This window comes from Rhinoderma darwinii, chromosome 5, assembly GCF_050947455.1.
Source record: "Rhinoderma darwinii isolate aRhiDar2 chromosome 5, aRhiDar2.hap1, whole genome shotgun sequence".
Classification (NCBI taxonomy): domain Eukaryota; kingdom Metazoa; phylum Chordata; class Amphibia; order Anura; family Rhinodermatidae; genus Rhinoderma; species Rhinoderma darwinii.
Window position 1 is genome coordinate 245086926 of NC_134691.1, and position 72089 is coordinate 245159014.

The following is a 72089-nucleotide window of genomic DNA, read 5'->3' on the forward strand; positions in this document are numbered from 1 at the left end:
CCCTTATGTTTATAACTTTCTCTCTCCCCCTCCCTCCTGTCAGTGTGAATTCGGAGGAGAGAAAAGGCAGTCACGATAAATCACAGCTTAATAATAATTTATAAATTTAGCTAGGCAGGGCTTAGGTAGGGCAGGTGATTAGGGTTAGTTAGGAATTAGGATTTAGTTATTATATAGTGTAGTGTAGGGTTCATTAACTTATTAATTAATTAATTAAATAAATTTTTGTTGCGTCAGTTCATCAGATTTTAAGTACAAATTAATTCACCTACTTTTAGTACCACTTATATACGTTCTGTTCTATAATATATATAATTATATAGGGAGTGTCATGTCAGTTCATCCGTTATTTAGTTCTATAAATTAATTCACCTAGTTTTAGTACCAATTATATACTTTCTGTTCTATAATATATATAATTATATATGGAGTGTCGTGTCAGTTCATCCGTTATGTAGTTCTTCTATAAATTAATTCACCTAGTTTTAGTACCACTTATATAAGTTCTGTTCTATAATATATTTATATATAATTATATAGGGAGTGTCGTGTCAGTTCATCCGTTATTTCGTTTTTCTATGAATTTATTCACCTAGTTTTAGTACCACTTATATCAGTTCTGTTTTATAATATACATAATTATATAGGGAGTGTCATGTCATTATTTTGTTCTATAAATTAATTCAGCTCATTGTAATACCACTTATATAAATTTACTTTTGTGCTACATTACATATAATTCTATAGAATTTTATAGGGCGTGTTTATATTAATTAGCTACAATTTAATTTGTTCAAATTCTTCTTTAATTTTTTCAACATATAATTATTAGTTAATTTAAGCTACTTCGTATAAAAAAGATACAATTAAGACAATGACATGTCAGTTGTACACAGCAGAGGAGGCGTTTGCTCTGTTATGTTCTGATAGTGAAGGGAGTGTTGTTTCAGAAGGGGATGATGATTTTGAGGGTTTTGCGCTTAGCGACAGTGACAGCTCATAATGTAGCAGTCATTCTGGTCCTTCCTCAAAAATGCCAAGGACACGTACGGTGGAGGCAGAGAGAGGTATTGGAGAAACCTCTCCAAATCAGAGTACAATGCCTAGCACAAGTGAGATCCCAAGTACTAGTGAAGGGGCGCAATCTAGTATACCATCAGATGTGGCATTTCCAAGATGGGAAACGTCAAATTCTGCTACCCCATTCGTCCCTGACTTTAATGCCACCCCAGGTATAAATGTAGAAGTGGAAGATTTTGTACCTGTCAATTTTTTCAACCTGTTCATCACAGATAATTTATTAGAGCACATTGTCTCACAAACAAATGTGTATGCAACCCAATTTATCACAAAACATCCAAGCTCCTTTTATGCCAGACAAAACATATGGACGCCAACAAATGTTCAGGAGATGAAAAAATTCCTAGGCCTCACACTTTCCATGGGGCTTGTTAAAAATCCAGTATACGCTCTTGCTGGTCCACCCATCCTGTACTAACCACCCCTGCCTTTTCGGCCATTCTTCCAAGAGCACGGTATGAAATTCTAATGAGATTTTGGCATATCAAAGTCCCCCTAAAAATGACACAGAATTTGACATATTATACAATATTAGGCCCATTCTCAAAGAGCTGTCAGAATTATTTTTAAAGCTTTACACCCCCACCAAAAACATTTCCATAGATGAGTCCCTTGTAAAATTTAAAGGGAGACTGCACTTTAAACAATTTATTCCATCTAAGCCGCAAGGTTTGGAATAAAACTCTATAAAATGTGTCAGAGTTCAACAGGTTACACGTCAGCTTTCCGTATTTACGAAGGGAAAGACAGCAAACTAAATCCACCATCCCTCCCTATCTAGGGACAAGTGGAAAAATTGTTTGGGAGCTGGTTTTCCCATTCCTACAAAAAGGCTACATCCTGTATGTAGATAACTATTATACAAGCATACCACTTTTTAAAAGTTTGCTTGAAAATAACACAGGGGCTTGTGGGACCATTCGAAAAAATCGCCAGGAGTTTCCACAATCACTGGTAAATTAAAAGTATAAAAAAGGGGAATCAGGCGGTGTTCGCAGCGGAGAGCTGCTTGTCCTTAACCCCTTAACCCCTTGTTTTGGCCTTAAGGCTCAGAGGCCATTTTTTAAATCTGCCATATTTCACTTTATGTGGTAATAACTTCGGAATGCTTAAACTTATCCAAGCGATTCTGAGATTGTTTTCTAATGAGACATTGGGCTTTATGGTAGTGGTAAAATTTGTTCGATATATTCAGTGTTTATTTGTAAAAAACTGCAAAATTTAGAGAACATTTAAAAAAAAAATAGCATTTTTCTGAATTTAAATGCATCTGCTTGTAAAACAGATGGTTATACCACCCAAAATAGTTACTAGTTCACATTTCTCATATGTCTACTTTAGATTGGCATCGTTTTTTGAACATTCCTTTATTTTTCTTGGACGTTACAAGGCTTAGAACATAAACATCAATTTCTCATATTTTTAAGAAAATTTCAAAAGGCTTTTTTTTAAGGTACCTGTTCAGTTCTGAAGTGGCTTTGAGTTGCCTATGTATTAGACACCCACATGAAACACCCCATTTTAAAAACTAGACCCCTCAAAGTATTCAAAACAGCATTTAGAAAGTTTTTTTTAACCCTTTAGGCATTTCACAGGAATTAAAGCAAAGTGGAGGTGAAATGTGCAAATTTCATTTTTCTTGCTGAATTTCAAATTTATTCCATTTTTTTTCTGTAACACAGAAGGTTTTACCAGAGAAACACTACTAAATATGTATTGCCCAGATTCTGCAGTTTTTAGAAATCTCCCACATGTGGCTCTAGTGTGCTCGTGGACTAAAACACAAGCCCCAGAAGCAAAGAAGCACCTAGTGCATTTTGGGGCCTCTTTTATATTAGAATATATTTTAGGCAGCATGCCAGGTTTGAAGAGGTGTTGAGGTGCCAAAACAGTAGAAATACCACAAAAGTGACCCCATTTTGGAAACTACACCCCTCAAGGAATTCATGTATGGTTGTTGTTACCATTTTTATTACACAGTTTTTTCACAGCACGTATTTGAATTGGGCTGTGAAATTAAAAAAATGATTTTTTTTCCAATAAGATGTCATTTTTGATCAAAATATCTTATTTTCACAAGAAATAAAACACCCTATTCTGTTGCCCAATTTGTCCTGAGTGCGGCAATACCCCATTTGTGGTGATAAACTGCCGTTTGGGCCCATGGGAGGGCTCAGAAGGAAATTAGCGCTATGTGTTTTTTGGAGTCCAGATTTTGCTGGATTGGTTTTTGGGTGTCATGTCGCATTTGTAGAGCCCTAGAGGTATCAAAGCAATGGAAACCCACCAGAAGTGGGCCTATTTCGGAAACTACACCCCTCAAGGAATTAATTTATAGGTGTTGTGAAAATTTAGACGCCACAGTTTTTTCACAGAACTTATTTGAATTGGGCTGTGAATTTAAAAATAATTTATTTTTTCCAATAATATGTAGTTTTAGCTCAAAATGTCTTATTATCACAAAAAATAAAATACCCTATTTTGTTGCCCAATTTGTCTTGAGTGTGGCAATACCCCATTTGTGGTGATAAACTGCCGTTTGGGCCCATGGGAGGTCTCAGAAGGAAAGGAGCGCTATGTGTTCTTTGGAGTCCAGATTTTGCTGGATTGGTTTTCGGGTGCCATGTCGCATTTGCAGAGCCCCAGAGGCTTTAAAGCAATGGAAACCCACTAGAAGTGACCCCATTTTGGAAACTACACCCCTTAAGGCATTCATCTAGAGGTGTAGTAAGCATTTTGATCCCACAGGTATTGTCTAAAAGGTAATGCGCAGCAGATGGTGCAGTGTGAGATTTGCAGTTTTCTATATATGTATGCCATTTTAGCGCCACCGGAGATATACACACTATAAATTGTAATGTGGGTTCTCCTGGGTACGGCAATACCCTACATCTGGCTGTTATTTGCTGCCTGGGCACACGGCAGGGCTTAGAAGGGAAGGACCACCATTTGGCCTACTGGAGCTTTTCTGGTGCTAAGTCATGTATGCAGAAGCCCCTGAGGTAACAGTACAGTTGAAACCCCCAAGAAGTGACCCCATTTTAAAATCTACACCCCTTAAGGCATTCATCTAGAGGTGTAGTGAGCATTTTGATCCCACAGGTATTGTGTAAAAGGTAATGTGCAGCAGATAGTGCAGAGTGAGATTGGAAATTTTCTATACATATATGCCATTTCAGTGTCCAATATATTGAGCCCAGCATGCGCCACCGGAGATATACCCCCCTTAAATTGTAATGTGGGTTCTCCTGGGTACGGCAATACCCTACATGTGGCTATTATCAGCACCCTTGGCACACAGCAGGGCTCCGGACGGAAAGATGAGGATGATAAGCTGTGCGGAGTGCGTCAGGGTAGATTAAAATTCTAAGGGATCTATGATAAATTTTAAAACACTATCATACAGAGCCCTGGTTTTTCTGGACACGTCTCACATTGGTATATTGTGTCCTTCCTTATCCCCCTCTTATAGCAGACTTTGCACCTCTTTTGACTTTTTCCCCTTCTTGCCTGTTTGGGGAACTTCTCCTGGAAAGTGTTGCCCTGGTACGATGCGTGTGGCCTCGCTTCCAGAAGTACTGGGTGCCCCCTTCTTGGTCCCTAAAGATTAGGTTCTTGATAACCACCTCTTGAAATTCCAGGAAAGTTCCCCTCTGGCCTGTACATCGATGTAGCATGTACGCATTGTACAATGCCATCTGTATGAGGTGCCCGGCCAGCTACTTATACCACACCGCATGGCGCTGTAGGGCTTCAGGACTTGATCTGACAAGTCCACCCCTCCCATGTACCTATTGTAGTCCAGGATGCAGTCTGGTTTGGCGGTCTCTGTACTGGTACCTCGTACAGGTACATGGGTACTGGTGTCACATCTCTCTTGTCTTGTACGTGACACACTATGTTGCTGCTAGAATGTGCCCTGCTCTCACCCCTGCTTGTTTACTGAAGTGGAGACTTATGGAGGCCTCTCCGGTTTTTTCTATCAGTGCCGCATGCCGTAATACTTCTGGAAGCGAGGCACTTGAAGAGTGGGACGCTGGTATAAAAATAATCCAGGTAGAGGTGGTAACCCTGGTCCAGAAGTGGGTGCACCAAATCCCACACAATTTTTGCATTACCTCTAAGTAAGGGGGGGGGGGCATTCTGGGGGCTGAATACTGGTGTCCTTCCCTTCATACATCCTAAATTTGTAGGTATACCCTGATGCACTCTCGCACAGCTTATACATCTTCACGCCATACCTTGCCCTCTTACTCAGCAGGTACTGGCGGAATTGAAGCCTTCCTTTAAAATGTACCAAGGACTCATCAATAGAAATACACTTCTCGGGGGTGTATGCTTGGGCAAACCGGGCACTGAAATGGCCTAATAGGGGTCTCCGTTTATACAAACGGTCAAAACTGGGGTCATCTCAGGGTGGGCATGGCTCATTATCAAACCGAACAATGCCCCCAGATATACCAGTGGTCCTAGTGACTGATAGATTAGGCCAAAAAAGAAGAACAAGTCATGACCATGTAATTGAAAAAATACAAAAAAATCCTTTATTAAAGTCAATTAGACACAAGCAAGTAGACAAAACTAGACAAGATAAAATAACAAAACCCTCGCAGGATAAAAGGATGGAATCAGAACACTAAAGCAGCGGAACACCCAGATAGTAATCCGGTCACAAGGTCGCCCAGAGTGCTATAGTGCATGAATAATAAATTTTAAGCAGGCAATAGGTATGGTACATTTGCACAGATTGATATATAGACATAGATAAATGTAAGTACAATCAAAAAAAATATAACGTCTAAACGGCAGTATACCTACACCTGCAGAGTACAGGAATAGCCGGGAGATAGTTCTGGCCAATACTCAAACAAGACCATACTCTGGGAAAGTTGTTACCACCCATCCCCTCCATCACTTTCAGGAGAGCAAAAAACCTTAGGGACCTTTTTGTACACAGTTACCACTGGGGCTTACAACCTCAATACGCTTTCGGTTCTAAAGGTCCTAAATGGGGTTGCTTCAAGTGTGGGCGCTGTGTTGCCTGCCCTAACATCGAATAGGCAACAATATTCTATGATTCTGATCACGGGCATGAATTTAAGATCACTCACCACATTAATTGTGCCACTACAGGAGTCATTTATTTTGCCATCTGTCCCTGCGATAAAATCTATGTGGGTATGACAATTAGACAACTTTGTAGGAGGGTCCGTGAACACGTGCAGAGTATAGAAGCGGCCATTGAAATTGAAGATGTGTCATTACTTAAAACGATTCATCGCCATTTTAGGTTACACTATAATTGCTATGCATCACACCTGAAAGTAAGAGCCATCGATCGTGTACTAATTGGACCAAGAGGAGGGAATTGGAAGAAGACTCTGGGTCAGGAGGAAACCATGTGGATTAATAGGTTGGGAACCCTATGCCCCTATGGTCTCAGCGAATACAACAGTTTTGTTCCATTTCTTTAGGGTTGTTGTCTACATTCAATTTTGATCCGTAATTGCCATCCTCTTATTGGTGTTCACCAATATTTTAATCATTTTTAATCTTGTTTTTATACATTTTGGACATTGTTGTCTTATTTGTGTACTTTTTATTCCACCCACGCCCGGGCTTCCTCTCTATACAAGGTCTTTTGATCGGCCTATATCACTGAGGCCAATTGTGACTATTGATGCATAGTTACTGGTATTCTCTCATACATGTTTGTTACTTTTCATTATGGCTCCCTTTACACTATCCAACATGGAGGTTCCAGTTTTGCATCCTACGATGTCTTTACCACAAATCCAGACCTACATCCCGTGATTACATCTCTGACCAGTATCGAGTTTGGTCCCTCTTTTGGTAACCTTCGCATTTGATTGAGGGTGGTCTGTGTCCAGCATGACCCACTATTTCGATTCACTGATTACACTAGAATTGATTTCACAACTTCACTCCATTGGTTGCTATGGACATAATTGCCCGCCTGAATCATTCTTTACTCATTGCATATAACTATGCATTTTTTATATTAATATTGCTTATGGGAGAACATTCGTGATTTGCTCAATTTTGTATCTGATCACCCAGCTATTTTCCTCTTCTCGCACAGGACCGTTGTCCCCTAACCTTTTTCTATTTTCTGGTACCCTTTGCACAGACTGGTATAAAATGCTGTACCTATTAATATGCTATATATATGTTTTTAATATGTTACCTATAATGTTTGCAACTGTCTTGATATATCTATCAATTCTTACTGTACTATTTGCATCACATACATCATTTAATTTGATGTGATTCACAACGTCCACTCTATTCATTTACTTTTTGCATCACTGCCAATAGTTGTTCCACATCCATCACTATATACATTTGCTTACATATTGGTTTTGGATGTATTTCATCCTTTCTATTATAGCTATATTCACACACATATATATATATATATATATATATATATATATATATATATATATATATATATACAGTCCAGCAAAAAGATGAACACAGCACTCCACAGTAGCAAGAAATCAGGCCATGTGCTCGTCACCAGGGGATGAATCAATTCCCCTTTTTTTTTTTTAAATAGAAGAAGACGTAGAACACAGTGACGGCACCAGGACTTCAAGTCAGATGAAAGCAAAGTGGATTTATTCACCTCAGAAAACCAGCAACGTTTCGGTTCAACAGGAACCTTTCTCAAGCCATAACAAACTAACAATGGTGCCAAGTATATATAGGGAGGACGTACATCAATTTACAATATAAAAATTGACTGTACAATTCTCATTCAATACATCAAAATGTGATTGTAATAGTGTATTTCAAACATTATAAATAGAGTGCAGCAATGAATCTTCAAACAGACATGCATAAATACCAAAATATTAAAAACATAGTGAACACATATCATGAATAATGAACAATCAGTGCAGAATAGGATAAATTAGAAGAACAGCAGGGGCCAATTATTGATTAATTTAGATCCATAAACTTACAGTTTACGATCTCTCCATGTAGCCAGCGTGTAGTGTTCGCGCGTATCCACTGCGCATGCTCCAAAATTGCGTCGAGACCGGATATTAGATCCGGTGGAACGCATCGTGAAACGCAATTGCCACTGCGCAGGCGCGGAGACGGAACTTGCGTTTCAGTCCCATTGCGCAGGCGCAAGTAGCGATAAAAGATATGTAGTATATACATTGTGCAAAATTTAACCCCATGTGTAGTCCAGAGGATTACATTAGAACTAAACTGCCCAAATTCACATATTTGGAGATTATTAGTAGAAATAGGCATAGGTTATAGACAATAGAGTCTATATACTCTTGACGTCCCATTGAGAGATAATGTGACTGTAGTCACCAATGGGATTTAAATAGAGAAAGCCATATTAGAATAAAAAATTAATGATCTCAGACAGACATGTCCAATTTATTAGACATCTCATGCTGGACAAAGACATATACCATATATATATATATATATATATATATATATATATATATATATATAAATTTGTATTTATTATTCATGACATACTAGTCAATAAAGTGGTAGCAGATACAATATGATAAAACCATACACAAGGCTAGATAGGATTATATATAATTTTGTGCACATTAGATACACTACAATGTTGAAATCAATGCTGGATATAAAGATATAAAGATAGACAATTCCATCTGGGACTCAAATGGTCCCAATAAATCGGCCTCTGCTGCTTTTCAAAATCCTTCATGATGCTTTAACAAATCTGTGTGTTTCTAAAAAGTGTAAAAAATAAACAAATTACCATAAAATATTTATAATCAACAAGAATTTTGTAGTAAAATGTATATATTAGAGAGAAATCAAAGTAGGACTTCAACCTATCCATATACCAAGCACAAACTATACCAATCGGGAACATAGACCCATAATCCCCCAGATTCTTCAGGCAAGTTACCCCCACTATATTAAATATGGGGGCCATAAGAATATTCTATGTTAAGCCCCTTGGGAGACATAGTATCCAACTCATGAATCCACTCTAGCTCTTTTTTCTTAAGAGCCAAACCACCACGTCTCATTTGAGGTACAGAATCAATGATTCTGTGCCTCAACTGTAACAAGCTATGATTTTTCTCACAAAAGTGTCTTGATACTGGTAAATATTGCCTCTTTGTTTTGATGTTAGATTTATGATTTCTCAACCTGAGACGTATATCTGTTGTAGTCTCATCCACATAATGCAGACCACAAGGGCAACTCAATAAATAAATGACCAAAGATGAATGACATGTAAAGAAGCCCTTGATTTTGATGACACTGCCAGTTTGTGGATGGTTAAATGAATCACCCTTAGTCATGTGATCGTAGATATTACATCCCAAGCAGGGGTAACAGCCCAAATTGGGGGGTGCCAAAAACCTTTGACTCTTTCGGTTAGACCCAATATCGGCTCTCACAAGACTATTCTTAATCGTTTTGCCTCTTCTGTAGGCCATCATAGGTCTCTCCTGAAATTCAATAATCTCTGGAAAGGCTCTACTCAAGACCTTCCAGTCCCTCCTCAGGATCTCACCAATTTGTGAGCTTAGTGCGGAGAAAGTGGAAATAAAGGGTAGACGAACCTTCTTTTCTACACTTTACTTTTCACCTAAAAGAACCTGTCTGTCCAATACATCAACTTTCCGTCTATTCAACTCCAAAATATAATTCGGATATCCTCGATCAGAATTTTTTTTACACATCTGATCGAGTCATGAGGATAGTCTGTCTTCATGACTTACCACCCTCTTGACTCTGATCAATTGGCTATAAGGTAATGATTTCAACAATGCCCCTGGATGTCCATTGGAAAAATTTAAAAGATTATTTCTGTCCGTTTTTTTATAAAACAGATCAGAAATCAACTTATTTCCAGAGATAGAAATCCGAATATCTAAGAATTCAATGGCAGTCGTAGAAAAGGACATAGTAAATACAATGGTGGAATTTAAACCATTAATGTATACTACAAAATCCTGTAATTGACTAATTGATCCGGTCCAGATGAGGAAGACATCTTCTATGTATCGCCACCACCGCAGCACTTGGCTGAAGTGGTGGGACACATAGACAAGGTCCTCCTCAATCCACCGCATAAAGATATTTGCATAGGTAGGGGCCATGTTTGACCCCAGTTCTCGTACCAAAAAATAACTCTTCATAAGGATAAACTCTAGTAACGATTTAATAAAATCAATCTTGTCCCTAGAGAAGCCTAACCTTTCAAGATAAGAAAGTAAGGCATCAATGCCCTCTTGATGGATAATTGAGGTATACAGACTACCCACATCAAGGGTAACCAAGACCGACTGATCAGGGATCGTAAGATCCTGGATCCTGACCAGGAAGTCTGAGGTGTAGGAGTCCGCGCCAATGGAAAACTGCCTGAGTATTTTATCAATAAACATGGCTATCGGGACAAACAAAGAATCATTCCCTGATACAATAGGACGTCCAGGGGGCCGAGTAAGATCCTTATGGATTTTTGGCAGGAGATAAAGCACGGGAGTGACAGGGAATTTTACCTTTAAAAATTCACAAAGATTTCTATCAATGATTTTCCTCTTAAACGCACTGGAAATCAGATTATCCAGCTCACGTGAATATATAAACTTGGGGTCACCCGGTAGTACTGTATATATGTTAGTATCATTAAGTTGGTTAGCCATTTCCTGTAGATAAAGGAAGGTGTCCATAACCACAATGGCACCTCCCTTATCCGCAGGTTTAATGGTCAAATCACTGTTACCCATTAAATCCTTTAGTGCCAGATTTTCGGCATGTGTCAAATTTCTTTGTACAAACTGACTACTCTGCGAATTCTTCAAGAAATCTACCTGATTTCTAACAAGTGAAATATAAGTTTCAACAGCATGGATATTTTGGGGAGGCTGAAATTTGCTCTTATTACATAGCCCATAATCCCTAAGGTGGAACATCTCATTAGTTGAAGCTACACTTATATCAGTAGTAAATTTTGATTGCTCTGAAAAATATACCTTAAGCCTTAGTGACCTAAAAAAATATTCAAGATCTAGATTTAGCTTAAACCAATCAATGGGATAATTTGGACAAAAAGACAGGCCACAGTTAAGCTCTTTGACCTGTGGGTCAGTTAATACATGTGACGATATATTCACCACTAGATCTGGGGGTTCTTCTTCCTGGTCTGATATTGCCGTACCCCCCCGTGTCGAAGTCATCCGCCCTCTGGATTTGTTGTAATTCGTTCTTCCTCCTGTGTTTCCTCCCGCTCCTGCGGGTTCGCTTTCTCCCAACATGGGAGTACCCATGTTGTCGCCTAAAAAAAGGTATAGCAAATTGTTCTGAATCCGTGATGTATGGCTCAGCTCCGCTCTGTCATCTTCTTGGTCCTCTTTCGATTCTCCTGGGACCCCTTGGGTCAGCATCTTCTCCCTGCCAACAGTAGATTTTGCCTGTGGCATATATATATATATATATATATATATTTAGTTTGGGGTTATCGGCTTGTTGTGGCGTAACCTCTCAAGCTATAATCTGTTTGTACATTTATATTTATTTGTTATTGTGCACACACCTTATGTTATCACATTATCTGTCTACTAATAAATATGCTTTTTTACATAGTTTCTTGATTTTTGATACACTTTTCTGCATGCTCACGTTTTTTCACGTTTTCATTTTATTAATTGTTTTCGTTTTTTCACTATTTTTCACTCTCACAGCACTGCTATTTATTTTCGGTACTTTGTTCCAGTTTTTTGCTGCATCTGAGTCCCCCTTGCTATTTTCAGCACTTTGGACAGCTATGACTGCTTTGTTACTATCTTCAGCACCTCGGACAGCAATCGCTGTTCCTGTGCTGCTCTGTTGCTTAGCAACGTGACGCTTTGGCTCGGTGTATATATGCGCATTCAGTTTTTTTATCCCTATTTTGACAATCTTTTGAAGCTGGGATCGTGAAATTAATGATGTGGATCTGTGGGGATGTGTTAGGTCTGATACTTTGGGATAGTCTTCTTTTTGTTCCACTCCCTGTGTTTGCCCTTAGCCGCGGTGCCACGCGGGATGGGGGAGTACTTTCCTGCTCCCTGCCTGCCCTGCGTGGCTCGGCTGCTGGGGGCGTGCACGAGAGGAGGGGGCTTATACCACGGAGCTATACGATAGGACGCTATCGTGGGCTGGCGGGGTGTATTGGCGGCTGTCATTGGTGACTGCCGCTGAACACTGAGCCACCCTATGGGAAACAGCTGGCACAACCAATTTATGCTCCACATGAAATCACTTGAGAGGAGGGACTATTTAGGGCTTTGTGGGTGAGTTGGACATCAACCCCTGATGAAGCATCAGCGAAACGCGCGTCGGGTCCAGCATTGGTCCCCCGGCTTTGATCTCCCGGCTATTCCTGTACTCTGCAGGTGTAGGTATACTGCCGTTTAGACGTTATATTTTTTTGATTGTACTTACATTTATCTATGTCTATATATCAATCTATGCAAATGTACCATACCTCTTACCTGCTTAAAATGTACTATTTATGCACTATAGCACTCTGGGCGAACTTGTGACCGGATTACTATCTGGGTGTTCCGCTGCTTTAGTGTTCTGATTCCTTCCTTTTATCCTGCGAGGGTTTTGTTATTTTATCTTGTCTAGTTTTGTCTACTTGCTTGTGTCTTATTGACTTTAATAAAGGATTTTTTGTATTTTTTCAATTACATGGTCGTAACTAGAGATGAGCGAACTTATGAAAAGTTCGGTTCGGCTGGTTCGCAGAATTTCATGAAAAAGTTCGATTCTGACCGAACCTGTAATACAAGAAAGCCCCTAAAAATCGTGTATAACACTGTTTAAAAGCCCTAGAAGCCCTGTATAACACTCTTAGGTCACCCATGAGTGTATCCAAGTACTTTTGAGCTGTCTTTAAGGCAAAGTTAGTGTCAAAGTTACGCCAACATGTATGGCTATAGGAAAACGGATGGGACACCGTGATAACTAACAGAAACCACTGCACTTGTGCATGTTGTATGCTTAATGCATTGTTAAAAAAGGTATAAAAATTAACCATTTTTGGCGGCAGATGCCTGCTGGGGTTCATACATATAAGGTGGTAAAAGAAGAAGCAATGGCTTTTGACAAGCCCTCAAAAAATTTACCCTTTATGGTGGCAGATGCCTGCCAGGGTTCATTCATACATGGATGTAAAAGCAACAAGCAATGGCTTTTCACAAGCCCTCCAAAAATGTACCCTTTTTATTGGCAGATGCCTGCCGGGGTTCATCCATACATGGATGTAAAAGCAACAAGCAATGGCTTTTGACAAGCCCTCAAAAAATTTACCCTTTTTATTGGCAGATGCCTGCCGGGGTTCATCCATACATGGATGTAAAAGCAACAAGCAATGGCTTTTGACAAGCCCTCCAAAAATGTACCCTTTTTATTGGCAGATGCTTGCCGGGGTTCATCCATACATGGATGTAAAAGCAACAAGCAATGGCTTTTCACAAGCCCTCCAAAAATGTACCCTTTTTATTGGCAGATGCCTGCCGGGGTTCATCCATACATGGATGTAAAAGCAACAAGCAATGGCTTTTGACAAGCCCTCCAAAAATGTACCCTTTTTATTGGCAGATGCTTGCCGGGGTTCATCCATACATGGATGTAAAAGCAACAAGCAATGGCTTTTCACAAGCCCTCCAAAAATGTACCGTTTTTATTGGCAGATGCCTGCCAGAGTTCATCCATACATGGATGTAATGTAAAAGCAACAAGCAATGGCTTTTCACAAGCCCTCCAAAAATGTACCCTTTTTATTGGCAGATGCCTGCCGGGGGTTCATCCATACATGGATGTAAAAGCAACAAGCAATGGCTTTTGACAAGCCCTCCAAAAATGTACCCTTTTTATTGGCAGATGCCTGCTGGGGTTCATCCATACATGGATGTAAAAGCAACAAGCAATGGCTTTTGACAAGCCCTCCAAAAATTTACCCTTTTTATTGGCAGATGCCTGCCGGGGTTCATCCATACATGGATGTAATGTAAAAGCAACAAGCAATGGCTTTTCACAAGCCCTCCAAAAATGTACCCTTTTTATTGGCAGATGCCTTCCGGGGTTCATCCATACATGGATGTAATGTAAAAGCAACAAGCAATGACTTTTGACAAGCCCTCCAAAAATGTACCCTTTTTATTGGCAGATGCCTGCCGGGGTTCATCCATACATGGATGTAAAAGCAACAAGCAATGGCTTTTGACAAGCCCTCCAAAAATGTACCCTTTTTATTGGCAGATGCCTGCCGGGGTTCATCCATACATGGATGTAAAAGCAACAAGCAATGGCTTTTCACAAGCCCTCCAGTCCTGCTTGTAGCAGACGGCAGTGGAGGTGTATTGGTGGTAGTAGAGGTAGCCAACAGACAGCAAGGGTGGTGATAGTAGTAGTAGCAGCACATTAAAAGACACTGGACAGTCACAGGACAAAGCCCTGTCTTGGGGCAGGCCTGCTTGTAGCAGACGGCACTGGAGGTGTATTGGTGGCAGTAGAGGTAGCCAACAGACAGCAAGGGTGGTGGTAGTAGTAGCAATTTAAAAGAGACTGGACAGTCACAGGAGGACAAAGCCCTGTGGTGGGGCAGGCCTGCTTGTAGCAGACGGCAGTGGAGGTGTATTGGTGGTAGTAGAGGTAGCCAACGGACAGCAAGGGTGGTGGTAGTAGTAGTAGTAGCAGCACATTAAAAGAGACTGGACAGTCACAGGACAAAGCCCTGTGGTGGGGCAGGCCTCAGGCCTGCTTGTAGCAGACGGCAGTGGAGGTGTATTGGTGGGAGTAGAGGTAGCCAACGGACAGCAAGGGTGGTAGTAGTAGTAGAAGCACATTAAAAAAGACTGGACAGTCACAGGACAAAGCCCTGTGGTGGGGCAGGCCTCAGGCCTGCTTGTAGCAGACGGCAGTGGAGGTGTATTGGTGGTAGTAGAGGTAGCCAACGGGCAACAAGGGTGGTAGTAGTAGTAGCAGCACATTAAAAGACACTGGACAGTCACAGGACAAAGCCCTGTGGTGGGGCAGGCCTCAGGCCTGCTTGTAGCAGACGGCAGTGGAGGTGTATTGGTGGTAGTAGAGGTAGCCAACGGACAGCAAGGGTGGTGGTAGTAGTAGTAGTAGCAGCACATTAAAAGAGACTGGACAGTCACAGGACAAAGCCCTGTGGTGGGGCAGGCCTCAGGCCTGCTTGTAGCAGACGGCAGTGGAGATGTATTGGTGGTAGTAGAGGTAGCCAACGGACAGCAAGGGTGGTAGTAGTAGTAGCAGCACATTCAAAGAGACTGGACAGTCACAGGACAAAGCCCTGTGGTGGGGCAGGCCTCAGGCCTGCTTGTAGCAGACGTCAGTGGAGGTATATTGGTGGTAGTAGAGCTAGCCAACGGACAGCAAGGGTGGTAGTAGTAGTAGCAGCACATTAAAAAACACTGGATAGTCACAGGACAAAGCCCTGTGGTGGGGTAGGCCTGCTTGTAGCAGACGGCACTGGGGGTGGATTGGTGGTAGAAGTAGTAGCAGCACCAACAGTGGCACATTAAAAAAAGAGTGGACAGGACAGAATCCCGTAGTAGCAGGTGGCAGTAGCATGCGGCAGCGGCAGCAGCAGCAGCAATGTCAGATCTAATCAGTGGCATCAGGAGCAGGGGTTTTAAAATCCTCACCGATCCACGCTTGATTCATTTTCAGAAACGTGAGATTTTCCAAGCTGTTGGCGGACAATCTTGTTCGCTTAGGGGTGACGAAGCCCCCTGCCGCGCTGAATACCCTCTCTGACGCTACACTGGAGGGTGGACAAGACAGTACACCCATGGCAAACTGGGCCAGTTCTTGCCAATGATCCAATCTTCTCACCCAGAAGTCCATGGGGTCTGGGATCAGCATTTCTGACGGAGAAAGGGCACAGTCCATGTACGAGTGAACCTGCTTGTTTAGGTGCTGCACCTGGTGATGGTGAACATCCCTTTGGTGACTACGATGTGTGTCAGGTCGGGGTATTGGATGTAAAAATGTTGTCATCATATTTTCCAAACTGAATTGGCTGCTGCTGCTGCTGCCGCCGCCGCCGCCGCCTATTGCAGAGGTAGCTCTGCCAGGGGCGGTGGAACGATGAGACAGTGGGGAGCGGAGAGTGGCCCCCCGGTCAGACATGCTTGCAGCAGGTGTTTGCCGTTTGAAAGCTGTGACAAGCTGGCTGCATAGCTTCTCTCGATAATAAGCCAATTTTGCCTCCCTCTCGGAAGGCGCAAAAAACTCCCCCATTCTGGCTTTATACCGAGGGTCTAAAAGTGTGGCTATCCAGTACTCATCTCTTTGCTTCATGCTAACAATACGACAGTCAGCGCGCAAGTAACGAAGCATACAGCTCGCCATCCTGGCCAGCGTTTCAGAGGGCCCGGTTGGTTTCATCTCCGCCCCATACTGCCATGGTTGTCCATCATCAAGGTCGTCGTCAGACTCATCATCACCATCACTGTCATGTTGTGCAGCTGCCTCGTCCCCCATCCCTTCCTGTGATTCCATCTCCAAATCCAGCTCCTCTTCAGGTCCTGTTTCCTCATCCTCATCCTCCTCCTCCTCCTCAACATCCATAGCCATCCTTTGCTGAATCATCGCTGTGAGCGTTTGCTCCATAATGAATATCAGCGGCATAACATCGTTCATTCCACTAGCGTCACGGCTCACAAATCGTGTGACCTCTTCAAAGGGCCTCAAAACGCGACATGCTTCTCTAACCAGCTGCTAGTGCCTGAGCTCAAAATTACACTGGCTCCAAACGCTGCCCGTCTGCTGCATCAGGAAATCATTCACGGCTTTCCGCTGTTCATACAGACGGTCCAACATGTGCAGGGTGGAATTCCAGCGTGTTGGAACGTCGCAAATCAGGCTGTGTTCTGGGAGATTGTTTTGACGCTGCAAGTCCAGGAGGGCGTGCTTAAATGCATACGAACGTCTAAAGCGAACGCAAACCCTCCTGGACTTGGCCAGCATTCCTTCAAACCAACATATGACTTTAAGAAGCGTGTTATGACCAGATTGATCACATGTGCCATGCAAGGAGCATGTGTCAGGTGACCTAGACGCAGTGCAGCCACAACGTTCTTCCCGTTATCAGAGACAACATTGCCCAGTGTGAGTTTGAGAGGAGACAGCCAGCGTGTGATTTCCTCTTTGATGCACAGCAGCAGCTCCTGCCCTGTGTGGCTTTTCTCGCCCAGGCTCAGCAGGTGTAAGACAGCGTTGTGGCGCTTCACCTTGCACCTATGAAAAGAGGAGGGAAGAGGAGTGGAAGATACGCTGTGTCCTGTCGGGGACGGGAAGACCTCCATTGAGGAGGACAATTGCTTGAAGCCGGCGGAGTCGACCAGGTGGTACGGCAGCGACTGCACCACCAACAACTTAGCCAGGTGTGAATTAAGCCACACGACAAGTGGATGACTGGGTATATATTGTTGCTTATTGGACAACGATTCCGTAATGGATAACTGACGGGACGTAGGAGGAGCACTAGATGACAGTGATGATGATGATGACAACGACATGGTGGATAAGGCCTGGCTACTACTTAGATGACAGGGACTCGGAGCAGCAGCAGCAGTAGTGGCAGAGGAGTCTTCATTAGATGTACATGATGGTGGGGCATGTCGATTGTCCCACATGGCCTTGTGATGCCGCTCCATGTGTTTACGTAGAGCGGTAGTTCCTACATTGCTGCCCTGCCCATGCCTTACTTTCTGCTTGCAGATACGGCACTGTGCCATGTTTTCGTCCTCCGGGAAGGTACAGAAAAATTGCCACACGGCAGAGTACCGTAAAGAGGTAGCACCACGTCCACCACCACCACCACCACCCGAGCTTGCCCCTTGTCTGGCAGGATTTTTTCGGGAGCCTACACCAGCATCAGTGTCGCCGTCACCGGCTCCTGAGCTGACCCTACCGCTGCAACGTTTTGCAGATTGACTGTTTATCACTGCCAGTGCCGCCACTACTACCCTCCTTCTCTGACGCCGTCATCACCTCGTCACCTGGTTCCCACGTCCTGTCTAAAACAACATCATCATAGCCCTCCTCATCATCCCCGCCACTTCTGTCACTGTGTTGTGAATGTGATGTGACATCATGGTGGGCTCCATGCCCCCCCTCATTACTGTGTCTGCCGCCACGGCTACCACCACCAACACCCCCACTACCACAGCTATGCGTCTCGGACACCGCTTCCACCTCCACCACCGCCGCAACACACTCCGTTGGCTGACTTGCGGAAAAAAAATCATCATCCCTATATTGTTCAGTATCTTCCTTCGCACCCGAGGAGATGTCTCTTAGGACTCTCAGGAAAGATGGCTTCCCGCTAGGAAGGGGGAGTGAAGACATAGATGATGGAATGGAAACGCTAGAAATACCCATATTACTACTGTCACTGTGCCAAGGAACTGTAGAGGATCTGGAATCCAACGAAACCTGGCTTGAAGCCAGATCGTCAGAGTCTTCCTGCTGAGATGACCGCGAGCCAGCCAACCAGTCCACAATGGCCGTATTGTCTAAAGTAACCCGCCCACCGGAGGAGATGGACAAGTCTGGCTTGCTGATACTGCTACTACTACTACCAGCAGGCACATGGCTGCTGCTACTAGTGGAACTGGGCACATGTCTTGTGCCAGAAATGCTGGTACTGGGTCTGGCACCAACAGATCCAACATTTGGACTGGAAGAGGACACGGCATGGGTGTTTTTTCCTCTACCCCGTCCTTTCACAACCTTTTTTGTACCAGACATTTCACTGCTGGAGTGCAGCAAGTTGAATCAAAACCCCGGGGATGAGCCCCTTCTAAAAGCGTATTCACACACTGGCTTGGCAAATGGCAATGAATGAGAATTTCTATCAGCCACGCCGCGGTGCACTCAGTGAATGCTGGGCGTTGTAGTAGTACTACAAAGGCTGCCTGTATTGCAAGTTGGATTGTTATTTGTTATGTTAACGGCCGGGGATGAGCCCCTTCTAAAAGCGTATTCACACACTGGCTTGGCAAATGGCAATGAATGAGAATTTCTATCAGCCACGCCACGGTGCACTCAGGGAATGCTGGGCGTTGTAGTAGTACTACAAAGGCTGCCTGTATTGCAAGTTGGATTGTTATTTGTTAAAGAGGTCGCCGTGAAGTGGCAAGTGGGCTTATACAGTTTGATCAAAATGTTTACAAAGAACCTCATGTTCATGTTTCTAAATTATGCCTAGCGGCTCAGATCAACGTATATACTGTGGATTGTGCGGTCCATGTCTAGTTTCTCACAATGCTGATATTGTTATTTGTTATGTTAACGGCCGGGGATGAGCCCCTTCTAAAAGCGTATTCACACACTGGCTTGGCAAATGGCAATGAATGAGAATTTCTATCAGCCACGCCGCGGTGCACTCAGGGAATGCTGGGCGTTGTAGTAGTACTACAAAGGCTACCTGTATTGCAAGTTGGATTGTTATTTGTTATGTTAACGGCCTCTTCAAACCTTTCATGGTGCCTAAAATATATTCTAAAAAAAGGAGGCCCCAAAATCCTCTAGGTGCTACCTTGCTTCTGGGGCCGGTGTTTCAGTCCACTACCACACTAGAGCCATATGTGTGATATTTCTAAGAACTGCAGAATCTGGGCAATAAATATTGAGTTGCGTTTCTCAGGTAAAACCTTCTGTATTACAGAAAAAAATATATTACAAATGAATTTCGGCAAAAAACATAAAATTTGTACATTTCCCTTCTACATTGGTTTAATTCCTGTGAAACGCCTAAAGGGTTAAGAAACTTTCTGAATGCTGTTTTGAATACTTTGAGGGGTGCAGTTTTTAAAATGGGGTGATTTATGGGGTCTATCTAGTACATAAGGCCCTCAAAGCCACTTCACAACTGAACTGGTGCTTGAAAAATAGCCTTTTGAAATTTTCTTTAAAATGTGAGAAATTGCTGCTAAAGTTCTAAGCCTTGTAACATCCTAGAAAAATAAAATAATGTTCAAAAAATGATGCAAACATAAAGTAGACATATGGAATATGTGAAATAGTAACTATTTTGTGTAGTATTACTATCTGTTTTACAAGCAGATACATTTAAAATTAGAAATATTATAATTTCTCAGAATTGCTTGGATAGGCAAGAGTATTCCAGAGTTATTACAACATAAAATGACACATGTCAGATTTGAAAAAAATGGGGCTAGTCCTGAAGGTGAAAATGAGCTTGAAAGGGTTAAGGAGTAAAATCTCTCCTGTCATGTCTAGCATAATACTTATAGATACAAAAATATTTATTTAGAGTCTTTAACAATATATCACTTATTTGGAATATTATATTTGGAATATTATAATTGTTTTTATTTAATTATTAGAATCTGAATAATTTTCTGTGGCGCAACACAATCTGCATGTATGTCTTTGTCAGCCAAGTAGAGAACCTGTTGTGAAAATTTTTAAATCCCACCTCTGGTATTGGGAAGGGGTCCGAACAACAGAGGCAATTGAGCAGTAAGAACAGTACTAGAGATGAGCGAACCGGGACAACCGAACCCGGTTTCGGTCCGAACATCCGGAAAAGTTCGGTTCGCAGCGAATCCGAACTTCACCGTGTTCGGCCGAACCCGTTTTGACCGAACCCGGTCAAAAATATTATACAAATCGGCAGCCACTTATCTTTATCAATCACTGATAGAGAAAAGAGGCTGCTGATTAAAAATAAAATAAAAAGCATTTCATACGTTGTCTTGGTGACGAGTCCCTCTTCTTCCTCCAGTCCAACCTTCTTTTCTGACGCGGCAGTCTGTGATTGGCTGCAGAGGCCTCTGCAGCCTGTGATTGGCTGCAGAGGCCTCTGCAGCCTGTGATTGGCTGCAGCGGTCACATGGGCTGTATCGTCATCCAGTAAGGTCGAGCCGGATGTCGAGAGGGACGCGTCACCAAGGCAACGGCCAGGAGACCGGACTGGAGGAAGCAGAAAGTTCTCGGTAAGTATGGACGTCTTTTTTTTTTTACAGGTTACTCTATATTGTGATCGGTAGTCACTGTCCAGGGTGATGAAACAGTTACTGCCGATCAGTTAACTCTTTCAGCACCCTGGACAGTGACTATTTACTGACGTCGCCTAGCAACGCTGCCGTAATGACGGGTGCACACATGTAGCCACCCGTCAATACGGGTAATATATTTTATAATGGGAGCACGGCTCGGAAAAACGACCGGCTGCGCTCATCTCCTTAAATACTCTGTGCAGCCTTAAACTCTGTGGACAGGTCAGGATCCTGTTTCTTTTAAATGCTGCTGGGGAAACCGCTCGATCCACTATATAAGGCTGGTTATAAAAATGGGGGGGACCCCCACGTCTTTTTTTTTTTTTTTAATTTAACAAATTTAACAATAGACGTGTCCCCCACGTTTTTAATAACCAGCCATATACAAGGCCGCAGCAGTCTGGCATTACATGGGTGGGAAGGGCCACTGGTTTTGTCCATTCCCAGGCTAATAACACTGTGTTGTATGTGGCTGGTTATGATAAATTGGGTGGAACCCCATGTCTTTTTTTAAAAAAAAATAAAAAATTAATAATTTTAAAAAATGACGTGAGGTCCCCCCCACTTTTATAACCAGCCAGATACAACACAGCAGCAGCAGCCTAGCATTACAAGGGTGGGAAGGTCCACTGTTTTTGGCCCTTCCCAGCCTCATAATACCAGCCTGCGGCCACCCCAGAGCCCGACCATCACAACAGATGGTCGGGTACTGAATCGTACCTGGCTCTTCCCAGCACCCCTGGTGGTGGTGGGTACCGGGGTAATAATGGTGGTTAGTGTTAGCCTCTGCACCGGCTAACACTAAGCCTCGCCTTAGTAATGGATGTTGTCACTCAGACAGCGGCCATTACTAAAGTGGTAGTAATAAAATTTGAAAAGAAAAGACAAAGATATAGATAAAATATTTTATTGAAATAAAGCACCCCCAACACAACCCTCATTGACCATTTTATTGTAGAAAAAAAAAACGTCATCTAAGTAGTCCTCTAAACCGACGTAGTCCAAACACCAAACCTGTAAAAAAATAAGTTAAAAAAATATGAAAGAAAACATGTCGTAGGCTTAGATTCCGTTTAATGTGTGATACTGACTGTTATACCATGTATAGAAGCCTGCCACGAAGTTGACATAGATACAGGGCGCCAGTATCATACATGGCCATACAGACATATATACAAACAAACATACATGCAAACATACATACATATATACAAACATACATACATACATATAAGCATGCACATATATACATGCAAATATACATACATGCAAACATGCATACACACACATGAAAACATACATACATACAAACAAACATGCAAAGATACATACATACATACATACATACATACATATATACAAGCATGCACAAATATACATGCAAACATAAATACATGCAAACATAATTACATACATGCACATATATATATATATAAACATACATGCAAAAATAAAAACATGCAAACATACATACATGCCAACATACATACATGCAAACATACATACAAACAAACATACATGCAAACATACATACATGCAAACATACATACATACAAACATACATACATGCAAATATATACATGCAAATATACATACAAACATGCACATATATACATACATGCCAACATACATGCAAACATACATGCACATATATACATACATGACAACATACATACATACATGACAACATACATGCATGCAAACATACATACATGCAAACATACATACATGCAAACATACATACATGCAAACATACATACATGCAAATATATACATGCAAATATACATACAAACATGCACTATATACATACATGCCAACATACATGCAAACATACATGCACATATATACATACATACATACATGCCAACATACATGCACATATATACATACATACATACATGACAACAAACATACATGCAAACATACATGCACATATATACATACATACATGACAACATACATACATATATACATACATTCATACACTACCGTTCAAAAGTTTGGGGTCACCCACACAATTGTGTTTTCCATGAAAACTCACACTTATATTTATCAAATGAGTTGCAAAATGACTAGAAAATATAGTCAAGACATTGACAAGGTTAGAAATAATGATTTTTATTTGAAATAATAATTTTCTCCTTCAAACTTTGCTTTCGTCAAGGAATGCTCTATTTGCAGCAATTACAGCATGGCAGACCTTTGGCATTCTAGCTGTTAATTTGCTGAGGTAATCGGGAGAAATTTCACCGCATGCTTCCAGAAGCCCCTCCCACAAGTTGGATTGGCTTGATGGGCACTTCTTGCGTACCATACGGTCAAGCTGCTCCCACAACAGCTCTATGGGGTTGAGATCTGGTGACTGCGCTGGCCACTCCATTACAGATAGAATACCAGCTGCCTGCTTCTTCCCTAAATAGTTCTTGCATAATTTGGAGGTGTGCTTTGGGTCATTGTCCTGTTGTAGGATGAAATTGGCTCCAATCAAGCGCTGTCCACAGGGTATGGCATGGCGTTGCAAAATGGAGTGATAGCCTTCCTTTTTCAAAATCCATTTTACCTTGTACAAATCTCCCACTTTACCAGCACCAAAGCAACCCCAGACCATCACAGATGGCGTCAGGCACTCTTCCAGCATCTTTTCAGTTGTTCTGCGTCTCACAAATGTTCTTCTGTGTGATCCAAACACCTCAAACTTCGATTCGTCTGTCCATAACACTTTTTTCCAATCTTCCTCTGTCCAATCTCTGTGTGCTTTTGCCCATATTAATCTTTTCCTTTTATTAGCCAGTCTCAGATATGGCTTTTTGTTTGCCACTATGCCCTGAAGGCCAGCATCCCGGAGTCGCCTTTTCACTGTAGACATTGACACTGGCGTTTTGCGGGTACTATTTAATGAACCTGCCAGTTGAGGACCTGTGAGGCGTCTATTTCTCAAACTAGAGACGCTAATGTACTTGTCTTGTTGCTCAGTTGTGCAGCGGGGCCTCTCACTTCTCTTTCTACTCTGGTTAGAGCATGTTTGTGCTGTCCTCTGAAGGGAGTAGTACACACTGTTGTAGGAAATCTTCAGTTTCTTGGCATTTTCTCGCATGGAATAGCCTTCATTTCTAAGAACAAGAATAGACTGTCGAGTTTCACATGAAAGCTCTCTTTTTCTAGCCATTTTGAGAGTTTAATCGAACCCAAAAATGTAATGCACCAGATTCTCAAGTAGCTCAAAGGAAGGTCAGTTTTATAGCTCCTCTAAACAGCAAAACTGTTTACAGCGGTGCTAACATAATTGCACAAGGGGTTTCAAGTGTTTTCTAATCATCCATTAGCCTTCTAACACAGTTAGCAAACACAATGTACCATTAGAACACTGGAGTGATGGTTGCTCGAAATGGGCCTCTATACACCAATGTAGATATTGCATTAAAAACCAGACGTTTGCAGCTAGAATAGTCATTTAGCACATTAACAATGTATAGAGTGTATTTCTGATTAATTTAATGTTATCTTCATTGAAAAAAACTGTGCTTTTCTTGCAAAAATAAGGACATTTCTAAGTGACCCTAAACTTTTGAATGGTAGTGTACATACATACATGACAACATACATACATGCCAACATACATACATGCCAAAAAAATAAAATAATACGTTCATATTACTTTCCTCCTGTCCGGCCTCCAGCGATGACGTTTCATCCATGTCGCCGCTGCAGCCTGTGATTGGCTGCAGAGGCGGTCACGTGGGATGAAGCGTCATCCCTGGAGGCCGGCCTTCTGACGTCATCCTGACGTGCGTGACCACCACTACAGCCTGTGATTGGCTGCAGCGGCGACATGGATGAAACGTCATCGCTGGAGGCCGGACAGGAGGAAAGTAAGTATGAACGTATTATTATTTTTTTTTTATTACATTAAAATTTTATTTTCCGCCCGCCGAGCATGTACTGTCAAGGTTGCTGAAAGAGTTGGTGCAGCCCATTAACTCTATCAGCAGCCTGGACAGTAGCATGTTCGGCGCACGGAAATTACAGGTTCGGTCCGAACTAGTTCGGCCCGAATCGAACTCTTTCGGGAAATTCGGCGAACTAGCCGAACCGAACTTTTGATAAGTTCGCTCATCTCTAAACCGTACCATAGTGGAGCAAAGGTGGATACAGACCGTGAGACTAGAGATTAACCCAACAGAAAGAGACTGTGTATTTAAATACAGGGTTGGTTGATTCAAATGTCATTATCTGACAGTACCTCATTGACTGGGCTTTCATTGGAAACCCCCCCCTATGTACTCAGTGGTAGCCCACACCCTCACTTTTCTGAAAGGAGTGTGAACTACTGCAAGTTTGTTTGGGGGCACAAAGGGGAAACAAGACTCCTGTATGAAGGCACAAAGGCGGAACATTACTACTGTATGGGGATATAAAGGGAGACATTACCACTGTGTGTGGGCACAAAGGGAGGCATTACTTTGCAGAAAGCACAAAAGGGGCACTATTACTGTCTGAGGGCACTGTTATTAAACCTTACTAATATCCCTTATTGATATAAAATCCTTATTGTTATTAAAAATAAATTAAAAATACAAAGACACCTCATTTGAAACATATTATAGAAAAAGTTGCGTTACATTATTCAGTGGGGGAGGGGCATGGCAAACGCATCCTAGAAGATGTGGGTGACAGGCCTAAATAATGACTGCTACATTGGTAAATCAGTTGGCGTCCTTTAGGAATCAGGTTTTACTACTGTAGAGAAATAAGGTTATCAAGGTCCATGCACATGATTTTGAATTATGCATGTAAACCTGTAGGTTTGTATTATACACCCATAGGAACTTCAAGTACCACTGTATGTAGCCTCCATAAGGCACCTTATTTTCTCCTGGAGTCAATGCTACTAATGGAAAATATTTTCATAATACAGCATGTGATGAAGCATGCTATGTGAGAGTATGAGCTGTGTCTGGTATTAAAGCTAGCATTAACCGCTTCCCGATCGCCCACTGTATTGCACTGTTAACTCCTGCCTCTGGTCCCGGAGACATGATCGGGACCTGATTGGTTCAGGTCCCGATCATGTGATGGCTGGGAAAGTTTGGTGTAGCAACAAACTGGAAAGTTTGCTGCTATAACAAACTGGAAAGTTTGCTGTTACAACAAACTTTCCTGGGAACCGATTGCGGGTGCTGCCGTTGGTTGTCCTGACAAAACCGGAGGCCATACAACGGCCTGTCCTCATAGGCTTCTTGTCAGTGTGAATTTCAGCGTCACACTGACGGTTTATAATACATTACGTAGGTAGTGTAATGTATTATACAGCTATCAGTGCTGGAGGTCTTTAAGCAAAAAAGTAAAAAAGGTAATAAAAATGTTTTATGAATGTGTAAAAATAAATTCTAACTTACAAAAACAAAAAATGCTTTTTTTCCCCCTATAATAAGACTTTTATTATAGGAAAAAAATTAAAACGTTAAAAAAGTGCACATATGTGGCATCACCGCAAAATACAATATTAGTTTTCCCGCACGGTGAACACCCTGCAAAAAAAATTATGAAAAAACAATGCCAGAACCACTATTTTTTTGGTCACTACTCTTCCCAAAATATAGAATAAAAAGTAATCAAAAAGTCGCATGTACCCCAAGATAGTACCAAACTACAATCCGTTCTGCAAAAAACAAGTCCTTACAGAGGTTTTTTGACTGAAAAATAAAAAAGTTATGGCTCTCAGAATATGGTGACACAAAAAATAAATTATTTAATAGAAAAGTGATTTTATTGCACAAACGCCACAAAACAAAAAAAACTATATACATATGGTATCGTCGTAATCGTATCGACTCGCAGAATAAAGTAAATTATCCTTTATAGCGCACGGTGAACACTGTAAAAAAAAAAAGGACAAAAAATATTGTTAACATTTTTTTTTTGTCACCTTGCTAGCAAAAAAATCCAATAAAAAGTGACAAAAAAATCACATCTACCCTAAATTGCTACCAATGAAAACTACAGATTGTGACGCAACAAATTAGCTCTCACACAGCTCCGAGGAGCAACAATAAAAAAGTTTTGGCTCTCAGAATATAGCGACAGAAATTGTGCAGAGCATTCCAAAAGCAGATAAGATTGGGCACCATTTATCAGTGCGACATATTGCAACATATTGTGCATTACAATGGCATATCAGTGGAAAATATAAATTTTCACTTTGCATCATCCGCTGCACATTAACCCCTTCGCGTACCACGACTAAATAGCATGTCGTGGTGCAGGGAGTTATATATGGAGCGGGCTCATGCTCTGAGCCCACTCCATATGCTGCAGATGTCAGCTGTGTATTAGTGTCAGCTGATACCCGGGACTAACGGACAGGAACAGTGATCGCGCTGTTAGGCTGGGTTCACACGACCACTTTAACGTCCGTAATCGACGGACGTATTTCGGGCGGAAGTCCCGGACCGAACTCAGTGCAGGGAGCCGGGCTCCTAGTATCATAGTTATGTATGATGCTAGGAGTCCCTGCCTCTCCGTGGAACTACTGTCCCGTACTGAAAACATGATTACAGTACGGGACAGTTGTCCTGCAGAGAGGCAGGGACTCCTAGCATCATACATAACTATGATGCTAGGAGCCCGGCTCCCTGCACTGAGTTTGGTCCGGGACTTCTGCCCGAAATACGTCCGTCGATTTCGGACGTTAAAGTGGTCGTGTGAACCCAGCCTAATAGGAGCCTGTAAAAATGACATTATACTGCAATACATTAGTATTGCAGTGTATTGTACCAGCGATCTAATGATCGCTGGTTCAAGTCTCCTAGGAGGACTAATAAAAGGTGTAAAAAAAAAAATAATTAATAAAGTTATTATTAGTGAAAAAAATATATAATATATTTAAAGTCCAAAAAAAAAACCTTTTCCATTTTTCCTCTAATGTAATATAATTTTTTTTAAAAATAAACAAAATTGGTATCGCTGCGCCCGTAAATGTCCGAACTATTACAATATACCATTATTTAACACGCAAGGTGAACGCCGCAAAAAATAAAGAATTTAAAATGCCAAAATCACTGTTTTATGGTTACCTTAGCTGTTAAATTTTTTTTTATAAAAAGTGATCAAAAAGTTGTATGTACCAAAACATGGTACCAATAAAAACGACAGCTTGTCCCGCAAAAAATAAGCCCTCACATCGACCAAAAAATAAAAAAGTTATGGCTCTCGGAATGTGGTGAAGTTTTTTCTTTGTAGAAGTAATAAAATATAAAAACAAACTGTATAATTCTATATTTTCGTATTAAGTCTCCGAAAAAATTAGTTGTAGTTTTTACCAGTGGCGTAGCAATAGGGGTCGCAATTGCGATCGGGCCCCGAAGCCAGGGGGCCCACGGCCCCCCAGCACCACATCAATAAAAAGTTACTATAGTAACTCGGGCCCCGGGCCCCTGTTACTATAGTAACTGACAGTACTTACGCTCCTGGTTCAGAGCGCAGCGGAGGTCCTGACGTCACAGCGCTGTGCGCAGCGCATGATGTCATAACGATATGCGCCGCGCACAACATCGTGATCCCGGATAGACTCAGGATAGAACTTCCCCCGTGGCTGAAGAGGAGGGTAAGATTAATATCCCTGTCTGCTGAAGCTGATTGGCGGGGTCCGACTCCCGGGAGCCGGCCAATCAGCTGTTTTGAAGGGGCCGCAGCACTCGTTCCCCTTCATTCCGGTCACTTGCTCACACTGTGAATCCGTGTCGGCGATTCAAAGTGTGAGCGAGTAAGTGAAATGAAGGGGAAGTAGCTGTCGTACGAGTGATGCGGCCCCTTCAAAACAGCCGATTTTCCGGCTCCCGGGAGTCGGACCCCGACCCATCAGCTATTGATGGTCTATCCTGAGGATGGGCCATCAATGTTTAGGGACTGGACAACCCCTTTAAGCCTACGATGTAGCAGGCTTAGAGGGCCCATGAGACAGGATCACAGGTTGTGTGATGCAGTCTGCTGGGCCCTATATCTAAGCCAATCACATGGTAGGCTTAGATACATGGCCCATGTGTGATCCTGTCTGATGGGCCCTGTATTTAAGCCTACCACAAGGTAGGCTTAGATACAGGGTCCCACAGACAGTATCATACATGTGCCCTGTATCTAAGCCTAACACATGTGTTACTAATTGTTTTCTTACAGGTTCGGTCGTTGGACTATGTCGGATTCCAGAACTACTTCGATGATGGCTTTTTCTATTATCAATAAAATGGTTAATGAGGGTTGCATGTTTTTTTTTATTTCAATAAAATGTTTTTTCTATGTCTTTGTGTTTTTTTTAACTATATTACTACCGCCTTAGTAATGGCCGCCGGCTGATTGACAGCATCCATTGCTAAGGCGGGGCTTAGTGTTAGCCGATACAGAGGCTAATACTAACCCCCATTATTATCCCGGTACCCACTGCCACCAGGGTTGCTGGGAAGAGCCGGGTACGATCCAGTACCTGACCATCTGTAGTGATGGCCGGCCACCGGGGCGGCCGCAGACTGGTATTATCAGGCAGAGAAAGGCCAGAAACAGTGGCCCTTCCCACCCTGGTGATGCTAGGCTGCTGCTTTATTGTATCTGGCTGGTTATGAAAAATGGGGGATCCCACGTCATTTAAAAAAAATAAAGAAAATAATTGGATAGAACGATGTGGGGTCCCCCCCCAATTTTCAACACCAGCCAGAAACAACACAGCAGCAGCCTAGCATTACCAGGGTGGGAGGTGCCACTGTTTTTGGCCTTCCTTAGCCTAATACTACCAGCCTGCGGCCGCGCCGGTGCCTGACCGTCACTACAGATGGTCGGGTACTGGTTCATACCACTGGGGGCGGTGGGTACCGGGGTAATAATGGGGGTTACTGTTTGCCAATGCACCTGCTAACATTAGCCCCGCCTTAGTAATGGAGGTTGTCAATCAGTCAGCAGCCATTACTAAGGCGGTAATAGTAAAGTTTATAAAATACAAGCACATAGAAAAAATATTTTATTGAAATAAAAAAACACAACCCCCATTAACCATTTTTTTGAGAATAAAAAAAGTCGTTATTGAAGTAGTCCTCGTATCCAAAGTAGTCCAACAACCAAAATTGTAAAACAAAACACAAACACACAAAAATAATTAGTAACACATAAAGAAGCAAAATTATTATTACCTTTCCTGAGTCCAGCGCTGGAGCCGCAATGTCAGCGAGCTGGGCCCTATATCTAATCCAATCATGTGTGATACTGTCTGCTGTGGCCTATATCTAATCCAATCATGTGTGATACTGTCTGCTGAGCAACTATATCTAATCCTATCATATGTGATACGGTCTGCTGAGCTAATGTATCTAATCCAATCATGTGTGATACTGTCTGCTGGGCCGTACATCTAATCCAATCATGTGTGAGGCCGGATTTACATGAGCGTGTGCGTTTTGCGCACGCAAAAGGTACTTAACAGCTCCGTGTGTTAGCAGCGTATGATGCGTGGCTGCGTGATTTTCGCGAAGCCGCCATCATTATGACACTCTGTTTGTATGTTTGTAAACAGAAAAGCACGTGGTGATTTTCTGTTTTCATTCATACTTTTTACTGCTGTTGCGCGAATCACGCACGTCACACAGAAGTGCTTCCATGTGCTGCGCGTGATTTTCACGCACCCATTGAGTTCAATGGGTGCGTGATGCGCGAACAACGCACAAATATCGTACATGTCGTGAGTTTTACGCAGCGGACATACGCTGCGTGAAACTCACGGACAGTCTGCACGGCCCCATTGACTAACATAGGTCCTTGCGAGTTGCGTGAAAATCACGCGCGTTGCACGGACGTATTAAACGTTCGTCTAAATGAGCCCTGATACTGTCTGCTGAGCTACTGTATCTAATCCCATCATGTGTGATTCTGTCTGCTGGGCCCTATCTCTAATCCTATCATGTGTAATACTGACTGCTGAGCCACTGTGTGATACTGTCTGCTGAGCTGTGTATCTAATCCCATAATGTGTGAAACTGTCTGCTGGGCCTTATATCTAATCCTATCATGTGTGTTACTGTCTGCAGAGCCGCTGTATCTAATCCTATCATGTGTGATACTGTCTGCTGAGCCACTGTATCTAATCCTATCATGTGTGATACTGTCTGCTGAGCTGTGTATCTAATCCTATCATGTGTCATACTGTCTGCTGGGCCTTATATCTAATCCTATCATGTGTGATACTGTATGCTGAGCTACTGTATCTAATCCTATCATGTGTGATACTGTCTGCTGGGCCACTGTATCTAATCCTATCATGTGTGATACTGTCTGCTGAGCCACTGTATCTAATCCTATCCATAGCTATAGGGCCGTAGTGCTGTAGATATGCTATCTCCTATATACACATATACATACACACATTTTTTGGGGGGGTATATGTATTGGTGCTATTTCTCCTGATATTTTAAGTCCTTAGGGTATGTGCACACACACTAATTACGTCCGTAATTGACGGACGTATTTCGGCCGCAAGTACCGGACTGAACACAGTGCAGGGAGCCGGGCTCCTAGCATCATAGTTATATACGATGCTAGGAGTCCCTGCCTCTCTGCAGGACAACTGTCCCGTACTGTAATCATGTTTTCAGTACGGGACAGTAGTTCCACGGAGAGGCAGGGACTCCTAGCATCGTACATAAGTATGATGCTAGGAGCCCGGCTCCCTGCACTGTGTTCGGTCCACTACTTGCGGCCGAAATACGTCCGTCAATTACGGACGTAATTAGTGTGTGTGCACATACCCTCAGTGACGCTCCTGGCTGCTAGTGCTGCATCGTTGGGTCACTTAGGAGACCGAGCGATGCAGCTGAAAGCTGTGGACCGTTGGCTATGAGAAGTTTGCGGGGTGGGGGGGGCAATAAGAACTTTTGCATCGGGGCCCATGAGCCTTTAGCTACGCCCCTGGTTTTTACCGCACGGTGAAAGCTGTAAAAACGAAACCCAAGAAACTATGGAGTAATCACAGCTTTTTCCAATTTCAGCCTGCAAAGAATTTTATTTTCAGTATCCCAGTATATTAAATGGTACTTTAAATGGTGTCACCAGAAACTACAACTCCTCCTGCAAAAAATAAGTCCTTACATCACTCTACTGACAGAAAAATAAAAAAAAAGTTATGGCTCTTGGAAAGCAGGGAGGGAAAAACTTAAAATGAAAAAGCAAAAAATGGATCAGTCCTGAAAGGGTTAATTAATTTCTAATGAAAAAACATTTATGACCACGTGGAGTATTGCCTTACTTGGGAGAAATTGCTTTACAAATGTTTAGGTGCTTTGTCTCCTTTATCCTTTGCGAAAATGAAAAAATGCTACATTTTTGTGGAAAAAATGTTGATATTCATTTTCACGGCCTAATTCTAATAAATTCTGCAAAAGACCTGTGGGGTCTAAATGCACACTATACCCCTAGTAGATTCATTAAATGAGTTTCCAAAATGAGGTGATTTTTGGGTGGTTTCCACTATTTTGGTCCATCAGGGGCTTTGTTCCTCTGATTTGACACCCAAAAACTATTCCTGCTAAATTTGAACTCCAAGTGCCAAATATTGCTCATTCCCTTCTGAATCCTGCCATGGGACCAAACAGCAGTTTATTACCACATATGACATGTATATATATATATATATATATATATATATATATATATATACTTAGTTATGTGTATAATTTTCAGAAGGTAGGTTAAATGCATTATAAAGCCTAGCCTCTACCTTACATCTATCTTAAGTTGTCAGATGATGTTGCCCTCCTAACCCGAGCCCATCCCTTTATCAAACATTCTTCTATTTCTGCCCCTGAAATCTGTGTATCCAATCCCTTTTCCATTTTTGAATTATATTTTTTATACCTATCCTATCTCCTTAACCGGCATCTTTTTGCTAATAAATGCAATTGATGGACTTCCTTGCATGCCTCTCATCATGTCTCTTAAAGGGTTATTCCCATCTACAAAAATCTAGCTATTAAGCTCACCTTTCTAAAGTTAATAATTTTTCTAATTACCTGTCTCTAACACTGTTTTTGGCCCTTTCCAGCCTCATAATGCCAGCCTGCGTCTGCCCCTGTGCCCGACCATCACATCATATGGTCGGGTACTGGATCGTACCTGGCTCTTCCCGGCACCCCTGGTGGCGGTGTGTATTGGGGTAATAATGGAGGTTAGTGTTAGCCTCTGCACCGGATAACACTAAGCCCCGCCTTTGTAATGGACGTTGTCAATCAGACAGCCGCCATTACTAAAGCGGTAGTAATAAAAGAAAAGACAAAGATATAGATAAAATATTTTATTGAAATAAAGCACCCCCACCACATCCCTCATTAACCATTTTATTGTAGAAAAAAGTGCCATCATCAAAGTAGTCCTCGAAACCGACGTAGTCCAACGACCAAACCGGTAAAGAAAACACAAAAAAAAGTGAATAAAACATGTCATAGGCTTAGATTCAGGCCCATGTGTGATACTGACTGTTATACCATGTATAGAAGCCTACCACAAAGTTGGCTTAGATACAGGGCCCCAGCAGACAGTATCATACATGGCCATACATAGATATATCCATACAAACATACATACATACATACATACAAACATACATTCATTCATACATACATACATACATGACCCCATATAGTACTTAGTCCGTTGTTTATGCTCCCAGTTTTGGTGACTTTGCACCAATGAAAAGAAAAAAGAAAAAAACTCACATAAGATGTTACCACGAAGATCTGAACGGTCCCGTCCCTTTTCTTCTTACTGCTACTTTGCGCCGCTCCCATTCACAATAACAAAGCGGTGGGCACAGATGATGTAATCACGTGAGCGCGATATGATTACGTAATCTGCGCCACAACGCATTGTTACTGTGAATGCTAGCGGCGCCAAGTAGCAAAACCGAAGATCCTGTCCTCAAAGGGCCCACCCCAGAAGATTGATGGAGGTATACCCTCAAGGAATTTGATGTTGTTAGTTGTTTTTCAATTTTAGAGTTAACAAATTTATTGTTATCATTTATCCACTTGATAGCATATCTTGCGATACATGCAATATTATATGCCCTAATATCTGGGAAAGATATCCCTCCCACTCTAATATCTTTTTGTACATTTTTCATCGACATGCAATAGTTTTTATCTCTCCACATAAATTTCTGGAAAACTTTATTCATTTTATTTATATCGTTGTGCTTCAGTAAGAGTGGGATCATCTGGAGCTGATACAACAGACTAGGAAAGATCACCATTTTAATTAGGTTCTTCCTGCCGTATAAGGATAGTGGCAAATCCCTCCACAAAATAAGTTGCCTCCTAGGGTCATCCAATACCAACACAAAACTCAACCTATAAATATTGTGTATATCACTCTCAATGTAGATCCCTAAATATTTAATCTTCTCTTTTACAATATTCAATCCGATCTCTCGGTTCCAGCCAACATCCATTTGTTTATCCAGCAGTAGTACCGTTTTAGTGCTATTAATTTTATAACCTGCCAAATTTTCAAACTCGTGTAATATTTCTAGTATTTTCCCTATCTGCTCTTTTATATTGTGCACAAACAAAATCAGATCAGCCGCAAATAAATCTGCACCCCTTGACAAAGCTACACACGAAGCGCACATCAGGGCGCTGGTCTGAACCATTTGGACCACACTTCACCTATGGGTAAGGCGCTTGGCTTTTGATCTTCTGATGGGACTCTGTGTTTACAAAATAGTTTTTGGGGAATCTTACCTTTGGGCACCATAACCTGGTCCGTGTGTGCTTACACGCAACACAGACTTTTATTACGCACCGTACGAACTATGTCTCATCCCCTCTTTGTGTGAACATGTTCATTGACTGTGTTTGTGACATATCTCATGCTTTTATGGGTACCAGGTACCCTTTATGCTGGTATTGGGCATTTTTCCGCATTTTCAAATTGAGTACCCTCTGAATAAGTGCTTTGCATTGTTATATTGCAACCAACCATACAGGATTTATGCATTAGTCCCAGAAATAACTCACAATACCATATTGGTCCTTAGTGGCTCTTATATAGTCCAATATATGTTGGATCCTCTATATTAATTTTTAACCTTGTAATTGTGTATTGTGTATTTCCATGTACCAATAAAGATTGTGATTTTCTACTTTCATATTATGGATAGTTTATGACTTCTTGTGTTCTCTTGTTGGGCTCATCCGCAAATAAAGCGATTTTAACTTCCTCTTCCCCAACTCTTATACTTTCTATCTGCGGAGTCTTAGATACATATCTCACTAGAGGTTCAATAGCTACATTAAATAATAATGGTGATAAAAGGCATCCTTGCCTTGTGCCACGATACAGTCGAAACTTTTCTGATAAAACTCTTTGTGCATATGGATGGTGATACAAAGCATTATTTGCTTCTAAAAAAGAACCCCTTATCCCTATCTTTTCCATCACTTTGTTGAGCCAAGGCCAGGCCACACTGTCAAATGCTTTCTCTGCATCGAAAGATATTATTGCAGCATTTTTCATCGAGGATTGACTGACCTTGGCCCTATCAAGAACCCCCAATACCTTTATTATATTTCTCACCCCATGTCTTTCTTTTATAAATCCATTTTGTGAATCATGGATGATGCTAGGAAGTACCGCTGCCAATCTATCTGCTAGTATTCTTGAATATATCTTGGCATCTACATTAATTAATGATATTGGACTGTATGAGGCTGGGTTTAATGGAACACCTTTTTTTTGGGTATCACCTTTATATAGGCTATGTTTCCTATTTCCATTATATCTGCATCTTTAAAAAGTTTGTTATATACTTCCATCAAAATATCTCCTACCTTGGAAATCATTAATTTGAAGAACTCTGAAGTGTACCCATCTGGTCCCAGAAACTTTTGTTTTGGGGACTTTTTAATTGTCTCATAAACCTCCTCTTTGGTTATTGGGGCTTGTAGTTGGTCAAATTGATCTTGTGTTATTAGAGGCATCTCTATGTTTTCAATATATTGATTCATGTTAGCCATAGACATTCGTTTACCCACATATAATTTCTTAAAATAATCTGTGATGATTTGATTTATTCCTTTAGTGTGTTATTTTTTCTCCTTTTTCATTTCCTATATGACCTGTATCCTCCCTTGTTTTTATCAAATTTTATAATAATTTCCCCGATTTATTACCCCAAAGAAAAAGCCTGTTTTCTCTTTTTTATATACTACGCCTTTCTATTGCTTCTAGGTGATATTCAAACATCATCTTATAATCCAACATCTTGCTCTTGTTCTTTATAGTTGGATTTATTTTATATTCTTCAACAGTTTGTTTATATAGATTACTCAGATTCATATATTTAGCTCTTTGGGCTTTTTTAGTTCTTATTGTATATGCTATAATTTTGCCTCTAAGTACTGCCTTTGCAGTTTGCCATATAATAATTGGTTGTTTTTCATGCCCTTTGTTATCTAACTTGAAATTATCCCATTCACTAAACATCAGTTCTTGAAATGTTTTAGCATATTCTAACCCCCTTGGGAACCTCCAAATACCAGATTTTAATTGTTTACCAAAACTTTCTATACCTTTAGATATAGGAGCATGGTCTGATATAATCACCTCATAAATTTTACTGGTAGGTATCCTTGATACCAGGGAGGGAGATGCGAGAAGGAGGTCAATCCTGGACCAAGTACCATGTACTTTAGACAAATAAGTATAATCTCTCTCTGCCGGATTGTGTATTCTCCAAATATCCACCATGTTAGTTGACTCAATAAATCTCGTCATGACCCCATTCTCACATCTCCCTCCCCGTTGACACCTAGACACCTTATCTAAAACAAGACCTATAGCTCTATTGAAATCTCCTCCCATTAATTTATACAGTGTATTATCTGTGTTTATCCAATCTGCCAGTTTCAAAAAGAACCCTTGATTTGTACTAGGATCATTTGGGGCATATATGATATATATAATCATTTCCTTATTTTGGTAATTAATCAGGGTACGCATTGTATATTCAGTAGAAATTATCTTGATATTTAAACTTCTATTAAATAGAATAACTATGCCAGTTTTACGCTGTGTGGTCCCTTTACCTCTTACCTGTCCAACCCAGCTTTTGCTTAGTTTTTGAATCTCTTTCTCTGAAAGATATGTCTCCTGGAGCAGTGCTATGTCTGTATTGAGTCTCTTCAGATATTTCACAATTTTTTCCCCTTTTTATTGGGTTAACCACACCTCTTACATTCCATGAGACTATATTTAGTGTAACCATTGTTCGTTCCGCAGAGAAAGAGATTAGACATGAAGGTTTTGCACGGACCACGGATCCTCTTTACCCCCCTTACCCTGCTTAACCCCCCTTTTCCTCGCATATTAACTTCCTTTCTTCCCTGACAGCAATTACTAATATATAGACTTTTCATATAAATTGCTCTCCGGTCTCTCTATAATAGCTAGACCTTTATATATATATATATATATATATATATATATATATATATATATATATATACTTAATATGTTTAATATTTTCCTCCTTAATAACAATGGGGGGGGGGGGGGAGCCCCTATCTATCCATCCACAGTGATTTGAAATTTGTCTCTGCAATATTTGGCAGCCTCCTTTGGTTGATCAAACGATTGTACTGCACTTGTCTTGTAACAATATCTTTAGAGTTGCAAGGTATTGTAGCCTGAATTTTATATTTTTCTTATACAGTCCCGAACATATGGGTGAGAATCGGGAAATATTAGTAATTTTTTATCTTCCCAGATAAGCTCTTTCTTGTCTCTGTATTGTTTTATAATGTCACATTTGAATCCTGAAAGTCCATGATTTTTGCAATCACCACTCTCGATTTCTTACCGTCCTCCTCCAACCTAATTGGGCCGATTCTGTGAGCTCTTTCAACTTTAATTTGTCTGTTGAGCCCTAATAGCTTGGGTACCTCTTTAGAGATCATATCTCTCAAAGCTATAGTGGAGACCCTCTCTGGGATTCCGACTATCCGGATATTGTTTTGTCTCGATCGATTTTCTAAGTCATTGACTTTGTCTCTAATTGTCTCCTTTTCTTTATGCATATCCTGCATTTGACAGTGTAAGCTCTCCAACACTTCCTCTATTGTTGACACGTTTTGTTCTAAATAATCCACTTTTTCTCGTTGTTCCTCCATTTCTTGACTGATTTTCGCGAAGGCATCTTGAACCGCTCTATCAATAATGTCATCCATCATTGGTGATATTTCTCTTACCACGGCCTGTACTATTTATTTTATATTTTTGTGTTGGTAGGTTCTCGGTTATAGTTCCTCCCATTGATTGTCTGCCTGTGGATGTCACATTTGACGCTCTCATCCCCCCCCCACCTTCTCTGGTGTGTTTCTATCAGAATCAGGTTTATGTGGTTCTGTGGGGCTTCTCAGATTTTTACCTTGCAAGTTCCCTTTAGGCATTTTTAAAAGAGCGAAGGTGGAAAAACAGCAACAGTTTGTAATCACAAATAACTGTATATGCAATTCCAGTGTTTGCTATCCCCCCTTTTTTCCTCTTTCCTTTCTTTTCTTTCCCCCATTCTCCTCTGTCTCTCTTTTTCTCGCTCTACTAATTGCTATATTTATGATGTCCGTTTATTGTAAAAATTGCATAGTAGAGCCGTGAGGAAGCATGTACCATTACAGCAATGCATTCCCCTTCAAGGCGTATACCCCTTTCCATTGCACATTCGCCCACAGAATCTCCAGTGCGCTCTCAAAATTACAAAAAAACTTCTTCCTCTATAAGGAGAGAAGCGCACAAGTAGATACGAAAGAGGTTCAAAAAGTAAAACATACGACCTGATCAGATGCTCATTTGAGATTTCCTTTTTCATATAGTAATGATTTCGCCTTTAGCTTTCAGCTTAGGTAAATCTGTGGGGATTTCTTTCCTTTCCCCTTCAGAAGAGAGAGAGGGAGAACAGAGCCGTCCACACAGAAAAAAAAACGTCAGTGTTCAGCATCAGCAGAGAGAGCCGTCCTTAACGCCTCCACACACCGTCCCAAGAATAACCTCTGCATACACAGCTGACATGGCGGTCTCAGTCTCGGTCCCAGCGATCGGAGTCTCATGGTAGGTGCATAGGTTCCTTTTTGTCCTCACTGCAAGCTTGTTGACTGTATCCCCTCGCCCCTCATAGAGCCTGTCATCTTCAGGGCAGGTCAGCCACAGGTCCCGGATAGAGCTTCTCCTCAGCACATCGCTAACCGCGTGAGCTTCACCATCGGCGGCGCCCCCGGAAGTCTGGGCCCCTCCCTTTAACATTGATTCATTGTTAGGGTATGTTCACACGGCCTATTTTTGGCCGTTACTTAGACCGTAGACGGCCTCCAAACGGGCGAAAAATTGGAAGCAGTAAGCCTCCAAACATCTGCCTATTGATTTCAATGGGAAAAACGGCGTTCTGTTCTGATGGGCTGTTTTTTACGCGACCATTTTTAAAAAAATGCCCGCCAAAAAGAAGTGCAGAAAGAGCCGTTTTTGGAGCCATTTTTCATTGACTCTATAGAAAACCAGCTCCAAAAATGGCCGTAAAAAAAACTTCCGTATTTTCAGACATTTTTGATTTTCGATTTTGTGCACGCACATACCCTTAGGGTAGTTCATAAATGTATTACTTATTAGGCTTGTCAGAATTTAGTTGCGATCATTTAATTAATTACATATTGTAATGTCCGTGGCTGCGGGCTGTCTGCTCCAACCTCCCCCTGACAGCCATAGCCACGAGTCGGCAAGCGCTGGCTTGAGACGCCAGCACTTGCATCCACTCACCTCTGCCAGGTCCCGTAGGCTGCGCGCGCACCGGACCTCATGGACGAACTTTCACCCGTGCATACCCTGGACTATAAGAGGGGTCCAGCCCCCTAGTTCTATGCCTGAGCATTGTTGTTTTCCCTATAGTTTGTCTATGCAAATGGTCCCCTAGTGTTTCCTGCTCCCAGTGTTTCCTGTTCCTGTAACCTGTATCCTGATCTAGTGCCGTGCTTAGCTGTAGTCGTGCTGTGCTGGATACCTCGCCTGTCCTGCTTCTCCACGCCTAACGTTTACCAGTTGCCTAGTTCCTGCCAAGCTACTGTCGATGCTGCCACAGGTACTCTATATAACTATAGACTCTGACCTGTGCCCTGTTGGCCAGCTGCCTCACCGCCAAGGCGGTACGGCCCAGTCGGTCCACAGACCCTTCGTGACATATATATTATATATATATATATAGATTTCATGTGGTATAGGTATACGCATGTGTGATATATATGTATACAAACATTTATATAAATGATTAATTTTATTTATTCTACATATCAAATAATTGATTGTTAGGGTTGTTCATAAAGTTATGAATTATTAGAGTCATTCAACAATTGATTAGTTGTAAAGATTCAATTGATTATATATGTATACGTAATATATACATATACACACACTTAGATAAAATAATTTCTTGCTATATTTTACACTTCTATTAATTCTAGATACTAACTAATTGATTAATTCTGACAGTGAAACTGTTGTATCAGATAAGGATAGTTTCTTCCAGGGTTTTGACAACAGTGACATAGACAGCACTGAAAGCGATGGAGAATTTGGTCCATCTGTTAAACAGAGATGCAGTGACAGTGCGCCACAAGGGCCTAGTGTACATGCACATCAGGATATTGACATATCTGACATGTCAAGCACAAGTGAGGGAGTGCAGGACATTTCACAGGATCTACCAGACCAAATTATTATTCCTTCAGAAATCGCATCTCTCAGATGGGAGCCTCCAAATTCTGCTACCCCATTTGTGCCAGATTTTAATGCCGTCCCTAGAATTAATGTCAATGTGGAGGGTTTCGGCCCAATTGATTTTTTCAGCTTTTTCTAAGCGATGATTTAGAAGAGCACATTGTTTTTCAGACAAACATATATGCTAGTCAGTATTTATAAAAAAAGCCCTCAGTCATCTTATGCCAGACGAAATGCGTGGACCCCAACAAATATTAAATACATTTTTAGGTCTAACGCTGCCAATGGGTCTGCTCAGAAAATCGACCATCAGATTATACTGGGCCTCATGCTCAGAGTACTGTACTCCCACCTTTTCCCCAGTGATGAGCAGAAATCGTTATGAAATCCTTTTGAGATTTCTCCATTTTAGCAATAATAGTAATTTCCCACAAAACAATGCTGCAGACGTTGACCAGCTCCATAAAATCAGACCTCTTCTCAACATGTTTTCAGATACATTTTTGACCCTCTATACAACCACACAAAACATCACAATAGACGAATCCCTGGTAAAATTCAAAGGGAAGCTTAATTTCAAGTAATATCTCCCTGGAAAGAGGGCTAGACACGGAGTAAAACTATATAAAATGTGCGAAAGCTCATCCGGCTATACATCTGCTTTTAGGATCTATGAGGGCAAGGATCGAAAGCTAAGTCCACCGGCTTGCCCTTCATACATGGTGACAAATGGCAAAATTGTGTGGGAGCTAATCTGCCCATTTCTGCAAAATGGGTATAAACTGTACACAGACAATTTTTATACTGGTATACCCCTTTTTAAAAGTCTGCAGACACAAAATACGGGGGCTTGTGGGATCATTCGAAAAATCGTCTGGGGTTCCCACAAACACTTAACAGCCTTAAATTAAAAAAGGGGGAGTCAAGTTGCCTCCGCAGTGGTGAGCTTCTTGCAGTCAGCTACAAGGACTAAAAAATATGTTTTTGTTTTAAGTACTATACACTCAGATGCCACCCTGGGAGTAACAGAATGGGGATCCACCACTCAGAAGCAAAAACCTGCTTGTATTTTAGAGTATAACAAGTGGTGTGGACCTGGCCGACCAAGCTATCCAGCCGTACCTAGTAATGAGGAAGTTGTACGCTTGGTACAAAAAAAAATTGCCTTCTACCTTTTTCAAGTAGCTACATAAAATTCCTTTGTGCTGCACAAAAAGTCTGGCACTACTGACACATTCCTCACTTACCAAGAGAAAGTGATTGAGGACCTCTTGTTTAAAAAAATGTCCCCCTCACATCCACTAGATTGTGAAGATGCTAAAAGACTCACAGAGAGGCATTTTTGTGTCCACTATTTCCTCAGAGGAGGACAGAAAATATCCCCAAAGAGCATGCCATGTGTGCTCCAAAAGGGGCAAAAGAGGTGACACTCGCTATTTTTGTCCAGACCTTCAAAGCCAGCGCTATGTATCTCTGAATGCTATAAAATTTACCACACAGTGCATCATTTTTAATAACTTTTCCTTTTGATCTGACTGAAAGTGATAATTTTGGTCCTAACAATATTGTACATGTCTTCTTTAGTCCCATTTCCAATTATACACCCTTGTTACAGATTTCCAAATAGTTTCCAATTTGCGAATGTAGGCCTTCTCCATACTTCAAATTCATGCAAACCTTGTTTCCTCATTAGCCTGTTTTATATTCATAAAATGAAAAAAAAACACTAAATATTGGTAGTGTTTTTAGAGTGATCCAGAATAAATAGGCCCCTCCAATGAAAATTTGCCGGTAGCACAAATTGAAATTTTCACTCTGCACAACTAAGTGCACCCTAAACACATTAAAATGCTCACTACACTCCTAGATGAATAACTTAAGGGATGCTATTTCAAGACCTCTGTGTCTCTGTAATCATGGCACAATGCAATAATGAAGGCCTTAAATAAGGCCAAAGAAGGCCTTAAATGTTGCACGGTGCTATTTCCCTTCTGAGTCTTGCCGTTGTGCCCAGGCACCAGATAAGGTCCACATGTGGGGTATTGCCGTATCCGGGACAAATTAGTTAATAAACTGCTTTGTGTCTTTTCTCTTTTGTTGCTTGTAAAAAGGAAACATTTTTAGGTAAAACTACATATTTTTAGAAAAAATATAATTTTTCATTTTCTTGGCCCAGCGCTAATAAATTCTGTGAGAAAACTTTAGGCTCCAAAAGCTCACTACAACCCTAGATTAGTTCTTTGAGGGGTCTAGTTTGCAAAAATGGGTTCACTTCTCAGGGGTCTCTAGTATACTGGTACCTCAGAGGCTCTTCAAACATGACATGGAACCCAAAAACCATTCCAGCAAAATCTTAGCTGCAAAAGCTAAATGGCGGTACTTCCCTTTTGAGCCCTGCCATGTGCCGAAGCAGCAGTTTATAACCACATACGTCGTATTGCCATTCTCAAGAGAAATGATATAACAAAATCTGATATTTTATTCTCTTTCAAAAAGAAAAATGTTTAGTCAAAACGAAACTTTTTTTAATTTTACAGCCCAATTCAAATGAATTGGGCCGTAAATTTCAAATGAAATGAAAAATACCTGTGGGGACAAAATGATAACAACACCCATAGATGAATTCCTTGAGGGATGTAGTTTCCAAAATGGGGTCACTTCTTGTGGGTTTCCATTGTTCTGGTATGCCTGGGGCTCTACAAATGCAACATGGCCCCAAAAAACTATTCCAGGAAACGCTGTGCTCCAAAATCCAAGTGGCGCTCCTTCGCTGTTGAGCCCTGCTGTGGGTCCAAACAGCAGTTTATTACCAAATATTGGGTTTTGACGTAATCAAGAGAAATTGCTTTACAAATGTTGGGGTGCTTTTTTTCCTTTATTCCTTGTAAAAATTTAAAATGTCTATGTTATTTCCACAAAAATATAGGTTTTTATTTTCACAGACTAATTCCAAGAAATTCAGCAAAGATCCTGTGGGGTGCAAATGCTATCTATACCCCTAGACAAATTCCTTGAGGGGTATAGTTTCCAAAATGGGGTCACACTTGGGGGATTTCCACTGTTTTGGTCCCCCAGGGCGTTGCAAATGCGACATTGCACCGAAAATCATTCCAGCAAAATCTGCGCTTCCTAATCCAAATGGCGCTCCTTCCCTTCTGAGCCCTGCTGTGAGTCCAAACAGCAGTTTATTGCCATATATGGGGTATTGCTGTAATCAGGAGAAATTGCTTTACGAATTTTGGGGTGCTTCTCCTTTATTTCATGTAAAAATTACAAATATCTGTGTTTTTTCCAACAAAATGTAGATTTTTATTTTTACAGACTAATTCCAAGAAATTCAGCAAAGATCCTGTAGGGTCAAAATGCTAACTATAACCCTAGATACATTTCTTGAGGCATCTAGTTTCTAAAATAGGATAATTTTGGGGGGTTTTAATGCGACTTTTCACCAAAAACCAATCCAACAAAATCTGCGCTACAAAATCTAAATTGCACTCCTTCTATTCTGGCCTCGCCAGCTAGTCCAGTTATTTCCGTAATAATACCTCTTTTTTGTGTATGATTACCAGTACAGCCATTGCCCGCGCAAAAGCAGAAGCGGCAAAAGCGAAAGCCAGCTTCGCAGAACAGGAAATACAGATAAAGCTAGAGAAAGCGTGCCCTGAAGCAACTCTAGAGAAACTCACTGTTGAGAAAGAGACAGCGGCAGCCATAGCAGAAGCAGAATTTCTAGAAGCCGTAGAACTTCCAGAAATCGAGAATCGTCGCGGCGTTCTCCAGCCGGAACTTGAACACCAAGATCCAGAACAGCGTACCTTACAATACGTCTATCAACATTCCAAGTCAGAATACGATACCGACTTCCAACTTTACACAAAGTGTTTTATTAACAAGCCAAGCCACCCTGATTATTCAGACCGCCAGAAAGTTTACTATCAGTCTCCTTACTGCAAACAAGAGAATACACATCAAAGGGAAACCGCCTACAACAACTTCTCTTCAGAACAGAAGATCAAAAACCCGCTCCAGCTAAGAAAGACGCCCTTCGCTTCAGAACGGTACTACGCAGGTTGTAATAAACCAGAGACTCCCAACAGGTATGGTCACACACCAGACATGCACTCTGACAACACACCAGTAGTGGGATCTAACGTTAATCAAGCCACAATGGACTTTGCCAGATTTCTTGTTCGACGTGAGCTGGTCACCAAGGGACTTGTAAAGTTCAGCATTCGCGCTGAAAACTACAGAGCTTGGCGAGCTTCCTTCCAAAATACCACCAGAGACTTAGATCTATCATGTAGTGAGGAACTGGATCTCCTGGTAAAGTGGCTAGGAAGTGAGTCCGCCGAACACGCTAAAAGAATCAGAGACATCAATGTAAATTATCCAGACGTTGGTCTTAAAAAGGTCTGGGACAGACTTGAAGAGTGCTATGGCTCAGCCGAAGTCATAGAAAGTGCCTTATTCAAGAGAATTGAGGACTTTCCTAAAATAACGAACAAAGGCTATACAAAGCTTAGGGAGTTTAGTGATCTGTTAATGGAGTTGTGTGTCGCAAAGGCAGAATTGGTAGGATTGGCAGATCTGGTAGGATTGACATTCCTTGACACTGCAAGAGGTGTGAACCCCATAGTTCACCCCATAGTTCAGAAGCAGTGTGAACCCCATAGTTCAGAAGCTCCCATACAACCTGCAAGAGAAATGGGTTATGCATGGTTCTAGATATAAACAGACTTACAATGTTCTATTTCCTCCATTTAATGTGTTTGTAGATTTTGTCTCTGAACAAGCTAAAATTATAAATGATCCTAGCTTTGATTTCACGCTGTCATGTGCCGCCACCCCTGTTAGTAAACCTCGTAGAGCAATGGTGGAGGTCCACAAAATTAACGTTTCCTCCACGGGTTCAGTCCATAAAGAGTTCAGTTCCCGTTAAGGAGACAAACGCAAAGACCTGAGCAGACAGTGTCCCTTACACAGGAAGCCACATTCCCTACTTAGGTGCAGAGCCTTCAGGGAAAAGTCATTAGAGGACCGCAAGGCCTTCCTTAAGGAAAACAACATCTGCTTCAAATGCTGTTCTTCAACATCACAGTTCGCCAGAGATTGTGAGGTTCGTACAAAGTGTATCGAATGTGACAGTACAGAACATAACACAGCTCTACACCATGGAGCATCATCGTGGACTTCGCCCCAAGACCAAGAGCATAGCGGGGAGCTGAAGGACACACGTACTGACACTCCAGCGCTTACTTCTAAATTCACAGAGGTCGGTAGAGGCTTCATAGGAGGAAGGTCCTGCTCAAAAATCTCCCTAGTGAGAATTTACCCAGCAGACGATCGGGACAAAGCCATCAAAATATATATGCTATTCTAGACGTTCAAAGTAACAAGTCGTTAGCCAAGTCTGCCTTCTTTGATAGCTTTAACGTCAGAGGCCCTGGCGCCCCCTACTCTCTAAAAACTTGTGTCAGTACTGTAGAGACAGCCGGAAGGAGGGCAAGCGGCTATGTAGTCGAGTCTATAAATGGCCAAGTGTGTCTGCCCTTACCAACCATACTGGAGTGTAACCAAATTCACGATAACCGGTCTGAGATACCTACGCCAGAAGTAGCAGCGCACCAACCTCACATGAAGCGTATAGAACACTTGATCCCGAAACTTGATCCAGAGGCTCAGATAGTCTTGCTCCTCGGGAGAGATATTCTACGAGTCCACAAGGTTAGGCAACAGATCAATGGCCCTCACAACGCTCCATATGGATGGGTCGTCGTAGGAGAGGTCTGTTTGGGAGGTGTACACAAACTAACAACTGTCAACAGCATGCTTACCAGTACACTGGAGAATGGACGTCCATCTCTCCTCCGACCATGTGAAAATCACTTGTTCATAAAGGAACTGCCACACAGCACTTCATCATCAAGTACCCTTGTAGGCTCTGCCTACGATGACTACATCTGGGATGGCAACCAAGATCAACTAGGGTGCACAGTCTTCTGCCAGACAAAGGAGGACAATCGTATGGCGATGTCATTCGAAGATAGACTCTTCCTAGTCATAATGGAGCAGGGAATGGTGCAGAACGAAATGAAGAGCTGGGTTGCACCTCTACCATTTAGGCCTCAAAGACAACGCTTACCTAACAACAGAGAACAGGTTTGCAAACGATTCGTCTCTCTCAGACACAGCCTGCGAAGAAAACCATAGATGAGAGACCACTTCTTTACCTTCATGGAAAAGATATTCCAGAACGGCCATGCGGAGTTAGCACCTATACTTCCAGACTCTGAAGAGCGCTGGTACCTGCCCCTGTTTGGAGTGTATCACCCGAAGAAACTAGGTCAGATCAGAGTAGTATTTGACTCAAGTGCCAAGTATGAAGGTGTCTCGTTGAATGACGTCCTGATGTCAGGCCCGGATCTAAACAACAAGCTCTTGAGAGTACTTCTACGCTTTCGCAAAAACTCTGTTGCTGTAGCGTCCGTGGCCGCGGGCCGTCAGGTTTATTCACCTCCTGACGCCCGCAGCCATGGATCCGTGAGCACTGGTCCCCATCTCCTTCCTAAGAGACGCCAACGCTCACTTCCGCTCCGTTCGGCTGTGTCCCGTAGGGTGCGCGCGCATGCTCGTGCCTGGCCTTAAAGGGCCAGCGCGCGCAAATAGGAGGAAGTAATCATCATCAACTGCCAGGATTTCCTGGTCTATAAGAAGGCCCCTGGCCTTCTAATCCTTGCCTGAGCGTTGTTAGTTTTCCCAGTCTGTCTTGCAAATTGTCCCTTATTGTTTCCCGTTCCAGTTGTGACCCGTGCCTTGTTCCCCGTTCCTGTTTCCCCTTCTGTGCCTTAGTATTAAGTCGTGCCACGTCCTGTGTCATCTGCCACGTTTGGCGCTATCTGCTGCACCCATCTCCATCTGTGCCAGAGCTGCGGCCACCGTCTGGACTATCCAGGTACCCTTGTGCGGGACATTGTATTGCTGGCGTGTCCTGTTGTTTGGCCAGCTGCCTCCCCGCTACGGCGGTACGGCCTAGTGGGTCCACTAACCCGCTTCATGACAGTACGCTTAGGCCATGGACCCCGTTGATCAACCTGAGACTTTGACGACACAAGCCATGCTGGCTGAGATGGAGGATCTCCATTCAAGACAAGACCAGCTCCTCCTGTCAGTGAACGCCATAGCCCATCGGTTGCTTGCCCCAACCACAGTCGTCACCGCACCCGTTCCTGCGGTTTCTCCTGCTACACTTCCTGTCTGTACCAGTACCAACCCCCTGGGTTTCTTGCCGCTACCTCCATGCTATGACGGAGATCCGAGGTCCTGCAGGGGATTTTTGAATCAGTGTCTGATCCATTTCAGACTACATGCCAGGTCCTTCTGTTCGGACGACGTCAGGATCGCCTTCATCATCTCTTTCCTTACTGGCAAAGCCCTGGCATGGGCTAATCCTCTGTGGGAACATCAAGGACCAGAGACCCGGGACTTGCAGTGCTTCTTACAGACCTTCTGCTCGATCTTTGAGGAACCTGGGAGAGTTTCTTCGGCTGCTGCATCCTTGAAAACCCTACACCAGGGAGACCTCTCCGTGGGTGAGTATGCCATCCAGTTCCGTATCCTAGCTGCTGAATTGACCTGGAACAACGTGGCTTTGGTGGCTACATTCTGGCAGGGACTATCTTCTGGGATCAAGGACGAGCTGGCTGCTCGCGATCTGCCATCTACCCTGGACGATCTTATCCTACTCGCCTCCCGGGTTGACATGAGGATCCGGGAACGTTACCAAGAGGTCCTCCGGGAGAGAGAACTTCCTAGGCTGGATTCTGCTTTCCTGCAATCCCCTTCAGTCATCCCACCAGAGGATCCGATGCAGAGTAATTATGTCAAATTGTCTACCCAGGGGAAACAACGCAGACGCACTTCTGGACTTTGTTTGTATTGCGGCCGTGGAGGCCATATTGTGCGTCTGTGTCCCCAGAGGCCAGAGAGACCCCATTGCCTAGGATTGGTTGGAGAGACAACCCTAGGTGGAATGGAATCTAACAGAGCATTCTGTTCCATATTGACTATTCCTGTGACCCTAGTATCCTGCGACAGGACGCATCAAGTTTCTGCCTATCTTGACTGTGGCTCTGCTGCTAACTTCATCCAGAAAGAGCTAGTGGATCATCTTCAGTTGCCCACAGTTCCCCTAGAGACGTCTTTGGCTGTTGCCTCAGTTAATAAACTGCCTCTGCCTGATCCCATCATTTTTAAAACCAAGCCGTTGAAGCTCCAGGTTGGAGTCCTGCATTTTGAATTGATTTCTTTCCTTGTTTTGCCCAAGGCCATCAACCCTGTTCTGCTGGGCCTGCCTTGGCTTCGACTACATGCCCCAGTCCTGGACTGGAATCCTGGAGAGGTTCTCTAATGAGGCTCCAAGTGCCATGGTCGTTGTCTGTTGCAGATCCATCCTGTCAAGCCTCCTCTGCCTCAGTCGTTGGCGGGACTGCCTCCCCAATTTGCTCAGTATGCAGATGTTTTCAGCAAAAGGGAGGCTGAGACTCTGCCTCCTCATCGGACCTATGACTGCCCCATTGAACTGGTTCCTAATGCCTCTCTCCCCCGTGGACGGGTATATCCTCTCTCCTTGCCAGAGTCTCTATCCATGTCGGCCTATATCAAGGAGAATCTGGAGAGGAGTTTCATACGAAAGTCTTCCTCCCCGGCCGGATTCTTGTTCGTTAAAAAGAAGGACGGATCCCTAAGTCCCTGCATTGACTACCGGGGTCTCAACCTGATCACAGTCAAGAACATATACCCATTGCCACTCATTTCTGAGCTATTTGATCGCATACGAGGAGCCAAAAAATGTTCTAAGCTAGACCTGTGGGGGGCTTACAATCTAGTCCGGATTCGCCGGGCTGATGAATGGAAGATGGCATTTGACACCCGGGACGGGCACTACGAATACCTAGTGATGCCCTTCGAACTGTGTAACGCTCCTGCAGTGTTTCAGGAGTTCGTTAACGATATCTTCCGGGATCTACTCTATGTCTCTGTTGTTGTTTATCTCGATGATATTTTGATTTTCTCCCCAGATCCGACGACTCATCGGAGGCATGTCCGTCAGGTTCTACTACGATTGAGGGAGAATCATTTATACGCCAAGCTGGAGAAGTGTGTCTTTGAGAGGAGTTCTCTACCCTTCCTGGGCTACATCATCTCGGATCAAGGCCTCAAGATGAATCCTGAGAAAGTGAAAGCTGTCCTGGAGTGGCCACGTCCTCAAGGCTTAAGGGCCATACAGCGGTTCCTGGGATTCGCCAATTTCTACCGGCAGTTTATTCCTAACTTTTCTACTCTGACGGCTCTCATCTCGACCCTTACCAAGAAGGGTGTGAACGCCAAAGTGTGGATTCCAGAGGCAGAGTCCACATTTATTAGCCTCAAACAAGCCTTCACTTCAGCCTCGATCCTCCATCATCCTGACGTATCTCGGCAATTCTCTCTGGAAGTGGACGCTTCCTCTGTTGGTGCAGGTGCACTTCTGTTCCAGAGGAGCTCCAAAGGAAAGGCAGTAGTATGTGGCTACTACTCAAGACTGTACTTCTACTGAGCGCAATTACTCCATTGGAGATCGGGAGCTACTGGCCATCAAATTGGCCCTGGAGGAGTGGAGACATCTTCTAGAGGGCGCTGCTCACCCCATCCTGATCTTCACCGACCATAAGAACCTTACCTACCTTCAGTCTGCAGCACATTGCGATGGACTTTGTCACTGACCTTCCCCCCTCAGCAGGATGCAACACTGTCTGAGTGGTGGTGGACCGGTTCTCTAAGATGGCTAATTTTATCCCGCTGACCAGCCTACCTTCTGCTCCTCGTCTGGCGAGTCTCTTCATTCTACACATCTTTCGCTTGCATGGCTTGCCTCTTCACATCGTGTCAGATCGGGGTGTTCAGTTTACCTCAAAGTTCTGGAGAGCCCTCTGTAAACTCCTGGATGTGAGTTTGGACTTTTCCTCAGCCTATCACCCCCAGTCCAATGGGCAAGTTGAAAGGATCAACCAGATCATGGAGAATTATCTCCGCCACTTCATCTCTTCACAGCACGATAACTGGGTACAGCTTCTTCCATGGGCCGAGTTTTCATACAACAACCACACAAGTGAGTCCACCACTTCCACTCCGTTTCACATCGTGTACAGTCAACATCCTAGAGTCCCCCTTCCTGTGTCGACTTCATCTCAGGTACCCGCTGCCGACTCTGCATATGGGGACTTCATGCAAGTCTGGCAACAGACCCGGTCCTCTATTTTGCTGGCGGTAGATCGCATGAAGCGAAAGGCGGATACTAGGGGAAGAGAGCCGCCTCAGTATCTTGCGGGGACTAAAGTCTGGCTGTCCTCTCGGAACATTCGCTTGAGGGTGCCTTCATACAAGTTTGCTCCCAGGTTCCTTGGTCCTTTCGAGATCCTGCAACAAATCAACCCTGTCTCCTATAAGCTGCGGCTGCCTCCTACCCTCAGAATCCCTAACTCCTTCCATGTGTCCCTCCTGAAACCAGTGGTCCTGAACTGCTACAGCAAGACTTCTAGTCCCACAGTTGCTCCCAGCAGTCCTTCTGATGTATTCGAGGTAAAAGAGATCCTGGACTGAAAAAGGGTAGGAGGAAGGACTTTCTATTTGGTTGACTGGAGAGGGTTTGGTCCTAAGGAGAGGTCCTGGGAGCCAGAAGAGAACCTCAGCGCTCCTGCTCTTTTTAAAAAATTCCTCTCTCGCTCTGGCCCCAAGAAGAGGGGGCTTACGAGGGGGGATACTGTAGCGTCCATGGCCACGGGCCATCGGGTTTACTCACCTCCCGACGCCCGCAGCCATGGATCCGTGAGCGCTGGTCCCCATCTCCTTCCTAGGAGACGCCAGCGCTCACTTCCGCTCCGTTCGGCTGTGTCCCGTAGGGTGCGCGCGCACGCTCGTGCCTGGCCTTAAAGGGCCAGCGCGCGCAAATAGGAGGAAGTCATCATCATCAACTGCCAGGATTTCCTGGTCTATAAGAAGGCCCCTGGCCTTCTAATCCTTGCCTGAGCGTTGTTAGTTTTCCCAGTCTGTCTTGCAAATGGTCCCTTAGTGTTTCCCGTTCCAGTTGTGACCCGTGCCTTGTTTCCCGTTCCTGTTTCCCGTTCTGTGCCTTAGTATTAAGTCGTGCCACGTCCTGTGTCATCTGCCATGTCCGGAGGAATCCGCCACATTCTGTGTCATCTGCCACATCCTGTGTCATCTACCACGTCCGGAGGAATCTGCCACATCCTGTGTCATCTGCCACGTCCAGAGGAATCCGCCACGTTCTGTGACATCTGCCACGTCCCGTGTCATCTGCCACGTCCAGAGGAATCCGCCACGTTCTGTGTCATCTGCCACGTCCGGAGGAATCCGCCACGTCTGGCGCTATCTGCTGTACCCATGTCCATCTGTGCCAGAGCTGCGGCCACCGTCTGGACTATCCAGGTACCCTTGTGCGGGACATTGTATTTCTAGGGTGTCCTGTTGTTTGGCCAGCTGCCTCCCCGCTATGGCGGTACGGCCTAGTGGATCCACTAACCCACTTCGTGACAGTTGCATTCACAGCTGATATCCTACAGATGTTCCATTGCTTCCTCGTCAAAAAAGAAAACAGAAATTTCTTGAGATTCCTTTGGTACATGGATAACGATCCCTCTAAAGATGTTACAGAGTATCGAATGAAGGTACACATCTTCGGTAATAGTCTTTCCCCTGCAGTCGCCATCTATGGGCTGAGGCGTGCGGCTCAAGAGGTCGAAACGAAGTACGGAACGGATGTCAGACGCTTCGTAGAAAAGGATTTCTATGTGGACGACTGTTTGAAATCAATGCCCACAAATGAAACCGCAACTTGTCTTCTGAAGAGAGCCCAGGAGATGCTCGCTCTATCTAACCTGAGGTTACACAAGATCACTTCTAACAGCCAGAAAGTGATGGAAGCCTTTCCTTCTCATGACCACTCAAAAGACTTAAAGGATTTAGATCTAGGCATCGACTCCCCTCCCATGCATCGGAGCCTTGGCCTACTCTGGGACCTGAAAGCTGATGCCTTCACCTTCCAGGCCAGCAGAGAAGAAAATCCCTTCAGTCGCAGAGGAGTACTGTCGGCCATAAGCAGTTTATACGACCCACTGGGATTTGAAGCTCCTGTAACCATCAAGGGTAAAGCTATGTTGAGAGACTTCACCAGGAAAGTGTCGAACTGGGACGCTCCTCTTCCCATGAAGGAAAGAGCCACGTGGACGGCTTGGAGAAATTCTCTCACAGCCTTATCTGGTCTTCACATAGCATGCCCGTATGCTTCTGTACCAACTACCATGGTTGAGACACAAAGACTTTGTGTTTTCTGTGACGCTTCAGTCAAAGCGATTGCTGCTGTAGCTTACTTAAAAACGATAGATACCAGCGGACAATGCCACGTAGGGTTCGTCATGAGCAGAGCAAAACTAGCGCCACTCCTTGAACACACAATACCACGCCTGGAACTTTGCGCCGCTGTGTTAGTAGTGGAGTTAGCCGAACTCATCACTATGGAAATGAACATGGAGATTAAAGACGCCGAGTTTTACACTGACAGCAAGATAGTAGTAGGATACATCTGTAACTTAACTAGACGCTTCTATGTCTACGTAAGCAACAGAGTGCTAAGGATTAGAAGATCTACCTCTCCCGAACAATGGCATTATGTACCTACGCATCTCAACCCTGCAGATCAAGCAACCAGATCTGTTGCAGCTAACCGTCTCAAAGACACAATCTGGTTTACAGGCCCTACGTTCTTGTATAGACCGATGCCCAGCACAGTAGAAACCGCCATGTTTGAACTAGTGGACCCACATGCAAATGTTGAGATACGCCCTCTGGTATCTGCATTGCATACGGAGACTGTGGACAGCCACCTGAAAACTCATCGATTCAGTAGATTCTCTACTTGGAGATCACTTGTCCGTGCAATCACCTGCTTGACTCACATGGCTCGGTCGTACAAGACAACCTCGTCAGCAGATAAAAGGAACTGTCATCGTTGTAAACATGTCTACCCGGCTCTCGATCTGGAACAGGCAAAAAATGTAATCATCCGAGCTGTACAGCATGAAATCTATGTCAAGGAAATCGACTGTGTAATCAGTTAGAGACCCGTACCCAAAGACAGTGTTCTGAGGAAACTTGACCCAGTCTTCGATGAAAATGGGCTCTTAATAGGAGGATGCCTTAAGGAAGCCAAGGTAGATTTTGCAGAGAAACATCCCTTGATAGTTCCCGGACAGCATCATATAGCTACTCTGCTTGTGCAACATCACCATGAGCAAACAAGGCACCAGGGTCGTCTGTTCACAGAAGGAGCCTTGTGATCAGCTGGACTGTGGAAAAAGCAATACATTCCCACTCTGCAACCAAGGAGAAAGTGGAAATCAGCAAGCCTAACCTCCAGCCTGGCGATGTGGTGATAATGAAAGATTGCCAGTGACGAAGAAATGAGTGGCCGTTAGGTCTTATTACCAAGACATTCCCGAGTAAAGACGGAAATATACGTAAGGTCGAAGTAAAAGTACGGAAGCAGAGTGAAACCAAATTGTTCCTCAGACCAGTAGGGGAACTCGTTCTACTGTTTTCATCCAACTAACCCAATAGTGACGTCGGCTGACGTCAAGCGGGGAGTGTTCTGGCCTCGCCAGCTTGTCCAGTTATTTACGTAATAATACCTCTTTTTTATGTATGATTACCAGTATAGACATTGCAATTGCCTATTCTCGTACCCCATCTATATTATATTGTATGGTTATAGCACCATCTACTGGTGGTTTAGTGTATTCCTAGATTGTAGTTTTCTATGTATTATGGGAAAGCTCCTGAGGCATTGTGGGTTATTTCCTGTTCCTGATTGTGTATGTGTAGCAGCCATTATCCTCATCATGCCAGTTCTACCTCAAGTTCAGTGCCAACAGCCTGTTCTAAGCATAGTCGGTAAAATCAATATCTATATGTTATAATCCTGTGGTTCACTGTATGTTTTGCTGTATCAGATAGCACATTGTCAGCTTGCAGTATTACCTCATGTTATATTGTGTGTGTAGCAGATTATTTGTATCCTATGCACTGTACAGTTGATATATTCTGAATACTACTGTTATTTCATCCTATAGTTTCACCCTTTCCTGTCTACCAGCAATAAAGAGAAAGATTACAGTTTTACAGCCTTTTTCTTAAGAAGACAGGGGGTTTAGATACATGTCAGATTACACACCGTTCTAATGTGTATGAGGACAGAATACCTTCCCTTCTGAGCCCTGATGTTGGTCCAAACAGCAGTTTATTACCACATATGGGTTAATTCCGTAATCCGGAAAAATTGCTTTACAAATGTTGGGGTGCTTTTTCTCCTTTATTCCTTGTAAAAATGTAGAATGTCTATGTTTTTTCAGAAGAAATGTAGATTTTCATTTTCACAGACTAATTCCAATAAATTCAGCAAAAAACCTGTGGGGTTAAAATGCTCACTATACAACTAGATAAATTCCTTGAGGGGTGTAGTTTCCAAAATGGGGTCACTTTTTGGGAGTTTCCACTGTTTAGGCACCGCAAGACCTTTTCAAACCCGACATGGTGCCTAAAATATATTGTAATAAAAAAGAGGCCTCAAAATCCACTAGGTGGTCCTTTGCTTCTGAGGCCGGTGTTTCAGCCAATTAGCACACTAGGGCCACATGTGGGATATTTCTAAAAACTACAGAATCTGGGCAATAACTGGGCCCAACTTTCATGCGTTTCTCATGTAAAATCTTGAGTGTTACAGAAAAAAATTACAAATGAATTTCTGCAAAAAAAATTAAATTTGTAAATTAGACCTCTACTTTACTTTAATACCTGTGAAACGCCTAAATGGTTAAGCAACTTTCTAAATGCGGTTTTAAATTCTTTGAGTGGTGCAGTTTTTAAAATGGGGTGTTTTATGGGGAGTTTCTCCACCCTTCTCATGTGCACAGCCTAACTAAATGGGCTGAGCACGCTTAGGATATTGAATGTGCGCATATAAGCCTATACGTAATGGGTGAGTTTAATATAATGTGTGGGTAGGTCTGTGCGCTTATGTAATTATATACATATTGTGGCAATCCACACTACAGCATTCTGGACAGGGAATTTCTTTATTTAGAGTCCACTTTAATGTAGGGGGTATTTGGAATATTGTAATTGTTTTTTTTTTTTAATTAGAATAATTTTCAATGGCAAGATACACCGCAAAACACTGTGACCCCCCCCCCCCCCCCACGCGGCGCGTATGTCTTCGTCCGAAATAACAGGGAACTGGTTGTTAAAAATTTGAATCCCACCCCTGGTGGAGGTTAACATCTGTTTATGGTACAGCTACAAGTTGGGACTCCTGTTGGTGGTTCGATGCCTCTGGAGGTTAAGACGTGAAATGCTTGAATTTCGGTGCCCTTCGGTCAGGCATAAGCTGCTAAGGGTAAATGTCATGTGCTGCCACTAAAAAGAAGGTTGCAATTTTGATGAGTGGATAAAGGAAAATGCCCCCACGGACTCTTCCTGTTAAAAAGTTATTTATTGTATTTATACGATGTCATGCTTATTGTAACGTCTATGGCCACGTTCCGTCGTTCTGCCGTAAAACTCGACGGCCGTGGCCATGGACATCTTACCTGTCTGCAGCGTCGTCCTCCTGTGAGGCGTCGGCACTCACTTCCGGACTCGGAAGACCAGCGCGTGCATGGTCTTAAAAAGCCAGTGCGCGCATTTTTGCAGGAAGTCTGCAATCTAGCCCAGGATTCCCTGGGCTATAAAAAGGGCTCTGCCCCCTTGCGAGAGGGTTGTTTGTTACCCATAGTTTGTCGTGCTAATAGTCTCCTAGTGTCTTCCAGTTTCCCAGTGTACCTTGTTCCTGTATCCCGTTTCCGTGCTACCCAGTTCTAGTGCCGTGCTGTTGCCGTGCTACAGTCTCGCTTGATTTGCCACGCCTCACCTGACGTCTTCCCGCCGCCTGGTACTCGGCGTGCCTGCCTCGTTACTGCCTAGGATTGCCTCAGGTACCCTAGCTGAACTATTTGAACTCTATACTTACCTGTTTGGCCAGCTGCCATCCCGTTACGCGGTATGGCCCAGTGGGTCCACACCCGCATCGTGACAGTACGCTCTGGTCATGGACTCCGCTGGTGAATTCAAGGGCTTGGTACCCTCCCAAGCCATGCAGGTGAATCTGCTGGATCTCAGAGCTAGGCAGGATCAGCTCCTTGTGGAAGTGGACTCTAGTTGCTTCTCTTCCTGCCTCTATGCAAGTCCTTCAAGCCGATCCTCATGTTACTCCTCCTGGCAGTTCCTGTCTGGATCCTCAGTTTTCGCTGCCATTGCCCTCTCGGTTCGATGGAGACGCTAGTGCTTGTCGGGGGTCTCTGAACCAATGCCACATTCATTTTACCCTGCACTCTCGAGCATTTCAGTCGGACGGAGCCAAGATCGCATTGATCATAACCCTCCTGATTGGCAAGGCCCTGGCATGGGCTAATCCTATCTGGGAATGTCAGGGACCCGAGCCCAGCCCTGTATATAGCCCACCCCTGTAGATATGGTCCCCCTGTAGATAGCCCACCCCCTGTAGATAGTCCCCCTGTATATTGTATATAGCCCAGCCCTGTAGATAGCCCACCCCCTGTAGTTAGCCCACCCCCTGTAGATAGCCCACCCCCTGTATATTGTATATAGCCCAGCCCTGTATATAGCCCACCCCCTGTAGATAGCCCCGCCCTGTATATAGCCCACCCCCTGTATATAGTCCCCCTGTAGATATAGCCCACCCCTGTATATAGTATCCCACAAATAGCTCCCCCTATAGTGCTCCACAGAAAGCCCACCCCTGTATATAGCCCCCTTGTACATATAGTCCACCCCTGTATATAGTGCTCCATAGATAGCCCACCCCTGTATATACTATATACAAGGGTGGGCTATCTGTGGAGCACTATATACAGGGGTGGACTATATGTACAAGGGGGCCTATATACAGGGGTGGGCTATCTGTGAAACACTATATACAGGGGTGGACTATATGTGGAGCACTATATACAGGGGTGGGCTATATCTACAGGGGGGCTACATACATGGTTGGGCTATCTGTGGAGCACTATATACAGGGGTGGGCTATATCTACAGGGGGCTATATACAGGGGTGGGCTATATCTACAGGGGGGCTATATACAGGGGTGGGCTATCTGGAGAGCACTATATACAGGGGTGGGGTATCTGTAGAGAACTATAGGGGGAGTTATTTGTGCGACACTATATACAGGGGTGGGCTATATGGGGGCACTATCTACAGGGGGCTCTATGGCAGGCACTATCTAGAGGGGGCACAGTGTGTGTGTGTGTGTGTGTGTGTGTGTGTGTGGGACACGGTGTATGGTGCTATTATAATTAGAGGTGCAGTGTATGGTGCTATTATATTTAGGGGCGTAGTGTGTGGTATAATGATAACTTTATATTTATTTATAGGTGCAGAAATATTGGAAAAGTGAGAAGCTGAAGACATGTGAGCAGCAAACTGCAGAAATGGTCTGTGACCGGGAGAAGCCACCATAGAGGTCTGGACCGGATGGAGAAAAAGAACTAGAATCTGAGACGTCACCGGTGAGTCACTTAATGTAAATGTTTATTCTGCCTCTAATCAGTAATGTTGTCACTGTATGATCTGCAGCGAGATGATGGGTGGTGTGATTATAATATGATGATTTTTTTGTGAAACAGCATCTCCCAGCATATCCTTACCATTGTTCGGGCCATGCTGGGAGCTGTAGTTTTACGCCGTACACACCTATACGGCAGGAGTTGCACTAAATTGAGCTGTATTTGTTCTGGGGCTGTATATATGTACCGAGCTTGGTTCTTGTGTTGTGTATAGAACCATGTTGCTCGCGTTACATAAAAATAAATGACACGTCGATTGGTAGAGAGAACAAACACGGCGAGGGGGAAGGAGATGTTGGGGGGGGGGGCGGCGCCAAACTGAATCTTTGCCCCGGGTGCTGGAGAACCTAGCTACGCCTCTGCATACATGTATCCTAGTTTGTGAAATAACAAGTTCTATTGGGGGAGACAGAGGATTTATACAAAACCATGTACTCCTAAGTACTCCTAAGAGTTAAAGGATTGCATGATTTATGCCAATTATAAATGAGTCAAGAAGAGAGGGTCAAAGTCAAGGTAAGTACAAGTAGAAAGAAAAATCTAACATCTATAGTAGTCATGCAACAGAAAAATATCCGTTACGTATTAGCGCCCCTACATCAAGCCGTAGTGTGGGGGCCATAAGACCATTCATCCCTATGGGTAAGCTTGGATACATACTGGTTAATACGTAACGGATATTTTTCTGTTGCATGACTACTATAGATGTTAGATTTTTCTTTGATGCAACCACACTGATTTTTTAAATCTCTTTAAAATTTTATAATATGTCATTTTATATTGTATGTTCTAATAAAATTTTGCAATTATTTTCTAACTAACTGTGGCGTCATGGCTTCTGTTTCTCCAATTGTTCTATATGGACCTGTAAGGGGCCTACAATCTGATTCGTCGAGGTGACGAATGGAAGACTGCCTTTAATACTCGTGATGGGCACTACGAATACTTAGTTATGCCCTTCGGCCTGTGTAACGCCCCCGCAGTATTTCAAGAATTTGTCAATTACATTTTTCATGATCTCCTTTATGTTTGTGTTGTGGTGTATCTCGATGAAATTTTGATTTTTTTTCCCCCAGATCCAGTAACTCATCAAAGTCATGTCCGCCAGGTGTTGCTCCGTCTAAGAGAGAATCGCCTTTATGCCAAGTTGGAGAAGTGTGTATTTGAGAAGAAGTCTCTATCCTTCCTGGGCTATATTATTTCCGATCAGGGCCTCAAGATGGACCCCCAGAAGGTAAAGGCTGTCCTGGAGTGGCCACGCCCCCAAGGCTTAGGGGCCATACAACGCTTCCTAGGATTCACCAACTTCTACCGACTGTTCAGCCCCAACTTCTCATCTCTGGCTGCTCCTATCTCCACCCGCACTAAGAAGGGTATGAATGCCAAGATGTGGACTCCGGAGTCTGAAGCCACACTTGAATCCTTAAAAAAAGCCTTCACGTCTGCCTACATTCTGCACCATCCTGATGTATCCCTACAGTTTTCGTTAGAGGTGGACGCTTCCTCGGTTGGTGCTGGTGCACTGTTGTTCCAGAGAAGATCGAAAGGCAAGGCTGTGGTATGTGGCTATTACTCCAAGCTATTTTCTTCCGCAGAGCGCAACTACTCGATTAGGGACCGGGAGTTACTGGCCATCAAGCTGGCTCTGCAGGAGTGGAGACATCTTCTGGGATGTGCAGTCCACCCTATCCAGATCTTCACAGATCACAAGAATTTGACCTACCTACAGACTGCCCAGCAGTTGAATCCTCGTCGAGCCAGGTGGTCGTTGTTCTTTGCTCGGATCCGATTCGAACTCCACTACCGACCTGCCGACAAGAATGTGAGGGCCGACGCCTTGTCTAGATCTTTTGAAACCAAGGACGCCATGGAATCTCCACAGAATATTATTGACCCATCCTGCATCTTCTCTGTGAATCCCCTGCAAGTTAGAGATATTCCTCCGGGTAGGACTTTTGTACGTCTGACTGACCGAGGAAGAATTGTTCGCTGGGGTCACAGTTCTAAGCTGGCAGGTCACCCGTCAGTTCTGGTGGCCCACGCTACCCAAAGACGTTATGGACTTTGTCTCCTCGTGTACGGTATGCGCAGCAAATAAAGTTGCTCACTCCAGACCTGCTGGCCTGTTCCAACTACGGTCTGTGCCCATTGTCCCCTGGCAACATGTCGCTATGGACTTTGTCACGGATCTTCCTTCTTCTGCGAGTTGCAGTGTGATCTGGGTGGCGGTGGATCGATTTTCCAAGATGGCTTATTTCATTCCCTTTACCAGCCTGCCGTCTGCTACGCGATTGGCTGACCTCTTCATACAACACATCTTCCATTTGCACGGCTTGCCCCTGCATATTGTCTCGGACCGAGAGGTCCAGTTCACCTCAAAGTTTTGGAGAGCACTCTGCAGCCTCCTCGGTGTAAAATTGGACTACTCTTTGGCCTATCATCCCCAGTCTAATGGGCAAGTCGAGAGGGTTAACCAGATTATGGAGAAGTATCTACGTCACTTTGTTTCCAGGCGCCATGATGATTGGGTGCAGTTGCTCCTGTGGGCAGAGTTCTCTTATAACAACCACACCAGTAAGTCAACCACTTCCAGTCCATTCCTCATCTACGGCCAACATCCATGTATACCTCTTCCTGTTTCTACTATGTACCAGGTTCCTGCAGCTGAAACGACCTTCAGGGACTTTCTACAGATTTGGCAACAGACCCGATCTTCTATCCTGTTGGCGGTGGACCGCATGAAGAGAAAGGCAGATACAAGAAGACGGGCAACTCCGCACTTCCTTCCAGGGACTAAAGTCTGGTTGTCTTCTAGGAATATCCGGCTGAAGGTGTCATCGTGCAAATTTGCCCCTAGGTTCCTCGGACCCTTGGAAATCCTGCTACAGATCAACCCAGTATCCTACAATCTGCGGCTCCCCCCTACCCTCAGTATTCCTAACTCCTTCCACATCTCCCTGCTGAAACCTGTGGTCCTGAACCGCTACTCCAGGACTCCTAGTTCCACAGTGGTCCCTGGCAGCTCATCAGGGACTTTCGAAGTAAAGGAGATTCTGGCTACCAAGAAGGTGGGAGGAAGGACATTTTATTTAGTGGATTGGAGGGGGTTCGGACCAGAAGAGAGGTCTTGGGAGCCAGAGGAGAACATCGATGCTCCTGTCCTCGTGAGGAAGTTTCTCTCCCGCTCTGGTCCCAAGAAGAGGGGGCGTAAGAGGGGGGAATACTGTAACGTCTATGGCCATGGTCCTTCGTTCTGCCGTAAACCTCGAAGGCCATGGACACGTTACCTTTCTGCAGCGTCGTCCTCCTGTGAGGCGCCGGCACTCACTTACGGACTTCGAGTGTCTCCGGCGGGTGGGCGCCAGCGCCCACACGTGCACGTTCTTAAAGGGCCAGTGCGTTCATTTTTGCAGAAAGTCTGCAATCTAGCCCAGGATGCCCTGGGCTATAAAAAGGGCTATGCCCCCTTGCTCCTTGCCAGAGCGTAGTTTGCTACCCATAGTTTGTTGTGCTAATGGTCTCCTAGTGTCTTCCAGTTCCCAGTGTACCTTGCTCCTGTATCCTGTTTCCGTGCTACCCAGTTCTAGTGCCGTGCTGTTGCCGTGCTACAGTCTTGCTTAATTTGCTACGCCTCACCTGACGTCTTCCCGCTGCCTGGTCTTGGACGTTCCTGCCTGGTTACTGCCACGATTGCCTCATGTACCCTCGCTGAACTATTTGAACTCTGTACTTACCTGTTTGGCCAGCTGCCATCCGGCTACGCGGTATGGCCCAGTGGGTCCACACCCCGCATCGTGACCCTTATGTGCAATTCTTTGTTTTTCGGTATTATTTATATTTTGGTAAAACAGGTGGTAAGGAAAATAAAGTTGGATAGAATGTATTAATAAAAGGGACTACATTTTTAAATCCCTCCAGTCATGTCTAGCATAATACTGATACATACAAAAACATTTATTTAGAGTCTTCATCAATATATGGTATATTTGTATATTATAATTGTTTTTATTTAATTATTAGAATCTGAATAATTTTCTGTGGCACAACACAATCTGCATGTATGTCTTTGTCAGCCAAGTAGAGACCCTGTTGTGAAAAATTTGAAATCCCACCTTTGGTAGGGGTCCGAGCAACAGAGGCAAATGAGCAGTACCATAGCGGAGCAAGAGCGGATGCAGACTCTGAGACTAGAGATCCAAGATTTGTTTACTATGGGAGGGCAGCGGAGGATACTGCACTTGTGGAGGCTCCAAGGAACCAGACAGGGCAGAGGGAGACACTTCAGGGAGAATCTTACCTCATTTGAGGCAACAGAAACCTCTATTGTTCATGGTCAGGAAGCCCCTCAACCCTACAGAAAGAGACTGTGTTCAATAAAGGGTTGGTTGATTCAAAGGTCATCTGACAGTCCCCCATTGACTGGGCTTAAATTGGAAAAACCCATCATGTACTCAGTGGTAGCCCACACCCTCACTTTTCTGAGAGAAGTGTGAACTACTGCAAGTTTGTTTGGGGGCACAAAGGGGGAACAAGACTCCTGTATGAATGCACAAAGACGGAAGATTACTACTGTATGGGGGTGTAAAGGGAGACATTACTACTGTGTATGGTCACAAAGGGAGGCATTACTGTGCAGAAAGTACAAAAAAGGCACTATTACTGTCTGAGGGCACTGTTATTAAACCTTACTAATATCCCTTACTGATATAAAATCCTTATTGTTATTAAAAATAAAGTAAAAAATACTAATTTGACACATATTATAGAAAAGTTATGTTACATTAATCAGTGGGGGAGGGGTGTGGCAAACACAATCTACATGACAAGCCTAAATAATGACTGCTACATTGGTAAATCAGTTGGTGTTCCTTTAGGAATTAGGTTTCACTACTGTAGAGAAATAAGGTTATCAAGGTCCATGAACATGATTTTGAATTATGCATGTAAACCTGTAGGTTTGTATTATACACCCATAGGAACTCCAAGTACCACTGTATATAGCCTCTATAAGGTATTTTCTCCTGGAGTCAATGCTACTAATGGAAAATATTTTCATAATACAGCATGTGATGAAGCATGCTATGTGAGAGTATGAGCTGTGTCTGGTATTAAAGCTAGCATTAACCCCTTCCCTCTTTAGCCACTTTTGACCTTCCTGACAGAGCCTCATTTTTCAAATCTGACATGTGTCACTTTATGTGGTAATAACTCCGGAATGCTTTCACCTATCCAAGCGATTCTGAGATTGTTTTCTCGTGACACATTGGACTTTATGTTACTGGCAAAATTTGCTCGATATGTTCAGTATTTAATTGTGAAAAACACCAAAATTTAGCGAAAAATTGCAAAAATTAGCATTTTTCTCAATTTAAATGTATCTGCTTGTAAGACAGGCAGTTATAATACACAAAATTGTTGCTAATTAACATCCCCCATATGTCTACTTTAGATTGGCATCGTTTTTTGAACATCCTTTTATTTTTCTATGACCTCACAAGGCTTAGAACTTTAGCAGCAATTTCTCACATTTTCAAGAAAATTTCAAAAGGCTATTTTTACAGGGGCCAGTTCAGTTGTGAAGTGGTTTTGAGGGCCTTATATATTAGAAACCCCAAAAAAGTCACCCCATTTTAAAAACTTCACCCCTCAAAGTATTCAAAACAGCATTTAGAAAATGTCTTAACCCTTTAAACATTTCACAGGAATTAAAGCAAAGTAGAGGTGAAATTTACAAATTTCATATTTTTCTGCAGAAATACATTTTTAATACAATTTTTTTTATAACACAGAAGGTTTTACCAGAGAAATGCAACTCAATATTTGTTGCCCAGTTTTTGCAGTTTTAGGAAATATCCCACATGTGGCCGTAGCGTGCTACTGGACTGAAACACCGGCCTCAGAAGCAAAGGAGCACCTAGTGTATTTTGGGGCCTTATTTTTGTTAGAATATATTTTAGGCACCATGTCAGGTTTGAAGGGCTCTTGCGGTGCCAAAACAGTCAAAATCCCCCAAAAGTGACCCCATGTGGGAAACTAGACACCTCAAGGAAATTATCTAGGGGTGTAGTGAGCATTTTCACCGCACAGGTTTTTTACAGAAATTATTGGAAGTAGGCCGTGAAAATTAAAATCAACATTTCTTCAAAGAAAATGTAGGTTTAGCGATTTTTTTTCTCATTTCCACAAGGACTAAAGGAGAAAAAGCACCGCAAAATTTGTAAAGCAATTTCTCCAGAGTAAAACAATACCTCACATGTGGTAATAAACGGTTGTTTGGAGACACGGCGTGGCTGAGAAGGGAAAGAGCGCCATTTGGCTTTTGGAGTTCACATTTAGCAGGAATGGTTTGCGGAGGCCATGTCACATTTACAAAGCCCCTGAGGGGACAAAACAGTGAAAACCCCAAACAAGTGACCCCATTTTGGAAACTATACCCCTTGAGGAAATTATCTAGGGGTATAGTGAGCATTTTGACCCCACAGATTTTTTGCAGAAATTTTTGCAAGTAGGCTGTGAAAATGAAAATCTACATTTTTTTCAAATAAAATGTAGGTTTAGCTAATTTTTTTTCATTTCCACAAGGACTAAAGGAGAAAAATCACCATAAAATTTGTAAAGAAATTTCTCCCGAGTAAAACAGTACCCCACATGTGGTAATAAACGGCTGTTTGGACACACGGCGAGGCTGAGAAGGGAAAGAGCGCCATTTGGCTTTTGGAACTCAAATTTAGCAGGAATGGTTTGCGGAGGCCATGTTACATTTACAAAGCCCCTGAGGGGACAAAACAGTGGAAACCCCCCACAAGTGACCCCATTTTGGAAACAACACCCATTGAGGAAATTATCTAGGGGTATAGTGAGCGATTTGACACCACAGTTTTTTTGCAGAAATTATTGGAAGTAGGCCCTGAAAATAATAATCTACATTTTTTCAAAGAAAATGTAGGTTTAGCTAATTTTTTCTAATTTCCAGAAGGACTGAAGGAGAAAAAGCACCACAAAATTTGTAAAGCAATTTCTCCCGAGTAAAACAATACCCCACATGTGGTAATAAACGGCTGTTTGGACACACGGCAGGGCTTAGAAGGGAAAGAGCACTATTTGACTTTTTGAGATCACATTTAGCAGGAATGATTTGCGGAGGCCAGGTCACATTTGCAAAGCCCCTGAGGGGACAAAACAATGAAAACGCCCAAAAAGGGACTCCATTTAGGAAACTACACCTCTTGAAGAATGCATCTAGGGGTGTAGTGAGCATTTTGACCCCACAGATGTTTCATAGAATTTATTAGAATTAGGCAGTGAAAATAAAAACAGTCCTTTTTCTTCAATAAGACGTAGCTTTAGCGCAAATTTTTTCATTTTCTCAACAAATAAAGGAAAAAAAGAACCCAACATTTGTAAAGCTATTTCTCCCGAGTACGGCAATACCCCATATGTGGTCATAAACTGCTGTTTGGGCAAACGGCAGGGCTCAGAAGGGAAGGACCGCCATTTGGAGTGCAGATGTTGCTGGATTGGTTTCTGGGCACCTGTGGGCCCAAAACAGTGGAAACCCCCCAGAAGTGACCCCATTTTGTAAACTACACCCCTCAATGCATTTACCAAGGGGTGTAGTAAGCATTTTAACCCTGCAGGTGTTTTGTAGAAATTAGTGTGAGCTCAATGTTGCAGAGTGAAAATGGGATTTTTTTCCATAGATATGCCAATATGTGGTGCCCGGCTTGTGCCACCATAACAAGACAGCTCTCTAATTATTATGCGGTGTTTCCCGGTTTTAGAAACACCCTACATGTGGCCCTAATCTTTTGTCTGGACATATGACAGGGCTCAGAAGTGAAGAGTACCATGCGGAGTGGAGGCCTAATTTGGCGATTTACAAAGTATTGGTTCACAACTGCAGAGGCTCAGATGTGAAATAATAAAAAGAAACCCCTGATAAGTGACCCCATTATGGAACTGCACCCCTCAAGGCATTTATTAAGGGGTGTAGTGAGCATTTTCACCCCACAGGTCTTTTCCATAAATGAATGCGCTGCGGATGGTGCAAATTAAAAATTTATATTTTTCCCTAGATATGCCATTCAGTGGCAAATATGTCATGCCCAGCTTATGACGCTGGAGACACACACCACAAAAATTGTTAAAAGGGTTCTCACGGGTATGACGGTGCCATATATGTTGAAGGAAACTGCTGTTTGGGCACGCTGTAGGGTTCAGGGCCGAGGGAGCACCATTTGGCTTTTGGAGAGCGGATTTTGCTTGGTACTATATTTGTTTGAGTATTGCTGGTGTTTTATAATGTGGGGGTACATGTAAGCGGGGCGGAGTATATAAGGGGCATAGTCAGGTGGTATAAAAAAATAAAAATAATCCATAGATGTGTGTTACGCTGTGAAGCAATCCTTTCTGCACAGGCCGGTGTCGCACTGATAAATGGTGTCATTTCTTATCCCCCTTTTGGTCCACACTCCGCGCCTTTGTAGTTTGGGGAATTTTGCTGGGAAAGTATTATCCTGGTATAATACGGGCACCGTCGCTTCCATCGGATATGATTGGGCCCTCCCTTCCTGGTTCCCTAATTTTAGGTCCTTGATAAATCGCCTCTTGAAACAGAAGAAATGTTCTCCTCGGGCACAACTGCATATTTTTTTATTTCCTGACTTATTGGAGCCATAACTAATTTTATTTTTCATAGACGTAGCGGTATGAGGGCTGGTTTGTTGCGGGACGAGCTGTAGTTATTATTGGTACCATTTTGGGGTACATGTGACTTTTTGATCACCTTTTATCCTATTTTTTGGGATGCCAGGTAAACCAAAAAACGCAATTCTGGCACAGCTTTTTTTGGTTTTTTTTTATACAGAGTTCACCACGCATTATAAACTACATGTTACCTTTATTCTGCGGGTCAGTACGATTCCGGCGATACCTCATTTATAGAACTTTTTTATGTTTTACAACTTTTTGCACAATAAAATTACTTTTGTAAAAAGAATGTATTTTTTCTGTCGCCAAGTTGTGAGAACCATAACGTTTTAATTTTTTTGTCGACGGAGTTGTATGAGGGCTTGTTTTTTGCGGGACGAGCTATAGTTTTTATAGGTACCATTTTTGGATACGTGCGACTTTTTGATCACTTTTTATTGTAATATGTGTAGGGCAAAGTGACTAAAAAACAGAAACTCTGGTAACGTTTTTTACGGGTTTTTTTTACGCTGTTCACCGCGTGCAATAAATAATATAATATTTTGATACCTCCGGTCGTTACGGTCGTGGCGATACCAAATACATATGGTTTATTATTATTTTTCAATAATAAAGGACTTGATAAGAGTAAAAGGGGGATTGTGTGTTATTTGATTACTTGAAACTTTTATTGTTTTCAAACTTTTATTTTTTGCACTTTTTTTTACACTTTTTTATACTTTTTTTACACTTTTTCTCAAGTCCCACTAGGGGACTTGAAGGTCCAACGGTCAGATTTTTTTTTTTCTAATACATTGCACTACCTATGTAGTGCAATGTATTAGATCTGTCAGTCATTCACTGACAGCAAGCCGTTTAGGCTTCGCCTCCCGGCGGGGCCTAAATCGGCTTCCGTAATGGCAGAGCAGGAGACCATTGTGTCTCCTGTTGCCATAACAGCAGTCGCCAGTCCCGATTGCCTGTCAGGGCTGGCGATCTGCTTGTAACCGCTACGATGCAGCAATCGCTTTCGATTGCTGCATCGAAGGGGTTAATGGCAGGGATCGGAGCTAGCTCCGGTTCCTGCTGTTACAGGTGGATGTCAGCTGTACAGTACAGCTGACTTCCACCGCTGATGACGCCGGATCAGCTCCTGACCCGGCGCCATCTTGCCGGCAGCTACGGAAGCCGATCAGGCTCCGCCGCCGGGCGGATCTTGACCGGCTTCGGTGCTAGGCAGACCGGGAGGCCAGTATTAGGCCTCCGGTTGCCATTGCAGCCACCGGAACCCCGGCAATTTCATTACTGGGGTTCCGATGAGCTGCAAACACCTTAAGTGCAGCGATCGCGTTTGAGCGCTGCACTTAAGGCGTTAATGGCGGGGATCGAAGCTAATTTCGGTCCCCGCCGTTACAGTCGGATGTCAGCTGTAAGATACAGCTGAGATCCGGTGATGATGGGACCGGCTCAGCTTCTGAGCCGGTGCCAAACGTTTGACGTACATGTACGGCAAGATGCGGGAAGTCAGTACTTTCCATGACGTACATGTACGTCAAATGTCGGGAAGGGGTTAAAGAGAATGGGTCTGAGCTGTAATATCTTATACAGCCCATGAATAAGAGTAAGGCTGGGTTCACACAGAGTTTTTTGCATTCCATTAGAAATGCAAATGCATTCCATTTGGAATTTTGAGGCAGATTATGCTCTGCCTGCACGCCGATTTTCGCTGAGTTTTTCGCCCGCGGGCAAAAAAACGCAGCGAAATATGCTTTCTCTGCCTCCCATTGAAGACAATGGGAGGTCAGAGGCGTAAACGCCCGATGATAGGGCATGTACCTTCGTTTTCTCGCAAGACAGAAAAAAACGCCTCCGCCTCCCATTGAAATCAATGGAATGCATTTTCGGCCATTTTTTGGCGCATTTTCCAAGGCGGTTTCCGCGTCAAAGATCTCGTAAAAAAACTCTGTTTATTGTACTTTATATGGGATGATGGATGCAGTAATTATAACATATATCCTTAGGCCCTGTTCACACAGAGTTTTTTTTGCAGGCAGAAAATTCAGCCTGGAAAAATCAGTTTCAGTTTTTTAGAAGTGGCTTTGCACCACAAGTCTTTTTAGTCGTGATTCTTGGCGTGTTTTTTGCTGCGTTTTTTTAGCACTTTCTTCAACAGGTAAAAGGAGAAAACTGTGAGCGTTTTATGCCATAAAACGCATTAAAAAAGTGTCAAAAAAAACTGCCGCCGTTCGCAGCCTTTTTCCTCATCTCCTTTTGATTTCAATGGGATTTTTGAGGTGGAAAACGCCTCCAGATAGGGCATGTTGCTTCTTTTCCCCGCAAGCGAGCAGTATCCGCAGCAAAAATCGCGGCATATAACAACGTGTGAACAGGGCCTTAGATTACTTAATGTTTACTTCATTTAGGTCAATCAATTTGACATGTTTGCGTTTTGAAAAATCTGATTTGTTATGTGACATTTGGTAGATGACATCGAGGCAACATGAATTCTGATCATAATGTCAGTTGTAGGTCAAAACATCGCAGTGGGCTAATTCCTGGGAGTAATGCTTGGATGCAAAAATAAAAAGTGTCATGTATTAACTGCAAACATTTTATATGCATTTAAATATTACATGCATAAAAACATGAAGCATAATGAACAATTAAAAAGTCATGTCTGTTTTTGTTAACTCCGGTCTATATAGGGCAGGTCAAAGCTGCTCTGGAAATCTCTATCTCAGACATGTAGTAAGTCAGTGGGTCTCAGGTAATTGTCGTTTAGCAGATGCATTTCATGTCTTAAAATGGTGCTACAGGTAGTTTCGCTTAACACTAAAGGACTTAATAGTCCGTTTAAACGTTCTATGGTATGGAAAGAGGCAAAACAGTCCCATGCGGATATCGTATGTTTGCAGGAAACCCATTTAAATCAGCTAGATGTAAGTGGGCTGCACCATAAGCAATTTGCGAATATATATGCCTCCCCGGCTTATCACAAAAAAAGGGGAGTCGCAATTGCGATTAGAAACTCTGTGGCTTTTATACTTAGGGAGTCCTATATAGATCCATAAGGACGTTTTGTGATATTGATATGTGACATTAATAATATTACCTACTCTGGTCGCAATTTATGCGCCCAACCAAAAACAGTTACGTTTTTTTCAATCACTGTTTAAACTTCTCAATAAGCATCGGTCGGGTTCGGTGTTACTTATGGGAGACTTTAATAAAACAATGTGGCCCGCACTAGACTCCTCAGCTCATTCAGGGTCGGATAAACCGTCCGACTTGTACAATATTACTCAAAAGGAAATGTTATTAGATGTGTGGCGGCTCCAGCATCCCTCAGAGAAAGATTACACCTTTTTCTCTCATCCACATAAGATATATTCACGGATAGATATGTATTTTGCGGATACTTTTTTGTTTCGTAGAATAATATCTACAAAAATAGGTAATATCGATTGGTCCGATCATGCGCCAATTTATTTATCCATTGCAGAAAGATATAGTACTCTTCCTGCGAACCAATGGCGACTTAACAATTATTTTCTATCTGCCCCTCAATTTGCTAACAAATCCGCTGATTTATTGCAAGAATTTTTTTTGATCAATGATACTGCCGACGTTTCCTCGGCTACGCTTTGGTGCACACACAAAGCTTATATGCTAGGTCAATTTATCAGTACTGCAGCTAGAGATAAAAGACAGAAAAATGAATTGAGATTTCAGTTGTCATCCAACATCACTCAATTAAGTGCTTCCTACAAGCAGTCTTACTGTCCACACAGGGCTGCTTTGCTCAAGAAGTTACAGAATCAACTCCACCAACTTGACCTTAAGGGTATGTGCACACACACTAATTACGTCCGTAATTGACGGACGTATTTCGGCCGCAAGTACCGGACCGAACACAGTGCAGGGAGCCGGGCTCCTAGCATCATACTTATGTACGACGCTAGGAGTCCCTGCCTCCTGTACTGCAAACATGATTACAGTACGGGACAGTTGTCCGGCAGCGACTCCTAGCGTCGTACATAAGTATGATGCTAGGAGCCCGGCTCCCTGCACTGTGTTCAGTCCGGTACTTGCGGCCGAAATACGTCCGTCAATTACGGACGTAATTAGTGTGTGTGCACATACCCTTAAGGTCAAGTTGGTGGAGTTGATTCTGTCCGTCAATTACGGACGTAATTAGTGTGTGTGCACATACCCTCATAAATATGAGCAGTCCTTGAGAAAGGTGAAGGCACGTTATTATGGTTATAACAATAAAACCAGTGCCTTATTAGAGTCGCATCTCAAACAGAGATCGGCTCAATCTAGGATTCCTTTCCTTTAGAATAGTCAGAATGAAAAGGTATTTGATCCTCAAGGCGTAGCAAATGTACTGGCAGATTACTATGCAGATCTATATAATCTCAAGGATAATTTAGATACCCCACAACCTTCTGTGTCCATGATTTCTTCCTTTCTACAGGACATGAATTTGCCTTCAGTCACCTCCCATCAGTTGGAGATGCTCTCTGCTAGTATATCTGAAACTGAAATCCTCCAGGCTATAAAGTCCTTGAAACCTCATAAGGCTCCTAGCCCCGATGGTCTCACGCTAGACTACTACAAAAAATTGGGTTCTCTTCTCCTACCCCATTTATTGAATCTGTTTATTGATGTACAGCAAGGTGGTAATTTCCCTGCGGAAA